This window comes from Setaria italica, chromosome IX (assembly GCF_000263155.2).
Source record: "Setaria italica strain Yugu1 chromosome IX, Setaria_italica_v2.0, whole genome shotgun sequence".
Taxonomy (NCBI): domain Eukaryota; kingdom Viridiplantae; phylum Streptophyta; class Magnoliopsida; order Poales; family Poaceae; genus Setaria; species Setaria italica.
The window spans coordinates 32,162,030-32,234,118 of NC_028458.1; the positions used below are offsets into that span (position 1 = coordinate 32,162,030).

The following is a 72,089-nucleotide window of genomic DNA, read 5'->3' on the forward strand; positions in this document are numbered from 1 at the left end:
GTCGCCAAGCGTGGAGCGGGCTTTATCAATTTAGAGTAGTCTCAGGTTGCTGTATTGACTTGTAATTTTGCTGATAGACTAGATGCGTCTTAACAAGTATCTGTTGTTTCTCTTGGGGTGTTGATCATTGTATATTCAATGAGTACTTGCTTGCATATCTCCAATAAGTAGTCTTGCGAGTAGTCTTCTATATAGACCCCGATTGAGTTGGTTATTAGTCTTCCATGTAGGCCCCAATTGTTGCATATGATTGTGAAGAGTGGGCATGTGATCCTTGCATTATTGCTGTAAAGTTGCAAGGACACACGAGTGTACTGTGAAGGACTTGGCGGTTTCTGTTCTGAATGGTTCATGTGCAAATTTTGATTCTGCTCAGGCAGGCTTTCACGTGGGTTTTGTCCTTGAGTAGGACAAGTTGAGTTATTGTGTAGTCACGGATGCGCTTATTCTGCCTGGCCTTCTGGCTATAAATAGTCCCCCCAGCTGCTGTTGCTGAGACATGGATCCAATTATAGCGATGGTTGGCCTTAGGTTGCCTCTCTTTGACAGTAGCAAATTTCCAGTGAGCATCCTGGTGCTAGAAGATTCCTCATAGTGAGGTTCCACATTACCTCCACAAATCTCCTCGCTAGGAGAGATGACTGCAATGCTAAAAGAATCCTTGTAGGAAGATTTGCCGTGTGCTCGGCCTTTTCCCCTACTCTCTGGTAGTAACCATGCTGGAGCTCGCGGGTGAAGGATGATGAGCTTCACGGTCTTTATCCAGTTGTCTGGTCGAGGATGGAGGTGTGGTCCCGACTGCTCACTCTCTCTGCAACATCTCAGGATGGGACTCAAGTACACGATGTGTGCTTGAAGTCCAGTTCCGAGTATAGTTCCGAGTATTTGTGAGAGGGAGAGGGTGTTGATGGAAGGCAGCGAAACTGGAGTATGTGGAGCCCTAGTCTCCGTCTATGCCACCGCCGAGGGGAGGAGAAGGGCACAACTGCCTAGAGCGCAGCTTCCTTGCGTGCACTCCCCACCTCTTGGCGGTTTTTCCTCATGGGCTGCAAGTAGTCACCAGGCTCAAGTGTATCCTTGTGATATAATAAAAGCCTAGGACTTCTGTAGTAACTGCGAGTAGGCAGTTGTTTGCAGTCGTTGTTGTGCACTTGAGTTGTACTCTGAACACTCTGACTTCTCAAAGTAGAGTTATCTGTTGTAATCTCTTTATCTGTCTGCTGTGAAAGACTGATGCTTATGGAATTGAGTAGTTCCTGAAAACTTCTTAGCTAAGAAATAGCTCAAATTGCGGCTATAGGCTACTGTATGAATTGTAGAGAACTCGTATAGTCTTGTGTTGACAAGTCAAAAACAGAGCGCTAGGCCTCGTGGAGCTGAATAACTTAAGATGTAGACTTGTTTGAAACAAGTTAAAGTCAGAGCGCAGAGGCTCGTAGAGCTGAGTAGCTCAAGTTGCAGCTAACCCGCCTTTGCGAGCCGCAAGACTTGTTGAAAACAAGTCGAAGTCAGAGTGCAAACGCTCGTAGCGCTAAGTAGCTCAAGTTGCAGCTCACCCGCCTTTGCGAGCCGCTAGAACTTATTGAAAACAAGTCGAAATCAGAGCGCAGAGGCTCATAAAGCTGAGTAGCTCAAGTTGCAGCTGACCCGCCTTTACGAGCTTCTAGATCTGTTGAAAACAAGTCGAAGTCTGAGCGCAGAGGCTCATAGAGCTGAGTAGCTCAAGTTGCAGCTGACCCACCTTTGCGAGCTGCTAGACTTGTTGAAAACAAGTGAAAGTCAGAGTTATTGTTTAATGATCTAAAATGTGTGTCCATTACAACAAAATGAAGTCACATCGCCAGATTAGATCTGAAGCTTTCTTTACTGAACATATTAAAGCAATCTTAAATTCTGGTTCATTTTAAAGCAATGTCATGCTCTTCACCCTTAACTGTTAAATTTGCAAGCCACTCTTCCATGAGCTGTACAACATTTCAGATATTCAGAAGGTGCTGGTAAAAATATGTGAAATATCAATAAGTTGCAGTTGCTTCAAATCTAACCAGCACTGCACCTCTGTCATTTTTCCATCAGATTAGATATAAAAGAGAACATGTAGTGTACCAAGTGCTAGGCAGCACAGTCCTGTAGGTGTCGTTCAAAGAAAAGGAGTCCTCCTGAACTGATCCAAAAACATGCCTAGGAACTAGCATGTCCTTGCTTCTCACCCATCACCATTACATCTTGGGTGGATTAGTGAGCTCCCTATCCAATGTGGATTCCTATTTGCCAATACCTTCCAAGCCTAATATATATGATAACTAGCAAACTGTAGCAGTACATCAGTGATCCCTCCTCCTAGAGTTTTGAACATTGCAATAAAAGCTGAAGCTTTCTTTACGGAACATAAGAGCTCAAGCTTTCTTTACTGAACATATTTGGTTTATATCCAGGATACATGCAACTCCAGATTTTCCATTATGTATCATTTTGTATATCCAACTTGCCATGACCTTAGCACTATTGCACTTATGTGATGTACATACCTAATATGATCATGTGAGAACTAATGCTTTATTCTAATGACTTAACATAACTTATGTGGCTGTGAATTAATAAGGAAATTTCCTAATGCATATGAATTCTTTTATGCAGCAGAACCTTCATCTTGAATGGATCACTTGGAAATCGTTGAGGCCAGGAAGTGCAATGCTTTTTGTGACAGATGTGCAGACTCCCACACCTAAAAGGCAAAGCAGCTAGAAACTGCAGGTTCGTTTGCAGGAATATGAAAACTGCAGATTAGTCTGCAAGAAGATTGCCTTATCTTGGCCATGATCTTTACGCCAATTTAGGGGAATACTCTGCTGGAGGAATAATTATGTTTGCCCTAAAAGCTCCTATAAAAAGGCAAAAAAAATTATTGTATACCATTGCAAAACAATTTATTGCCATGGATGTTGAATTATGCTAAAATACCTAATAACCTTGGCAAACATTTTGTTGCTATATCTTTTCTTCCTTCTAAATATTTTCTATTGCAAAAGCAACTTATTGCCTCCAAAGTTGAATGATTCCATAATACTAAATAACCTTGACCTATCTTTTGTTGCAACAACTTTTCTTACTTCTAAAAATTTTCCATTGCAAAATAAATTATTGCCACTGCAAAACAAATTATTGCCACCAAACATGTATCCATGGCAATATACACTATTGCCATGAAATAATTTGTGTGGCCATAAGATCTATCACAATGTAAAATATGTGTGGTAATATATCCTATTGCAGCCATGTTGGTCATGGCCAAATACCATATTGCTATAGTGTCAATCCATTGCAACTAAATACTATAGCAATACCTAGTTGCATGGCAATATATGCTAATGCCACAACATAAAAAGTTGCAATACTCTCTAATGCAATGCTCCAGTGTGTAGCAATTATCATAATATTACAACAAAATAAAAAAACCATTGCAATGCACCTATTACCAAAAAGTTTTTTGCAACAGCTGCCAACCAAACTGACATTGATGCAAATGCGGTATATTGCCATGATTTGGGCCCTATTGCCATGTTTTTTCACCTTTGAGATAGGCCAAAAATCTAGTAGTGTGCTGGATCCCTCTGTGGTGTTGGGGCTTGAAGCACCGCTCGAGCCAGGGTGGTGAAGAGGCTTGCCATACCCACACGTGGGCTTGCCGGCTGATCAGCAGGTGGAACTACCTCGCCTACTCGGGTGTTGCCATTGTTACTGTTCGGCAAAGTTGGAGTGACGAAGAGGCTTGATATCCCCGACATGATTGGGCTGCACCCAACAAGGTTGTTGTCAATGGTAGTAATTGCGGCTAGACTTGTCGCAATGTGGACAATCAGCTTTGGCATGTTCACGGGGACCTGCTTATCATGTTCAGTCTCTACCCTAGTGACCACCGCATCACTAGTTACCTCATCATGCAGAGTGTTGTTGCTAGCTAACTTTTTGTTGGAAGGGACCGTCTACCAGTGTCGCCCTCTTCATTGTTCGCAGCATGTGGATCCTTGATGGTACCTGGACCTTTGCTAGAAAGGCCCAACTTGTTATCCACATCCCCTTTGATGTAACCATTCGTAGCCATCTCGAGCCTTTGGAGCGCATCCTCCACGTTCTGGTGAGAGAAAAGGCTTGAAGAGAAGTTCATCTCGACTAATGGCATGTCGTGTAGAAGTCTGTTGTACACCTAATGCACTGGCACCTAATGAACTAGGAGCCTCCTGGCCGCTACTGGCCACATCGTGCCGTGGTAGGTGGAGCAACTTTATTCATTATTTTGAGCATTACTAGCTGCCTTTCCTGACAATTCATCGGCGTTGCGCACCATCTAGTTACTCAGGTGTGTTTCATGACAGCATGTGCATTCGAATGTCCCTCGTTCAAGCTCTGCCTCCTACCTCTCTAGTTGCTGGTGTTCGTTCCAATCCCCATCCATGGCTGCCACCTCGGTGGTCCACGCTCGGCAATATGATCTCATGACATTTGGTTTCATTAATTCGAGCATTTGACTTTGGTAGTTGCAACATTTGTTTTCGATCACTGGAAGAGGAACTCATCCGCCAACTCTTGGAAACACAAGATAGTGCCGGAAGATGCAACTACGTTTCACATAAGGGACAAAATTGTTGCCACATTTTCCATTTCTGCCCATGAATAAACATTAGTGTAACTGTTTCTACAGGATTAAAAAGAACAGAGAAAAATCAGGCATTTGGCACTCATGGACCGCTATACATTTTCATACCAGTAGTTAAGAGCAAATACATTGTTACACGTCAACGGTCTTATAGGTCATCTCATGCAGTGCCACGTAGGATTTTTGATGATTTGGAGGAGAGAGAGAAAGAGGTCATTATTTCGCAAAACAACCACCTCATGAGCTAAATTGTAGGACTACGAGATAACTTAACAACCATTGGATGAGTTATTATTGCCATGCAACTCATAATATTTTCTTTTTCATATGCACAAATTAAAGAATTATATAGCTCTACCAGACAACTTATAAGAAAACCCATTGTACGGGTTGCCTATTGAGTTGTCTCAAGATTACATGTCAATGCATGAGACCGGCTATTAGATGACACCAATGTACTTGCCCTAAAGGCTCCTATAAAAAGGCAAAAAAAACGATTGTATACCATTGCAAAACAATTTATTGCCATGGATGTTGAATGATGCTAAAATACCTAATAACCTTGGCAAACATTTTGTTGCAATATCTTTTCTTGCTTCTAAATATTTTCCATTGCAAAAGCAACTTATTGCCACCAAAGTTGAATGATGCCATAATACTAAATATCATTGACCTATCTTTTGTTGCGACATATTTTCTTACTTCTAAAAATTTTCCACTGCAAAACAAATTATTGCCACCAAACATTTTATCCATGGCAATATACACTATTGCCACCAAATTATTTGTGTGGCTATAAGATCTATCACAACGTAAAATATGTGTAGCAATATATCCTATTGTAGCCATGTTGGTCATGGCCAAATACCATATTGCCACAGTGTCAATCCATTGCAACTAAATACTATAGCAATGCCTAGTTGCGTGGCAATATATGCTAATGCCACAACATAAAAAGTTGCAATACTCTCTAATGCAATGCTCTAGTGTGTGGCAATTATCATAATATTGCAACAAAATAAAAAAACGTTGCAATACACCTATTACCAAAAAGTTTTTTGCAATAGTTGCCAACCAAACTGACATTGATGCAAATGCTACCTATTGCCATGTTTTTTCACCTTTGCAATAGGCATAAAATCTAGCAGTGTGTGCTATCACTTGGTGGTAGAAGTGAATCTTTGATCGGAGTACATGCCCTCCTCATCAACTCCTACTCTCTCATATGTGGCTCTCTTCTTTTTAGATGTGGATTTGGCTCTCACATTTGTGGCTGTCTCACTTGTGGCTCTCACATTCATGGCTATCTAACCTATGACCACTACAAGGTTTTGTCATTAGCGCAACGGCACAAAATCGTTGCAATAGGGATCATTTCATTGCAATAGGGGTCTATTGCAACGATTTCATGTCGTGGCGCTAAAAATCATGTCGTCGTGTAAAATGGCGTTGCAATATGCTATTACAACGACACAGGCAGTCATCGCAAAAGGTTGCGTTATTGCGACGACGTGTGTCGTCGCAATAAGTGGATATTACAACGCCCATTGTCGTTGCAATAGTGGCTATTGCAATGGTAGGGGTCGTTACTATAGAGGCTATTGCAACGACATTGCGCTATTGCAAACAAGCGATAATGCAACGCAAGGATGTTGTTGCAATACGAGACCTATGCTGCTGCAATATGCTAACAGGCTATCTCAACGAAATACTAGTCGTGGCTATATGCGTCAACCGTATCCCAACGAAATGTGGGTCGTCGCTATATGCTGAATGGATATCGTAACGGCGAGAAAGCATCGTAATAGGCGTACAAGGTATCGCAAGGATGTACGTGCCGTCATTATATGCTTCAACCATATCGCCACAAAATGTGTCGTGGTTATATGCTCAATGGATATAGCAATGATGTGAAATCGTTGCAATAGGGGGTACAAGGTATCGCAACAATGTTTAACAGTGGTTATATGCTTCAAGCATATCGCAACGACATATGCCGTGGTTATACGCTCAATGGATATAGCAACAACGTGAAATCGTTGAAATAGGGGTACAAGGTATCGCAACGATGTACGTGCTATCGTTATATGCTTCAACCATATCGCAACGGAGTATGTCGTGGTTATATGCGTACAGGGTATTGCCACACAATATGGGTCATGGTTATACGCTCAATAGATATCACAATGGAAAATATGTCGTCGTCATATGCTTGTTGGTCATCGGCTAAAACAGAAAATCCAAAACAATAATTGATGCCACATATATATCATTAATTAAATCAATCCATCATTCATGCACACCATTCATGATAAAACAAAATATTCGACACATGAAAATACTCTTGTCCATTCATCCACATGGCTCCCATCCCAGCATTCATGATAATCAACTTTGCTTTGAGGTCTCTACTTGTAACCTGTAGGCAACCTTGAGTCTTATTGCCCCTTCGTAGCTTCACTGGCCTGCTGAAGCGAAGAGAAACAAACAAGTGAATTAAAACTTGTGAAGCTACTTTGTCTTAGAATCAATATGCAGCAATTTTGAAAGCACAATTCCAGTTCGTACCAGTTGCACTTTCCTTTTGCCTGCTCGTGTTTTAGCACCGGATATAAGTTGTTGTGTACTAATGTATGATCTGGATCCTACAACAGCTTCTGCACCTTTACCGCGATTATCATTGAACAGACTCTTTGCAACGTTGGCAGTTTTAGCATTTCTGGTTGGAGTCGAAGTGCCATTTTCGGTTGTGACAATGGTGGTTGGAGCATTCTGGATCTTAATAAAGGTCTTGGAACAATGTTAGCTGAAATATAATGCAAAAAAACAATCAAGATTGGAATGCTTGTTCGATGTTGTTACCTGGTTTGCTGCTTCTTGACTATGCACTACTTGTGTTGCAGCAAGGTTTTCCTCATTCCTCCCAGCTTCATCGGGAGTTGTATTATTGTTGGTTTGAGGGTTATACCGCACAATTTAAAAGCGGGCAGGAATGAGATTAGCGACATATGTATATATATTTTCAATCACATTCAATTATTGTCGATACCTGGTTCCTAGTTTCTTGGCTATGCAGTACTGGCCTTGCTTCAATGTTATCCTTGCTGGTCCTAGCATCAACTTCAGTTGTATTATTGTTGTTTGCCGGTGTACGCTGCGGATTTTAAAAGAGGGGAGGCTAGATATAAGTGAGATTATGGAAATTTATAACACAATAGAAATAAACATGCACAAATCATGTTTTGATTACCTCTCCCAGTAAAGCCTGACGATAAGGCGCCATCATTGTTTCAACTTCCCCCATCAATTCTTGTCTAAGCGCAGCTTTAAGTTGTTCTCTACATTTTTTCCTGTAACTGATGTTCTTGTTCTTTGAGCCTCTCTATTCTCTCCTGAATCATTCTCTCCTCAAGGGCTGCCTACTTTCGTTTTATATTCGACAAGTAACCATGGCCACGTGAACTGCTGTATTTGGCTCCTGTTGTTTCCATGTACATTTCCTGGAGAACTTGGTCTTCCTTAGCAGGTCCAGAAGTGTGACTACTCTGGAAAACTTGTTCTTCTTCATCTGATTGTGCTAGAGATAATTTTCTGCTTGTACTAGTCTGATGGCAAGAAACAATTAATTGTAACATTAATTCGGTCATGGTTTCATACCAAAAAATAGCTGGTAATGTACAGGCAATGTTATGATCAAATTAGCACCCAGTACTCACATAAACACTCTCAGCCAACTGATTTTTCCATCTTCCTTCCCTAATGTGAGTAGTCTTCCAAAGTTTCAAAAGCGGTGGCTGAACACCAATTACTGGATCTCTATATGATTGCAACATTAAATGCCAATAATATATCATTGTGTAATGTACTGAAACTTGAGAATAAGTAAACAAGTCTTTACCTTTTCCCAACTTCACTGTGAGAAAGGTTTGGAACCCCCCGAGTGAGTTGTTCTAAGCATGCCGCGATTCGAAGAGTTCGTGCTGCTCTTATTCTGCACAATCATCCCGTAAAGTAATGGTTAGCGATGAGAAGTTGAACTCATGATTGTGTTCTTTTACTTACAAAAGAGGGTGTACCTTGAAGTCATTAGTTGCATAGTACATGTTCAAATAGTGCCACTCCACAATGTCTATGTCTTCAGGCTTATGTTTCATTCTCCCATCATAACTGTTGTATGCCTTATATGTAGAATGCAAAATGGATCGCCAACTTTTGTAGCATGCATTGGCAACCTTCCATATCTTTTTTTTCGGACTCCCAGTGGTCTCAAGGTCCCAATGATCCTAGTGGGAAAGAAAACTTGTTATGTATGCTACATTCATAATATATGTTTCCAAGAAAATAGAGGGAACAAGACTAATATATATAAAACATTATAATGCAGCATGAGGTGGCCATTCACATACCATTACAGATTCTGCGATATCCTCCTTGACAGATGCTTTCCAATTTCTAACTCCAATTAGTGGAGCCTTCTGCTTTGTATACAGAACAACCTCATCCACAAAGGTACGTCTATTATCTCCATAGGGACCACCCACTTTTTCAGAAAATTCGATTTTCAGTTTATTCTCCAAGCCACTCTTCGATCTCTTGGCCACCGCAGCTAGCCCTTTCAAGCATCCTTGGCCAACTTTCTTGCCACCTACTTACAATCCAAAAATAGAAACATATATACATTAAGTCGTGCACAATAAGAGCATAAAAAACTGCACAAGGTGTGAAGCATTTACAACCTTTTGTCTGATTTGGTTTCCTAGCATGAGTTGGCCATTGTTGTGGTGGCGTGTCGCTACTACCATTGCTTTCCTCACGTACTTCTGTAGGCTTTGCTTGACCTCTATTATAAGCCACTGAACAAATGAAAAACAGGTGCACTTAATGGATTGTACAATTTTCATCAAAAATAAGAATTAGTTCAGTGGCAAAAGGATTTACAAATATCTCTTAGAAGGCCTTTGTGCCTTAACCATTTAGAGTATGCTTTTATTGTATCATCTCTGTATTCATCGTATAGACCTGCAAGTTACCAAGACATATAATTATGTAAGTACATTGTACAGTTATAGACACATGTGCATAGTGTAGTACAAACAGCATACATACCACATTCTGGGTCTTGGGCATCAGGCCAATCTTTGTATTCATCAATGTCATGATCATTACTAGAATCATCATCAGCATCACTAACATCATCAGACTCATTCACCCTTGGTCGTTTCAAGGGTGTAATGTTGGCAGCTCCAACCACTTCTTGTTTTGATATTATCAACCTTAGTTTCCTTTCTTCAGATGATTTCATGTTCTCAAGCAAGCACTCTACATCTTTGGTGGAATCAATTGCCAGGACAGATGCATTAGCTTTTCCTATTCTCTTCTTGTAGTAGTAGTAGTCCTGCAGACCAAATCCAAGTTCTTCTTTCAAACTCAACAACCATACAAAGTCTACTTGTTTCCTATCAAATTTAGTCCTAACCCGGCGCACTAATTGTCCATCTGCCCCGAAGCAATGTACCGTCACCTCCCGCTCACCTGTCAACTCGCATGATCTGTATGTGCACTTAGATATCAAAACCCGGCATCAATGAATGAAGATGCAATACTACTAGTGCTATGCGAAAAAAATAATCAGTAGTAATCAGCTATGTGTTTTATAAAAGCATGTGCCAATGAGGCAGCATCAAATCAATTGTACGCATTAATTCTTTAGATATTTTGTGCCCTAACCCTACAAGGCATTAAAGGTGAATGCAAACCTGTAGTGTCGGTCTTCAATCTCGGCCTCCTCCTCGACTACGACTGTACTTGGTCGTGTGCTCCGTTCTGCATCGCCGGTCATGAAAGGAGAAGGAGTCGCCATGGATGGAGTCGCTTGGGCAGAGAGGAAACGTCGCCCCCCTGACACAGCCGCCGTACTTGGTCGTGTGCTCCGTTCTTCTTCACCGGCCATGGAAGGAGGAGGAGCTACCATGGATGGAGTCGCTTGGGCAGAGAGGAACCATCGTCCCCCCTGACGATATTCTCTATCACCGGCCATGGAAGAAGAAAGAGTCGCCATGGATGGAGCTGCCGTTTTGGGGGCAAGTGGGGAGGAGGTTGAGATATTTGAGGATTTTGGAAAACGTAGAAGGGAAACATTGCACTAGTACTAAAAATTTGAGGCACAACCTTGGCGGGATGTAGTGGGTCCCACCTATCCTTTTGATTTCATAGTTTTTTGCACTAGGAGTCGCCATGGATGGAGCCGCTATTTTGGAGGCAAGTGGGGAGGAGGTTGAGATATTTGAGGATTTGGAAAAACGTAGGAGGGAAACATTGCACTAGTACTAAAAATTTGAGGCACAACCTTGGCGGGATGTAGTGGGTCCCACCTGTCCTTTTGATTTCATAGTTTTTTGCACTCACGTTTGGTTTCAACAAACCTATATACAATTTGCACTCATGTTTGGTTTCAACAAACCTATCTACAATTTTATCTAAATTTGTGCAATTATTATTCATGAATGTAGGTTGGAGGATGCATGACTATCTCACCATGTGCCTATGATCCTGTTGACACCGGATTTTGACCAATCCTATAAATTCAGAGTACGAGATAATCGGAGTCACGTACAACAATAAGAAGCAAGCATGCATGCACATGGGCACGGAGTCCAAATCGGCTTCATTGGATTGATCGGCAAGGAGAGGCAAGGATGATATAAAGGAAAGGCCAGCACGTATGGATAAAAATGATTAGAATATACAACATGGATTCTGGTGCACTTTGCATGCCATGCGTGGGAGGCTTCCAGAATAATTATGCATGCCGATCTGTGCATGTACGGGAGGTTGTACGGGAGGTTGTTTCATAGAATAAAATATTTTAGAGATAGAGTTGGGTTAGTTAGAGATAGAGTTTTTTATTAGAAAAGATTGTATACGTGACTTGCCTTGTGCGTGGTTAGATGCCAATTATGTAACGTCCGCCCTATAAATATAAAGGGATGTGGCCATTGTAAAGAATCATCACACGATCAATAATACAACATATTTACCTTTACCTTTCGGCTTCACGCCATTGCCCTAGGAGTAGGAGTAATGTAGATTCTCGACGAGTTCCTTCTAGCAAGCTGGGCTGCATCGACCTCGATCTCCAGCGAGCTGCAAGTTCCGTCAACCACCGGGCGCATCGCTGTGGTTTCGTCTAGTTTCATCTACCAGTTATCAAGTATCTTGGATCTTTGACTTACGGCGCATCGCTTCTGTCTCGATCTACGGTATTCACCAGTTATCTCACCTTGATTAAGCTTGCATCGGCTGATATTTATCTGTTCTTTCGTCTTGCCGTTCAGTTTGCTTTAATTAGCTTTAGATCGATTCATCATAGACGATAGATCATTTAATAGTCTGTTGCATCTTAATCTTGGTTACCCCTTCGAGTGCTGTTGGGAGTAAGTTCCATTGTGATTGGATTCATCAGCTGGCGGGGTTCAGATTAACGTCCTGCTAAATATTTCTAGACTGCAACTACCGGGCGCATCGCTGTGGTTTCACCTAAAAATATTGGTGGTGATGTTAGTTTAGATCTCATCGGCTTGTGGCTCTAGCTATGGTGGAGCAACAACTCAACAGCATCGTGTTTCCTATCGGCCGTATGGCTGATGGTTATTGTAAATTATATTAAATCAGCTCGATCGGCCGACTCCATCGAACTTCGAGAGAATTATATCCACCTTGTCAGTTGAATGGTCAAACTGACTGGCACGCCCGCGCACACCATGCGCACCGATTTGGATTCTGCACTGGAGTTAAGCAGATCTCCCAGGTCCTCATGTGGTGATGCAGGGTCCACCACCTTCAGGATTTTGCGTCAACACACGTTTTGGTGTCAACAGATCCCTCAATTGAAAATGAAGGAGAAATGAGCCAAATTAATCACAAACATAGTTCTAGCACTACAAGTTGAGCCAACCAGTCATGAACATCATGAGGCAAAAGCAAAAGAAACGATAAAGCTACGCTACTTCACAGCTGCATACAAAGAGAGAATTACTGATCGATCCCCATTCTCTTTTTGAATTCCACAATTTCGTGGTGTATCCTGGAATCCTCGTTGCAAAACTGCGTAGCTTGTTCCCTCCCCTTCACCTTGCCACAGTCGCCTTGAGCGCACGGGAAGTCGCCGCGAACTGGTGCCGGTGGAAGCGGTTCACCATGCATGTGCCACGTAACACTGTTGACTAGGTAGGTGGCCTCCTCGCGGCACACCTGGCAGCCATTGTTGCGCAGCTTCTTTGGGCCTGCGCTCCCGATCGCCACCGAATCATCCTTGCATTCGAGGCGGTGGATGTACATCTTTGCGATGTCGTCGTCCGCAGCGCCGGCGTTGTTCATGTACAACATCAGGGCGTACAGATAGGCCCCCACATTGTGCCCACCCGCCGCGGCACAGGAGACCTCGTTGAGGGATGGGTTGGTGCCGGTGAAGAAATCTGCTATCCCTTTGAGGGTGCAGGCCTGCGGGTTCGCCACACCAACCATAAGAGCGAGGAGGTTGTAGTACCTGTCAGGATTGAGCCACTTGAAACCCTCCATGTAGATTCGTAGCATTGCCACGTGCTGTCCGACGGATGGGTCACCGCACGCAAATTCCATGACCCTGCAGAACGCCCGTAGGTTGCCGAGGTCTTCCATGGGCTTGTAGGAGGTCACAGCAACGTCGCTGGCGATGATAATGAGTACCTCCATAGGGAGGTCCGTGAGCAATAGGCATTGCCTCCTTGACGCCATGAACGTGGAGAGGTGGAGGGTCACCAAATCTAAGGGGGAATAGTGGAAGGGGGCGACGGCGGGGTACAAGCCGAGTTCTTGAAAAGCTCTTTTTTGCGATATGGCGAGGAGACTGCGGAGAGGGGCACAGGAAGAGTTATTGATATTCCCCACTGCCGGTGCCTTGGGAACTGCCAAACAAGAAGCGGAGGAGATGAGGAGATCAGGCAGCGTAGGCCTTTCTCAGGTATGGCAGGCAACCGCGCGCTGGAGTAGGCCCCGCAATAACTTCCCAACATTCCGTCCCGTCCTGTCCAGCTGATGTTCATTTCAATTTTCAATCACGTCCCGTTCGATAATAATGCGAGGCCTTGCAAAAAGTATGAAGCAAAAGTATTAACCGCACCCATCCCAATCTCATAGGCATACAAAGGGGTACAGTTAGCATGGTCTATGCATTTGTATGTGTACATGGATTCATAGGCATACATTGTGTATGTGTTTTGTAAAAAGAAAATGATGTAATCGCTTATGCCTATATCTCTTAAAGCAATTTATTTAACTATAATGCAATTGAGAAAACAAGAATCATCAAATGTTGAGCAATTTTGGTTTGCTGTCTCATGAGTGGCCGCGGAATGCTTCAAATAGTGCAAGGTTTCATTGTACTATTTCCAAGGATGCCACATCTCCCATGAGCACACAACCACTACTGTTCATTTCAATTTTCAATAACGTCCCATCGTACTGTAGGTGAGGGGATGGGGAGATAAGGAGGCACCGCCATTTCTCGGATACAGGCGACCGTGTGACCGTGTGGATAGCAACAAGCAAAAGATACGCTAAAGTCACAGTTTATACCAAGATTTAGAATGAGAACACGTACATGCACAAGATGGTAACAAGATCGATCTTCATTAATCACATATATAGTTCCACAAGTCGTCCATGGGCCGGTCTGAGGTCACAGCGATGTGGATGGCGATGTTAGTGAGCACTTCCACCGGGAGCGTTGCCAGCGACGGTTGTTGCCAGTTCGCCACCATGAACGCGCGCTTGAGCGACGGATGCTACGATGGAAGGAAAGGGGGTGTGGTGGAAGGAGGTGTCGGGGGGGGCTATAAAATTAAAAGCCCTTTTCAGTCGGGGAGATAAATCGAGCAACGGGTATGGCAAGTGTCGGCAATAGTGGCCGGGAATAGGAACCGTACGTGATTTTGACATACGTATAGCCCTGCTAATTGGGTTGTAACCCAAGTTGTAACCCTACCAATCCATTCTCACAAGAAAATAAATGTAACCAAATCTCCATCATCACACCCCACACCACCCCAAACTTTCCATTGCATAAGTTATACAAACTACTTGTCAAATATGGTTACAACCCAATAAAGACCCATTATGTACCCAATAAAAACCCATTAGGTAGTTTTTTGTTTGAGTTTGTATGCAATTCTTGACACGGAGCCCACATGTTCCGGTCGATTTCTCTAAAATTTGAAGGTGTGAACACGAGGTTTTAGTTTTAGGCTCCGACTCTTGACAGGCGAGGCTCTAGGCTTTTATGGATTCTTAACGGGTCTCAACCCTGGGTTGAGAGCCTCTTGGACCCCAAAATACACAATACCACACACCTCAAACACCATCTAAACTATTTGTTTGTAAAATCCAAACCAAACCATCTATTAGGCCAATCCATTACAAACCAACCCAAATGAGCTTATTATAGAAACTAAACCAATAAAACCAATAAATCCAACCCAATTATATTAACAGGGCTACATACGGAGTACTAGTATGAAGTATTTACTATACATCTGTTGACTACTACACACCAAGATGCCAACGTCACATCAAGAGTTCAATTATTCACATCCCGATCTTGATCTGAGTCTGTAGTTTTGGAAAATTGGTGTGTACGAAAGACGATGAGTTTACTTTGCATTCTTTGATTTCCAATGTGTATCGTATAGATGTATCATATGTATGGCATACTCTCTCAATCCCAAAAAGAATACAACTCGATCTCACTTCCTGAGGAGTCAAATAGTTTCAAGTTTGACCAAATTAATACAAAAATGTACTAACATTCATATCTAGCAATCAATTTAGTTCCAAACTATATTATTACATGATTAATCCATTGATATTTATTTTATATCATTAATGTTAATACTATTTTGTATAAATTTTGTCAAATTTAAAATTGATTGACTCCTCAAAAAGTGAGAGTTGCATTCTTTTTGGGACCAAGGGGGTATTTAAGTTTCAATATATATATATATATATACATAATATATATATGGCATATATATGATATAGGTGTATCATGTTCAATGTCAGACCTTCTTTGCCTCGAGGTGATTTCATGTGGGAGCTAAGACAATAATGTTTCGGTGCAAATTGGTAATCGTCCTCTTTAATGACAGGATTTATCGCACAAACCTTCTTGATGTTCGCGGGACATCGTCTTTACCAAGGTTTTGGGTTCGTGACACCAAGATACAGTTATCTTTGTATTTATATTTGTATTTGTGATAAACCAAGCTAGTGATATACACTTACCTTTGTATTTGTCACAGCATCTCCAGTCATGCATGCACATTGTGTTAGGACTTAAGAAAATATATATTGGAATTGTATAAAGCAACATGAAAATGAAATTGCATTTGAAACTACCTCTACAATGCAAAATTTCATGGTGTAGTTTCATATCCACTACATGCAAGACACAAACTGTGTTGGTAACTGTGCATACATGATTGCATCTAGATGAAACCCCTCTTGTGCTATGGCAACGTAATTAATGAAGAAAGAGAGCAAAAATCCTAGAAATGATTTCCTCATGAATAAATCAGGTCTTCTCTTCACCCAATGCACCAAGAAACTATGAAATCGCCATTGGGGAGAAACCACCAGTTTCTAGGGGGCTTGTGCCACACTCCCATTGGAGGAAGAAGATAGAGTTGGGAGAGAGAAAGAAAAAATAATTATTACTCAAAGGCACCAGCCTATTCGGCTGGCTGCTACCGCTCGGCAGCAGCTGCAGCCCGCACACAGCACTGCAGCAGCTGCTACAGCACGCACGCAGCAGGCTTAGCAGTGCAGCAGCTGCTATAGATGATTTTTCTTATGCTATGGAAAGCGCGTCAGTTTCTTCCATCGGGACTGCCCTTACCTCTCTCCTCATTAACTCACGGCCACATTTATCTGGAAGATGATGCTCTGCCTGGTGCACCATTTTGTCCTTGAGGGGATTCAGCACGCAAGCTGCAGCATGCATAACGCAGGCCTGCTGCACGACTAGGATTGACATTACACAAAGACGCAGGCCTAGTACTCAAAAACTTTGTTGACTAGCAACACTTTGGTGCGGCTCCTTGGAGTTCTGGCTCCTCCTGCTATTTCACTATTCACACATTGTACCAACATTGTTCATCAAAGCCTATTTTCTCTCTCCTCACCTTCTCCAACACAAACCATGCAGGCTAATGGAGCCAAAATTGTGCAGGAGCCAGAGCACCTAACTGGACCTGACATTACACGGTGACGCAGCAAAACATGACACGCCCCGATATGGTAGATGGTGGACATGACACATCAGTATAAATTATGAAGATATCTTTCGCATGCTTTCGTACCTAGCATATCATATACTATGGTCTTCGTGACAACGACCAAGGGACAATGTAAGCAAAACGAGGTCATACAATGCAACATGGAATATGTAAGCAAGTGTCCTCCTGCCGGTGGTCCTCTAAACAACATAGATCAAACACACGACGCTAGAACATAGATCAAACACGACCCTAGATCAAACACTAGTACTACCATTACATTAACCAGTCCTGGATGACATCATGCACAAGCACAAGAAACGCAAAAGATAACGATAATTCACAGTTGCAAATAGATATACAAAGACTGAATTAGTCAACTATTCTCCGTTCGAACGCCGCAAGCTCATGGCATAGCCTGCAGTCCTCGCTGCAAAACAGCGTATCTTCTCCCCAGCTATTAGGGAAGCCGCAGCCGCCTCCATCGCAGGGGAATTCGCCGCGACCCAGTGCCGGCGGCAGCGCAACGTTGTTCCACGGGATTCGCACCATGAGGTACATGGCATCCTCACAGCACTCCCGACAGACCAAGTTATGGAGCATCTTTGGGGTGATGCTCCCGCTCACCGCCATTCCTTCTTTGCCCTCCAAGCGACGGATGTACATCTTGGCCATGTCGTCGGCAGCGGCGCCGCCAGCGTTCCTGTACAGCATCAGAGCGTATAGATACGCCACCACATTAAGCCCGCCTGCGGCAACGTGGGAGAGCTGATCGAGGGACGGCTGGTATCCCCCGAAGAAGTCTGGTATCCCTGAGCAAGGAGGCCTCCGGGTTCCCCACATCAAGCAGTAGACGGAGTAGGGAGTAGTACCTACCCGGCTGGTTCCACTGCATCTCCTCCCAGCACCGGAGCAGTGCCACGCGCCATCCGACGGCGCGCTGGCCACACACGCGGTGCATGACCGTGCAAGTCGCCCGTAGCCTGCCGAGGTCCTCCATGGGCTAGTCCGGGGTCGCAACGAGGTGGATGGCGATCACAGTGAACACCTCCGTAGGGAGCGTTTCCAGCGATGGTTGTTGCCTGTTCGCCGCCATGAACACGCGCGCTGGAGCGATGGAGGAGGCTAAGATGGAAGGAAATCAAAGGGGGCGTGGTGGAAGGAGGTGACGGGACATGTGATGGTGCAATGGCGGCCGAAGGTGGGGGCCAGGCATGAGGGCGTAAGGGTGTGTGCATGGGTGGAACTGACGCTGCATTAAACAGGCACCCCTCAGAAGAGAAGGCGCCTGCGTTGGGAACCGGCGCAAGCAGCCGCTGTACTCCTAGGTAAAAGGGCGGCTCTTCGTGGCAACCACGCGATCAACCAATGTGGCTGGGGAGTTGCAGGGCCTAGGCGCAAAGCGGGGACACATAATCACTCAAAGGACAGCGTGCCACGCATCGGGCAGTTCTACGGTTGCATCATGACTTGTTTGGCTGCTACACTTGCTACTGCTAGGCCAATTAACCTGCTGTCGCAGCATCAGAAGCTGCAGCATAGCTTGCCTACCAAGCTGGAATGTCTCGGTGGGTACCTCGAAACTAGCGATGTTCATCGTGCTAACCGTGATAGCAATACAGTAAACATTAAAGGCTAACCACAATGGAGAGTTTCATTTTGATGTTTCCAAGATAGCTACATAAGCAACATGAAAATGAAAATGTGTTTGAAACTACCTCTACAATGCAAAATTTCATGGTCTAGTTTCATATGCACTACATGCAAGACACAAACTGTGTTGGTAAATGTGCATACATGGTCTCATCTAGATGAAACCCCTCTTACCTCTCTCCTCATTAACTCACTCTGACATCATCAAAAATGCTGACATGGCACCCTAATTAATGTGCATGAAACCTCTATGAAAAATTATGTACAAGGCCATTTAAAATAAAAAGTTTATCCAAAAAAGAACCATAGAAATAAACCAATTTGGCAATAGAAAGGAATTATAGATCAAACAAGGATTCCACGATTTTTTCATTACTAGATCATTACACAGGATCGGACATATAGATAAATAAGAACTAATTATTATACTAATAACGGCGCCCGCTGCTGCTACTCCCGCCTCCCTTCTGGTGATCCTTCAGCTGAGCCGCCGCCGCCTTCTCTTCCCGTTTCCTCCAGGCATTCTGGCGCCAGCGGCGTACCATCTCCAGCGCCCTCCTCCGTGTGGTGTCCTCCTCCTTGGCCTCATCTTGGAGGGAGAACTCGCGGCCGCGTTTGAGGAGCAAGTCGTTCATGTCCACCGCTTTGGTGCGGTTGCGCCGGTCCTCCGCTTCCTGCTAGGCCATCTCCAACGAGTTCAAGACGGCCGAATGCACTGGATCAAAATGATGAACCTCCTCTTCCGATTCCTCCGTCGTCTCCCTATCGGAATCGTCCTCAAGGTACTCCGAGTCGAACGATGACTGTGGCGGAGGCGACGATGGGGGTGAAGGCATCGGGGGGCGGGGCGACGACGGCGGCGGAGGTGTCAGGGAGCGAGGCAAGGACGGCGGTGGAGGCGTTGGGGGGCCGAGGTGCAGAGGAGGAGGGGTTCAGCATCGCCCACGTAGTTGGCAACCGGCTAGGCATTGCGACGAGGGTTGGTCGTTTTTTGACGAAGCAGTAGTAGGGGGCCGAGGGATACGCTGCCCTTAGGCAATGGTGGGGGCGTTATATACTCCCTCCGTCGCGTTTTAATTGTCGCTCAGGACCCATCATCTTCGACTCCTAACCGATGAGCCGCTGACACGGGCGGCCCACACTCAATGACCAATGTTCGTCATGTAGTGTTGCCACCCGGGACTCGTAGGCTTCGGTTCGTTTCAGGGTTGCAACACATTTTTTCTGCATTTTATTTCAATTTATATTCCTTCATTTTTAAATTTACAAGTTTTTTAGTACAAATTTTTTGCCAATTTAGGTTTATACAATTCCAATATATATTTCCTTATGTCCTACCACAATGTGCATGAGTGGATATGCTATCACAAAAACAAAGGTAAGTGTATATCACTAGCTTGGTTTATCACAATGCAAATACAAATACAAAGATAAGTGTATCTTGGTGTCACGAACTCAAACCTAGGTAAAGATGTCAACCTGCAAAAAGATGGTTTGTGCGATAAATATGTCCTTGAGGAGATCGATTACCAATTTGCACCGAAACATTGTCTTAGCCCCCACATGAAATCACCTCAAGGAAAAGAAGGTGTGACATTGAACATGATACACCTATATGATATGCCATATATATGATACACATTTAACCATAATAGATTCCAACTTGCCTATTCATATGCCCCTAGTACCTTGGACACATTCGAAAAAGGTCCGTTCGTTCTAGAGAAAGTAAATATTGAAGAAATGACAAAATGTTAATACAATGGGTCGGGTAACACAATGTAAATGAAACCACGTGAAAAGAAAAAGGTTTTCGAGAAATTGGAAAAAAGAATCACCTAATTTGGACAACAAATGCGAAAATTTCATGGTGTAGTAGTTTCATATGCACTACATGCAAGACAAAACTGTGTTGGTAACTGTGCATACAGGGTTTCATCTAAATGAAATCCCTCTTACCTCTCACCTCATTAACTCACTGCCACATCATCAGAAATGCTGACATGGCACTCTAATTAACGTGCATGAAACCTCTATGAAACTCCCACTAGGATTAGCCAAGTGACAAAGGGAGTACGCTTTTAGAAACAAAATGTACTCATTGTCCCCTTCCCTTCCTTGATGTGTCTCATCTGCAAGTTGACTCGTGTCACTGCCGAGTGGGCCCATTCCCTACTAGGCCCACACGTCAGTGATATCTGGCCTACATAACTGCCGAATGCGTCTACCTTGGGAACCGCCATGGGAGGGGTGGAGTTTCTCGAATGCGCACAGTGCACTCGGTTCAGAGCGAACAGGAAGAGAAGCCGCCCATTTTTGGTTTCCACTTTGACCCCTGCGGTTGACATGGGGTTCCCACCTATTCATCTCAATCACGTCCCGTCGAGACCCTTCCATTCCAGTTCCCTTCCGCTCTGAACTCCACTCGCACAACTCTCCACTCGCACTTTTAATGGCCGTGTTCGGACTTTTAATAATTAGACCCTTTCGCACAAGCTGGTAACACATTATATTGGATATCGATCATCATTAACGATATTTATGTAGTTCCAACGATCACTACAAGTTTAGCAAACCATTCCTCGACATCACCAAGTGAAAGCAAAGGAAACACAACGGCTAAGCTAAATCACAACTGCATACAAAGAGATACAGATTCAGATTTTGCTCACGAAGATAGCAATTTCGTAGCGTATCCTGCAACCCTCGCTGCAAAACAGCCTGATTTGGGGCCAGCTCTTAGCCTTGCCGCACGTGCCTCCAATGCACGGGAAATCACCACGAACCGGTGTTGGCGGCAGCGGATCGCTACGCTTGCGCCAGGTATAGCACCACACGTAGTTGTAGACCTCCTCGCGGTGTTCCTGACAGCCTAAATTGCCCAGCTTCATTGAGCCGGTACTCACCTGCGCCGCTGCTCCATCTTCGCCCTCACCCTCCATGCGCCGGATGTACATCCTGGCGATGTCGTCGTCCGTGGCGCTGCCGTTGTTCCTGTACAGGAATAGGGCGTAGAGATAAGCAACCACATTAAGCCCGCTCACGGTAGCGCGGGAGTGCTAGTGGAGGAATGGCTGGAGGGGGCCGCGTTTCCCAAAAAAAGTCCTTCATCGCAGTGATGAGGCAAGCCTCTGGGTTCTCCAAAGCAACCAAATGATGGAGCAGGGTGTGCATTCTGCTAGATTGACTCCACGACATTTTCTCCCAGGACTAGAGAAATGACACCCTCATGGCGCGATCACCGCACGCGCGGAGCATGAGCCTGCAGGTAGCCCGTAGTCTGCGGAGGTCCTCCAAGGGGTTGTCCGAAGTCACAGCGAGGTGGCCAACGATGTCAATGAACACCTCGATAGGTAGATCTGACAACGACCAGCAAGGCCTCCTCGCCACCATGGACACTGCAGAGGTATCTCGCCGATGGAAGGAGATGGAGGGGAGCGCTGGAAGGGGGCGACTGGGGGCAAGAAAACCCTTGTTGGCGAAATGGAGAGGTGATTGAGCGGAGTGAGCGCGAGGAGTTATTGACAAATGCCGCGGTTGCCTTGGAAATTGCCGAAAAGAAAGCGAAGAGATGCCTCTTTCACACGCTATGGAAAACATCGCCGACCATAGGGCATATAACACGCCGCCGATTCTAAGGTATGGCAAGCGACCGTGCACGGGAACAGTAACCAAGGCTGAGATTTTTCAGTTACCGCTTTCACCAGAGCGGCTGTCATGCAGGTCCCACCTGCGATAAAAAATACCAGGCACAAAAAAGCAATAACTTCCCAACATGAACAAGCAAATGCGCCGCATCAATTCAATGACGACCAGTCGGACATCGAATGTTTAGATACCAATAATTAGGATTATTAAACATAGACTGGATGGGTGTTTGGATCCTCGGGATAAACTTTAGCCCCTATCATATAGAATGTTTAGATACTAATCATGAGTATTAAACATAGACTATTTACTAATTAGTCCTCTCTTATTAACCGATCGGTAACAACGATACATGGAATCTTATTTTGTGGGGAAGGTGCGAATGAGATTATGGAAACGTGTGGCTCCTTGGCCAAGACATTTGAGTGTATATAACTAAGGAAAATAGAAGCTAGAATTTCACATGGAGATTGGAGAAAAAGAAGCAATGGAGGCATCGAGAAACATGGAGAAGAAGATGGAGCAGCTGGCGGCCAAGGCAGAGGCTAGGCCGATCAGGCTGCATTTGCTAGGCCGATTGGCCCAGCCTCCTCTGGTGGCTGCTGCCGCCCCCATTCGAATGAAGGTGAAGAGGTGCAATCCTCTTCCCAAATCTCCGGCAATGGTCCATCGCAATTCTCGCAAGTTCATTGTCTATTCAAGTGATGAGGAGGAGACGCCCGAGTACCAGCTGTCGGCGGACTATGGAGTTGATAGCGACTGGGAGGACTATGACGAAGAAGAAGATTCCAACAGGTACTGGGATTGGGCCTCTTTTCAGAAGAAAAGAAAGGAGGAAAATGAACGCCGTCAAGGAAAGGGCAAAGAGAAAGTTCTAGAAGATGATGGGCCAGAACCGGAGGAGCATGATCGTACGTGTTGTACCGCTTGCAGGAACAACATCCACTACCTCTTCGACGCCATTGATGGCATCAAGCGTCAATTGCAAGCTCTGGATTGGAAGGTTGAAGTCGATTATCGCCATCAAGTGGATGACTTCGAGTTCTTGCAGAGGAACGTGGGGAAGCTCTTCGGGATGTGCGGCAATATGAGGAACAACAAAGCTAATGTCGAAGGAATCAGCGAGGGTTCCTTGTGCGAGGACTACGGGAGGTGTCACTAGGAGCGTTCAGTTGTTTTTTTCCAAAGTTTCAGTTTTGCATATCTTCCTTTTACTCTTGAATTAATAGAATGCTATTATTTATTGACACTTGTATGTAATCTTTTTTTATCACGTGCGTGCGCACGTGCACTTCCACTAGTTGGAAAAAAAGAATCAACGGATTTGGACAACAAATGCGAAATCTAAACACGTTTAACGTTTTCAGAATTCGAAATCATCCACCCCTTTTTCCATTTTGTTTTTATTTTTGCCGAAAATTGGGTTGACGCCGGCATGCAGCCATTTACCACCAATTCTTTCCTTTCCCTCCTCCAACTTGGTTCCCGAATGTGCACTCGGTTCCTGAATGTGCACGCGAAGAGCTGGACCCACCATGAAAGTACTCTACGCTTTTAGAAACAAAATCTACTCATTGTCCCCTGCCACTCCTGTCACTGCTGAGTGGGCCCATTCGCCACCAGGCCCACACGTCAGTGATATCTGGCCTACAAAACTGCTGGCGATGTGGACTCCCGCTTCCAGAGTTCACTTATGGCCCCTTCTTCTCCGCCCCCTTTCAATGCGAAATCTATCTCCCCCAACACATCCCATCGCAATCCCGCGCGTGCGCCTCGCTCCCTCTGCTCCGTGTCCCTTCCCACCACGGCTCACTGCAAGAAGATGCACAACTCTAGTAGGCAGCTACGTGACAAAGCCACCAGGTGATTCAAGAAGAAGGGACTTGGCACCTCCACCAAGGCTCGGCCGAGGCGCTCGATCCCTAAGGAGGTGATGCAGGAAAATTAGATTTAGTATACCATATATTTCATTTCATGATTCGGTGACATGTTAAACTTTGCGATCTCCTGGTAGGCGCGAGTAAGCAGGACACACGACCCAGTCCGAGCCCGCCACATCTTCACCGAGTCTACTCCCTCCGAGGACGAGCGTGACATCCAATATGACTGGCCAGACATGCCAGCAAGTCTCAAAGTAGTATGTGTTCTTTATTTTGAATAAGTTCTAACACTATGTGTTGCTATGTTATGATCCTATTAAAACTGAGCAACACTTTAATTAGTTTTGTGACCCTATTTTCCCTGTAACGAAGGTCGTTTTCCCAAAGATGTTGTACAATGATATTCACTCATGGGAGCGATGATGAGCTGAACGATGGACCTGAGCTATCTTATAGGCAGGTGATGTTCCGACCCTTTAAGTTAATCATCAATTGGTTTCTATTATGTGTTGTTTTGGTTTATCTATTAGTCAGTTTATCATTTTCACATGCTAAGTAACCCCCTTCTTAAATGTCAGGTGCGAGAGATGGCAGAAGAGCTTCGCGTTGCTATCAAGCGCAAGCTGCAAAAGGGCCATTTCTACATTCTGGAAGGCAAGGACGACTAATGTGGAGGAGGGAGTAGCTTAGTCCTTGTTGATGTAGAAGTATCAGTACTCTTAGTTATAAGAGTTATGTTAGTTGATCATGTCATGGATGCCTCTTCTTTATTTTTGCATCATGATAGAGGCATTCACCAAGTTTATTTTGGTAACATGAGAGTCATGCACCTACTATATCAAACTCGACCCAGTTTGTATGAATTAAGTAATTTTTATGTATGGGAGCTCTATCTCGTCTAGTTTAGCATTTGATAAAGTTCATCACCAATGTAGGCGTCATCAGAATCATCTTCGTCTTAATGTTTTCTAGAATCAAATGGATATTAGTTCACGAAGTAAACTTTGCAACTCCAAATTACACAAAGAAAATATCTTCATCTTCTCCAGGTATATTGACTGGAGCAACAACTCCATCACCAATGTAGGCGTCATCTGAATCATCTTCATCTTCTGGTATTTCTGCATGATCCGGTTCAGGCATGGGCACCACCTTTTGAAGTACAGATGCATCACCAGATAACCCTTGCACATCTTGCCTAATCCAGTTTGTCAAAGCCTCCTGATGGTCCTCAACATTCATTTGTTCCACTCCTGTGATAACTAAGTCCACATTTGTATCACCAACACTGTCCTCTACTTCCGACATTGCAAACAAGGTCCTAGGTTTCATTTTGAGGACACTGCACCATTTAGTACCTTTCTTCCCGCCTTTCACATAACACACTTGCTCCGCTTGTGTTGCTAGGATGTATGGATCATCTGAGTAGTGAAACTGAGTGGTATTAATATCGATAATCCCAAATTTGTCTTTACTGTACCCTCTGGATTTGCTCTTATTTGGTGCAGGAACATCATACGAATCACACTCGAACAATGTGACTTCATGTTGTTTAGCAAAATAAAGGGTGATGATTTTTTTAATCACTCCATACCATTCCATGCCACCACTGCCCTTGACGATAACACCACTGTTCTATGTTGATAGATTTTTCTCTACATCTGATGTCCGGAAGAAATACCCATTGATGGAACACCTGCTCCTCAAAGTAACTATTTGTTCTGGACCACGAGACAGAGAGTAAATCATTCCATCTGCTTTTCCCTCTGCATGTAGGTTCCTGATCTACACTCAGAAAATTTTGGAAGATATGTTACAAACATATATATTCAAGTGTGATGAATAAAATTAAACAGAAATATATATGACTCACTTTACGCTCGAACCAATGTAAAAATTGAGCCTTGTGCCAACTATCAACATTATGTGTGTCGGTTTTCCTCAATTTGTCCATGTGCAAACTGATGAAACAATGAAGATATTGAACACAATATAAAAAAAAGGATTACATGAAGCTTACTTTATCCATGGAGTGGCCTCATCACAGTTGGATATTATGTAGTACCTCATCCTGCACAAGTCATCAGGAGAAGGTATCTCCATATTGTGCCTATGATGACTACCTTTCTTTCTAGTGAAGTCCATGCTCACAAATACACTTAGACCAGCAGGTGGTTCACTAACAGTGCTCCTTTCTTGTCGCTCTGGTCGATTCAGCTTTGTACTAACACCTTCAAAGAACCGAGAACAGAATGTAAGGCACTCCTCTGAGATGTACCCCTTTGCTATTGAACCCTCTGGGTACGCTTTGTTCCTCACATAGCCTTTGAGGGTACGTAGGTACCTCTCAACTGGGTACATCCATATATAGGAAATAGAGCCCCCGAGTTCTGCCTCCCAAACAATATGAACAGGTAAGTACATCATAATATCAAAAAATGATGGAGGGAATATCATCCCAAGCCTATAAAGGGTCTCTGCAATCGATTTGGTAAGTTCTTTCATCTCGGTTTCCTCAAGCTCCTTTGAACATACCGAACTAAAAAAATCTGCTAAGCTTGATCAATGGGATCACTACTTGCTCATGCAATATTTGGCGCACCACCAAGGGTAAAAGTTTTTGTAATATAACATGGTAGTCATGAATTTTAAGTCGAGCAACCTTAAAACCATTGACATCAACACATCTCTTGATATTTGAGGCACAAACATCGGGCATCTTAACACCATGAAGAAAATTACACAGAATTTTCTTCTGGTCATCACCTAACTTGTACAATTCTGGTGGCAAAGTGTATTTTCCTTTATCGTCGAACAATAGATGTTGATCCAGCCTTATACCCAATTTTGCATATCGAGTCTAGCCTTCTCACCATCCTTACTTTTACTAGCCAAATCAAGCAGAGTCCCTAGCAAGCTCTCACATATATTCTTCTCAATATGCATCACATCGAGATTATGGCATATAAGCAAAGAATCCCAGTAAGGAAGGTCAAAGAAAATACTCTTCTTCCTCCAGTTGTGCCATCTATTATCTTCATCGTGTTGCTTCCACTTCCTCGAAATAGTCGCTCCAAAAGTGACTTGCTCGAAAGTCTTGTATTGGTCCACTACTTCTGCACCACTCAGGGGCACTGGAGCCGCCCTCATTTCTACCTTGTTATTGAAGCTCAACTTGTTCCTCCGCCACCTGTGGTCCGTAGGCAAGAAACGACGATGGCCCATGTAGCAATGCTTTGAACCATATTTTAGCCACAAGTAATCGATATCCTTGTGACAATAAGGACAAGCAAACCTACCTTTTGTGCTCCAACCAGACAACATCGCATATGCAAGAAAATCATTAATTGTCCAAAGTAGCATTGCACGCAGAGTAAAATTTTCCTTTTTTTTCCGCATCCCAAGTATCAACTCCATTGTCCCATAGCTCTTTAAGCTCATCGATCAGAGGATGCAAATATATATCAATGTTAATTCCTGGAGATTTAGGCCCAGGAATTAGCATCGACATCATCCAATAGGATTGTTTGAAGCACAACCAAGGAGGCAGGTTATAAGGAATCAGAATCACTGGCCATGTAGTGTAAGTCACATTCAATATCCCAAATGGATTGAAGCCATCCGATGCAAGTCCCAGCCTAACATTATGTGGATCACTTGCAAATGCAGTATACTTGGCATCTACGTGCCTCCATGGCTTTGAGTTAGCTGGGTGCCGCACTTTACCATCTTCAACCAATTCTTCCTTGTGCCAAAGCATATGCGCCGATGTGGTCTCGTTCATATATAATCTCTGCAGTCGAGGAATAAGTGGAAAATACCTAAGTATCTTACGAGGTAAGAGCTTCTTATTTACTCCACCAGTGCCATCACCACCACACTCTAAATATGTATCTTTCCACCTACTCTCCCCACATTTTGGATATGCGTTCAGCTTCTCGTACTCTTCTCCATGGAATAACACACAGTCATTAGCACAAGCATGAATCTTTTGGTAGTCCAGTCCAAGGTCTCAAACTACCTTTCAAACTTTGTCCAGGCTATATAGGACACAATGGTCCTTGGGGAGCACATGGCAGAATAATAACAGTACTTGCTCTAGAGCATTGTTGCTAATACCGAACATGCACTTAATCTGATATAGCCTAACAATAAAAGATATTTGGGTAGCCTCCTCGCAACCTGGGTACAGTTCTTTCCTAGCTTCTTCCATTAACTCAAAAAATTTTCTTGCTAACTCATTTGGCTCCTGATCACCTCTAATTTCATCATGTATGGCACCACTAATTAGCGACGAAAGCAGTTTAGTGGATGACACATCATCATCATGATCACCTTCTTCACCTTCACAAATGTCCCGATCATCATCGTTCATAACAACATGTTTAGCAGATCTGCCAGTATGATGCTGTTTTATGTAATGCGGATCGAACCCTCTGGTATTCAATTGCAACTCAACAACTTCTTTATTTTGATATGGCATGTGACGACATCATCTACATGGACAGGGCATAGTCTGTCCTGGTAAGGGGCCAGCATCAAAGGTATCTTCAATGAATTTAGCAACTCCGTTTTGTCACGCAGCATCTGTATGTGACAATTCCATCCAACTACGATCCTCATGTTCATGTGCCATATTGCAAAAAATCTAACTAATAATATTTTAAGCACAGGCTTCTAGTATACTACTATACAAATCCTGAATAACCTGCAAAAAATATAGGTTCCTCCATCGGTATTATTACTATCAACTAGTATTATAAAAACTGAATGAATATATGTACTAACAATTGAATAACTCAAGTTTTTCAGCATGCACATTAATTAATTAATTAATTGCGAGATTTTATACCTTGCATTGAGAGGATGGAATCGGACAACGCCCGTGTCATCCCGCGCGTCGAGAGATCATAGAGGACTAACAAGGGGACCCTTCAATTCCTTAGCACTCGGCAACTCGCGAGCTAGGGATCGGAAGACGACGTACGGCAGGTGGCGACCGTGCGACAAAGGGGAGGAGTCGTGCAAAGAAGGAGGTGAGGCAACGAGAATATGGAAGACTAACAAGGGGACTCTTCCTTGGCACTCGGCAACTCACGTGCTAGGGAAGACGACGGCAGGTGGCGATTGTGCGGCAGCATCATGCGAGGAGAAGTGGAGGGGAGGAGTCGTGCGAAGAAGGAGGGGAGGCGACACTAGGACGACATAGACCAGAATTAGGCCTCTCATCTCGTGAAAGAAAGGCCTGCCATATGTGTGGGCCAAAATAAAGGCCCAGCAACATTACCAAGCTGGCGGCACCCACAAACTCATCTATTGCAACCATGCGTTCCCCTATATTGCAACGACTATATACTATTGCTATAGCACCTCCTGTATAGTAACGGTTTCAGTATTTGTTGCTATAACCAAGATTCCTTTTGCAACAATACCATTTTCGTTGTTATATCTAATACTAGTTGCAACGATTCATATTAGCGTTGCAATATCTAAGACTCATTTGCAACATTGTATATTTTCATTGCAATAACCAAGATTTCTTTTGCAACCACACTATTTTCGTTGTAATAACCAAGATATCTTTTGCAACAACACTGAGTTCGTTGCTATATCTAAGACTCTTTTGCAATGCACGATAGTACTTATTGCAATGTGTTATAATCGTTGCAATATGGACAACTAATTGCCACCACTATAAAATAGCGTGGCAATACGTCACCGCAATTACAACCAACAAATATTCGTTGCGATATAGCATGCTTATTGCAACGACTAAGTTGTTGTCGCAACGCTACATGGCAATATGACACCACTATTGCAACCAAAATGGACTATTATCATAATAACCCCTATGTATTGCAACGAAAGTCGCCTGTTGCAAAAAAAAATTTGTCGCATTAGTGACAAAACCTTGTAGTGGACTGTCTCATATGTGGGTACTCTATTCCTTAGAGAAGGGTGGCACCTACATTTTGTTGGAGAAAACTACAATGGGCCCTCAAAATCATTTATCTGGGCAACAATATGGACTACTCCATTCTCTAGATTGAGTTCAAACCATTCATATAGATGTTCATCAGATTTTATCTCAATAGAGTCATTGTCCAAATCACACCACAAAGATATATATTGCTTTGAACCCCACTTGTAGTGTTCAGCTATGAAGTTAACTAACTGCATGAGCCCATAGTTATGTATATCAACAACTTGTGGTGGTAATGTTTTACCCTGCAGCCATAACTTTGGCCCCCATCAGGCAAGCTGAAAAACAAACAAACTCTAACAAGTTGCAAATCCCTGTGATTTAGCCTACAAATCACAGCACCGAATATGAAGTTAGCTAAATCGCTCTAAAGACCATAGGTATGGCACATTCCTACAGACCCATTTCAATTGAAATCTATGGCACACAGGGACATTCAAGATCAGGGATTACCTAGCCTCTTCCATGATGTTGCGCTCTCCCTCGCTCTCCTTCTTGTGCTCGCGCTGGAGCAAAAGAGGCGTTGAGGCTGGAACCCGCACCCCCTGCGCTAGGCCCATGCCCAGCGTCGGGGCTTCAACCCGCACGCTCGGGGCCGCGCCGCCTCGTGCTCGGGCCAGGCTGCTTCCTCCCACTGCCGTCTGGGCTAGACGGGTGCGCACAGGTGCACCTCCTACCGGTGCGTGGGACCACCTCCTGTCGGTCCGCCACCTAGATGGCCTCCGCCTGACCTCCCCCAGTCCGGTGTCTGCCGACACCGCCAGTCGCCGGCTACCGGCCATCCCTAGGGTTTCGTGGGAATGGAGCTGGCTGGCACTATGGTGTCTGGCTTGGAGCAGAAACGAGCGAGGGAGGAGAATAGGAGATGGATAAGGTTAGGGGTAGTTATGTCTTTTCTCATTGTGTTTAGTATTCTTTCTATTTTTTTATTTTTTTTAAAGGAGTCATCACTTAACATAGTTAGAAACAGGGGTAGACGGAGGCTTCGCCTACGAAAAAGAGGGGCAAAATCACAAGTTCAAAAATTGAGGGCGAAATCACCATTTAGACTTCACAGTAGGGGCAAGATTACCAATCTCTCTTTAAACATTGTTTCATTTAGATGATGTCAATAGTTTTATTCTCCTCACAAATGTAAAGGTGCTTCGTGCAATACCTCCATGATACCTTGACTTAGAACCCGAATGGCCAGCGGGGCATCTTCTGAATCGAAGGGCCCTGGATTTGAATCTCGCTAGCCTGGGTGTAAAAACCCTGGTGACTACCGTCCAAGTGACACTTGCGCTAGCATATGCTACGTATAACACGCTCCGTCATGAGCTCCCACTTTTCATCCTCCGATTCACCAAGGTTAAGTTATTGGCGTCCTCCTCGGGTCATGCAACCATACGCTAAGAGTTGCAGTAGCACCGTCGTCTAGAACTTTCTCAATGTATTGGCTGAGGTCGTGTTTGCGATAGTCTCGCACATTTTGCGGCCAGAAGCTTGTAGGTCTTATTCTTGAATTCTTTTCAATTAAGGAACTTTCGGTCAGCTACTATCGTGCTTATGTGTAGCAGTTAGTGGTTTTTTTTTTCTGAATTTGTTTCAGATATTGATGCGTATGCTCGTCAATTTCTGGTGAAAATGCCAGGATAAACTCGCAAGTGCTGGGACAACATATCTCTATGGATCCTTAATAAGGAAACAAAGTTTTTTTTAAAATTAATAGAGAAAAATGAGATGCCTATTGATTCATGCTTTGATACAGAACCATACTATGAAACTCATTAGAGTTCTATATAAGTGAACATCATACAATTCTAACATCATGCAACTAGAAGTACCAACTTTATTCGTTTATTTGAGAATTGCAAGCTGTCCTGAGTGTAGCAGCCCCTCTGCCATCAGCGGATTCTGTCAGACCTGATTTTTGTCTGTGACAAAAAGGAACATATCATCAGTTCAACTTCAATATGTTAAGCATTCCAAAAGTCAATTGAAGATGCGAAAATTTTTCTCGACCATGATCAACTTTATTCTACTTAGTATATTCTCGATCTAATTGTCTAACTGATCCGAAATTATCTGACCATCATCATTGTTTACGTACACGTTTAACTGATCCCACACCGACATGCAGGTGTAGCTGCTAACTCACCTCACCCACATTCGAGTTCCTACACGGCAGCTCACAAATCCAATACAGGCTACTCACCTCCGCAGCTCCAGGGGATGGCGACGTGGCACTGCCCAGCAACGTAGAACACCCTGTCCAGGTTTATGCGGTCGAGGGAGCTGAAGTAGTCGCAGACACAGGTAGCGTTGGCGATGCCCCTCACAGTGGCACAGCAATGCGGCGATGGCTGCACCATGGGACCGTCATCCTGGACGTACTGGTAGCAGGTGCTCCGCAGCGCGACAATGTCGTTATGGCAGGCTGTTCCCGCCGCCGGAGCTGCTTGGGCTGTGGCGGCGGCGGCAAGGAGCAGGAGGAGCGTTGCAGCCAGACTGCGGCTACCGGAGCTCATCATCTGCTGGTACATCTTGATTGGTGTATTGTTGCTGCACGATATTGTGGAGTTACACTCGGTATTTGTAGTATCTTGTCTTGAAGACTTGTTCTTGTCACCCGCAAAAAAAAAAAGGACTTGTTCTTGTTGGAGAGGTTTATTTATTCAATTGGGGTTTTTAAGTTTATAAGAACTGGTTCAATGCGAAATTTGTGAGCATCTTTTCAGGCTGAGAGCTTGGGAAAGCTAGTGTTCATGCAAATGACATAGGCTTGACCCACCTAATTAGGGCATTCCTACCCTGCTGCTGAACAATGCCAAGCATGCTGCCGCCCAGCCTGGGGTCACTCAGGCGGGCACCTTCAACTTAACGAGATCCAAGGATAAAAAGGGTACACCAACCTCGAATGTGGATTGGATGCTTCCAACAGGACCCGACCTGAACATGTTTGGGAAAAATTTCAAATAAATAAGAGAACTATTCACGTGTTGTGGTTGCTTTATTAGATATATTCTGTCTCACAGGGCGCATGGTTAAAATGCAACTCCTAACTTTTTCATGTAAAATTTCAATGGAAAATGGAATTTCTTGACTCCTCTTACTTCCCAAGTTTCACCAAATTTCACATATTAAAAAACTTTAATAGGAAGTACATCCTCTGTAAATGCTTCTTTGAGGTCTTTTTCTCATGTATGCTACTTTATAATTGTTGTTCGTATGCATAATATTTCAAGATGGACTCTAATCAAGCATTGCCATAGTTCCATTCAAATTGAAATGGCATTTGTAAGACAAGATTAGGATGGAAAAAACCATTGAGAAGATAGAGGCAACACTCATCTTCCACATCACCATCTCTTGAAAGACGTGAAGTCCATATCTTTTATAAAGATGGCCTAATTTTCAATTCAAAGTAATTTTCTTTATATTCAAATGTAGAGCTAGGACCTTGGTCATATTTCAGTACTATTTTATTGCAATCCAAACCTGCATCTAAAGAAAGAGAAGCAAACGTAGTTGTAAATATAGTTTTCTTAGAGATTTATCAATTCAGATAACATAGTTTTGTAAGAAGAATAAACAAGGCAATAGAACGAAATGAATATCCATATACTATACAATAATTCTATGAGATGTGTTAGTATAAACTGCCATTCTATATCTGGGTTGAATTCTTGTATATAAAGTTATAAACATAAGGTCTTTCCCTGCTTGTCCTTAGCCTAATGGACCAGTTTCCAATTGATTGTGTTGGACAAACATTTCCTGAAGGGCACTAACATACCTCGTAATTGCATATCCTGGTGGGGCAAGTAGAAACATATTAAATCAAAAGGTTTTGAATTAGCTTTCATAAATTAAATTTAGGTAAGAGTAAGGTGTGTGAGACTAAACTTTTCTGAATATTTGCATATTTGAATGAACTTTACTTATTTACAATTAGTGTCCGGATTCAAGATTTCATATGGCTTTTTATATGAAAGCCGGAAGTAGGTGGTGTTACTGGCTAAGTTCTGTTTTCTTTTATAACCAGTGAGTGGAATAGGTTTTTGTGCTTAAACATTTATATGCACTCAAAATGTCGGGTCTGCATATCTACATTGGTGTACCTGTGAAACTAGAAACTTTTTGGTCCATTTACATCTTGTTTGACAGAGTTCGCAGTACTTTTTTTCCTATGAATTTACATCATTGAGAATGTTTTTGGATTTTCCATTGTGTATTCGTAGTGCTTTCTGTAAGCATTTGTGCTGGTTCAATGGAAAACAGGAAATCAGACTGTAGGAAGAAAATAAGACATCTCATGAGCCATAGATTGAATCTGGCATTGATACAGAACCACATTATGTGAATAAAGCTAACTACAGCTTTAAATAGGTGAACACCAATACATTTCTTATATCTGAACATCATCGAACTAAAAGTTTTCCAACTTTATTCATTAATCCGAGCATTGCGTGCTGCCTTGGCGTATGTTAGCCAACTTCTCCATTCAGCTGGTTCTCTGTCTCAGACCTGCTTTACATCTGTAACAAGAAGGAAAATACCATCATTTTCAATATTCTAGTTTCGCCAACAGTAGCAATCATAAAATGAAATTTACAATAATTCGCACATGTATATCCTGTAATTCTCTATGGCTTCAATTCACGTATATATACCAACAAACAATTCCCCTTTTTTGAATTGGGCAGTTCCTGTTGTAGCATAGTCTTTCAGTTGAGCATTTCATCTGATATCCTATTGCATGGCTAGTTGCAGTGCTGTTCTATTCTGGTGTATTCCCTCTACTTGTCTAACTGATCTGAGATTATCCAACCATGATGAATGCCACATGTAAGAACGAACAGCACAGTGAAACCGACGTGATGCAGGCCCTGTTCGAGTTGCAGACTGCAATAGTGTGCGGACCAGCATGTCAGCATCAGCTCTATCCTACAGGCCATGTCACCGAGGCAAGGTATTCACTTCACCTGACCTCCGCAGGCCCTGGGGATGGCGACTCCGCAGTGCCTGCCGATGTAGAACACTTTGTCCAGGTCAATGTCGAGGTCGGAACCGAGATAGTCGCAGACGCAGGGGACGTTGGTGAGGCCCATCAAGGTGGCGCAGCAGTTGGACGACGGCGGCACCGCCCGGCCACCCTCCTGGACGTACTCGTAGCAGGTGGTCCGCAGGGCGACAATGTCGTTGTGGCAGGCCGCGCCAGCCTGAGCTTCTGCCGCGGCAGCTGCAGAAAGGAGCAGGAGGAGTGTCGCAGCCACGCTGCGGCTAACAGAGATCAGCTGCGACATCTTGGTGGATGGTGGATTGATAAACTCTCCTGATTAATTTGGGTCTTTTTGCTCCTGTTGACTGTTGTGATGATGTGAAGCTGCACTTGTTATTTGTAGTGCCCGGTCCATGCAGAGGTTAATTGTTTATACTATAATCTAACTGTGGTCAAGCTAGTGTTGACGCAAATTCCAAGGGTGTGAACCCCAAAAATTAGGGTATTGGCCTGAAACCCTGAAGTCGTTGCCATTTGCCAACCTTGCTGCTGCAAAAATGCCAAGTCGTGCTGCCGCCCCGCCTTCGGTCACTCAGGCAGCAAAAACATCTACATCCAAACCCAAGGAACCAGAAGGGATAAGATTTTCATTTGGGAATTTGAGAATTTCAGCTGGGGATGCTTTGACATATTTGGGGAAAAAGTGCAGGCTAATAAGTTTAACAGGAACTTCCCGTAAAAAAATTTGAGAGAGGAAACTTCAACCGGTTCATGTATCAGGATTCAGGAGTGAATAGATGATTGTTCAACTAATGTACAGGTCTTATTTGTACACTGTCAAATGCTTGCAAAATGGCAGCGCAACATGGTGTTCCTTGGTTTTCCCCAACTTTTCACAAATTTCATATCTTTAATTTGCAAGACTCCTAACACACACACCAAGTGTCTCATAAATATGTAAGACTTTTATAGCAATTTCAAAAATCCTTTCTCGAATATTCCGTATGAACATGTGTAACTGTTGTACCTATTCATAATAGCCTCTAGTTGCTTTCTACCGTAGTTCACTTTAAATTTTTTTTCCAAACACGCAAAGACTTTTGAACTAAAGAAAACTATTGATTTCTACCGTTAGTTCACTTCAGTTTTTTTCCCGAACAAACAAAATCTTCTAAATGGAATCTAATCCTTTAAAAGCTTTCTTCAGTTCCAAACGGGTCTGCATTTGTAACAAGAAATGGATGGGAACATCTTTGAAGAGAAAACAGAGGGTAGTACTATGTTCTTCCACACTACTACTGTTGATGTTTTTTTTGGGCCAACACACGAATGCACTCAAACGTGCAGCGCGCGGAGGAGCTCGATGCAGCGCCTCTGCACAGGCCGGTCAGACTGGTTTGATGGACCGGTCAGACTGGTTTGCCGAAAAGCTAGCAGTAGACCTTCGAACGCTCGCCCGGGAAGGATCCCGTCGGGGTAGGCGCACGCAGGGTTGCCCTAAGATCGGCAGGCCTAGAGCACCCTCAATCGACGTAGAGACGAAGGAGGAACAGCAAGTAGTAGATTGGAAAAGCTTGGGCAAAGAATAAAGGAAAAGATATAAAATAGTAGATTAGTTTTTGTCGATTGGGTTCTGTTATCCTCAATCGACCGAATCCCCTTATATTTATAGGGAGGGAAGGTCTTATCCATGTAGGAGTCGAAACCCTAATACAAATCGTGTCAAATTACAACTCCTACTTGGATTACAGATCCAGACCGGTCAGACCGGCGTGGGCAACTGGTCTGCTCGGGTGCAGATCTTGCAAAGGTCGTATCTTCCTCATCCGAACTCCAAATTGGACGTTTTATATATGAATCTTGATCTACTCGACGAGATCTACACAATGGTGGAGTCAAATCTTCATTTGGAGTACTTTGATCTAACCAGTTTGACCGGTTTGGTCAATCGGTCTGACCTGTCTGCACATGGTGCTGATCTTCCCGAGGGCATAACTCTCTCATCCAAAGTCATAATCGGACGTTCCATTTATGAATTTTGATCTTCTCGACGATAGCTACACCATGGTGAAGTCCAATTTGCATTTTGGGAACTCCCCAAACCGGTCTGACCGGTTGGGAGACTGGTCTGAACAAATCTAATCCGATTCTCCCAAACCTACCACTTTTGGGCGTCAACAACCACCTTACGCCTTATCGAGAAAGAATCACATTGCATAAACAAAAAAGACAGTAGAGCTTATCCAAGTCCTAAAGATTCCTCCCAAGTTTTCAATTACATATAAGTTCTTTTCGGGTCAAGAGACCTGGTTTATCTTGTAGCTAGGGACGAAAGAAAATATATTAATATATCATTCTTAGAGATTCAACAATTGAGCAACATAGTTTTGTAAGAAACCACCTTCTGAAACCGGTACTGGATAGTGTTCAATGAAATGAGGTATTTGATAAGTGTGGAATATAGATATTTAGATATAATGGCCTCTTCGGAACATAGGATTTACGAAACCATGAATGAAAAAAAAAACACATGATTGGACTGGCCGACTGGCCTGGTACTTCCATACTTGGAACCTTGTGGGAATTGGAACTGCTGCGTAGTCTGAAGTAACGTTTGAATGCTGCATAGGAAAATTTCAGAAAACGCAGGCACAAAGCAAGAAATGCATGCTGTTGTATCTCGTATTTAGTTTGCTCCAAATACCTTTGAAATAGCCTATCACATAGAAGTTTCAAAGGAATATTGGGTGATATTCTGTTGTTTCATAGGGCATGTACATACATACATACATATATATATATATATATATATACATATATATATTCTGTTCTTTCAGGAATTGAATCCTCTGAAAATCCTACAATATTTCTCCATTCCAAAGGAGGCCTAGAAAACGCCATAAGAACTATGGGCTGAATTGGAGCCCGGTCTAGTCTGACCCATGAGGTCTTTCCTCCACCTACGGCAAATGGACCTGGGCCCAGTGTAGTGTTGGGTAAGGCCTTGTACTACAGAAAAGACAAGCTGATAACAAAAAAGGATAACAGCGTATCTTGGTGGAAACAAGAAAGTTACTTAATTTTCAGAATTTAGATTTCGGTAAGATGATAATAATTAATATTAATGTTTTTCTTATTACGATTACGGTGTGTCATGTGTGGCAGAACCGGAGCCAGTGCTTGAATATGATAGTACTCAAAATGCTGAGTGTACATATCAGCTTAAAAGATTTTACATTGTGGGCTTGTACATATCTTTTCCCAATGTCTATTTTCTCGAATAAAGTGTAATAATCTTAATCTAAAGCCCGAGACTCGTGCTATTCTTTGTTTCCTCTCCCCTGAATTGCTACACATGTGCCCTGTACTAGCCTACTAGGCACTCCAACCAAGAACAGTGCAGACATGCATTCCATGGGAGCCAGTAAAGCATTCCATGGATAGGAATTCATGCTACTGTTCCCCACACACTAGTGGACAGAGTTCTCACTGTGTTTCATGCACACACCACTTCTGAGTGGCCCAAAGCATGCCGTAGTGCCGTACCATTCCCCGTGTGACCATTCACTATTGTTACCACAGCGATGCAGTGACAAGAGAGAGAAGAGAAGTGAGAACGGCAGGCCGGCATACGACTGCGTGAACAACAGAGAGCTCTGCCTCAGAAACATTCCATGCATTTCTCTTTTCTCTTTTTTCTTCTTTCTCGAAAGCAGCTCCACACAAGGACACGGTACAGGACAAGCGACTCTTCAAACCTATCACATCTCTGCGTGACGTGCATGCTACCGGTACATAGCCTCTCTTGTCATCGGCCAGACTCTGTCTTTTTATCTGAACATGAAGGGATTGGCATGCAGTAGAACAAAGGACTTTTACTAAGGCTACCTTGAACCTTGCTGCTGATCTCAACACAACTAGCTAAAACTACAGCAAACCTGATCCATCACTAATCCGCCCGGGGCGGCCCGGCTGGATTGAGTGAGGTGACCATATTATCAGAGGCCGTGGCGGCCGTGGTGCCTGTGGTGGTGGTGGCGGAGGAAGAAGTTCATCATCGGCGACGGCGCCGGAGCCGGCGATGGAACCGGAGGGAAGAACCCGGTGGCGTTGAATACTGTCGCCGGTAGCATGGCCGGGGCCGGGGCCATGGGTGGCGGCGCGAAGGGAGCCGCCGGCGGGGCGGTGAGGTGAGGCGGGCACTGGTAGCACTTGGCGAAGAGGCCGAACGTGTTGACCTGCTGAACGAAGTTGGTGATGCTGGCCCAGCCGCCGAAGCCGAAGCCGACCACCAGCACCCACGCCACCACGAAGGAGTTGATCACGTATGCGCCCGTCCACCCTCCGGCGAACCTCGGCGGCCGCTCCACGGCGTTCTGCATCAGTTACCATTGTCAATCAGCCACTGTCAGTCAACTGCTACTAGTGAAGAAAAAGATCATGAAATGAACTTGTTTGCTTTCATGAAAAAGAAGATATCGACATCATAATATGTAAGTGGGAAATTCGAGTTGGGTATGCATATTTGTAATGATCGATGTCAAAGTGAGCCAGGGACTTGGATGTGACTGCTGCTGAGAGCTGAAGCTCTCTCAAGTATCGATGTCAAAGTGAGCCAGGGACTTGGATGTGACTGCTGCTGAGAGCTGAAGCTCTCTCAAGTAGTCTACCACTGCCATGGTGGGCCGCATCATTGGTGTCCTCCCTCCTCTTCCATGGGATAGGCCCAAGCAGAATTATGTCTGCATGGGGCGCCTGCTCCGTCCATGCCAAGGGCTCCCGGACACCACAAGGTACAAAGGCTCCTGCTCACCTCTCTGCACCCCTTGTGTGGCTTTCCAGTACATAAACTTGTTTTATTACCAGTACACCACAATGCAGCACTTGTTTTTTTGATTGCCATGTGGCTCGGTTCTTTTGGAATACCATTTACATTGACTTCAATATTCGACCACCTTGTATCTGACTTATTTCGATCATGGCTAAAAGGATTTTCATCAAAGTTTAGGATCGGTGCAGCCGCTCTATGTTGGGCTATCTGGTTAAGTAGGAATGATATGTTTTTTAATAGAACTTTTACTTAAATCTTCCTTGCAAGTTGTTTTCAGAGGGACTTATTGCATCAGGGAGTGGTCATTATTGCTGTTTAAAGAGAAAGAGAGAGATGAGTTAAGAAAAGGATGCAGTATTATGGAGGCTACTGTTATGGAGCTTTTCAACGACTTCGGATGGAAATTCAGTTATAGTATTGAGGCTTAGCATTCAGTCCTTTTTGCTTTGTTTAAGACCTTTTCCTTTTTATGATTATGATGTTTGTAGTCTATGTACTACCTTGTATTGTGTGAGGCTGTATACATCCATGATCCATGGGTGTAGAAGCTGGAACTTTTTTTCCCTTATCTAAAAAACACTAGTTTTATTATTATCACCACCACTTGTGCTGTTGGAAAAGGAATTGCTGTCGCTGCAGTTTTGTCTTGCCTTCAGTGACACGACACCACTGCACCGGCCAGTACTAGAAATGCACATATACTAAACAATACACTATGCTACACAAAAGGTATACTGTATGTATCGAGCTGTGGATGCTACGAGATCTCGCTACAGGTTTGCATGGACTTCAATCAATGTGTTGTGCAACTATTAAGACAGGCCATGGCCACCGACGCGCCTCACCAACCTGCTTCCATGCAGGCTGATTGGGCTGTGGATGCAGCAGCAGGTCATGGACAGGTGGGCCCTGTTTTGTAGCAGCTAGGAGAACCGTCCGAGCAAATAAACTGCAGTTCGACATGTCTATCGTCGCCTGCAACCTTGTTTGCGACTGCGACAATGGCGACTAGCTATCTGTTTTGCACGGGCCCCAGTGTAGCCATGCACGTCCAAGAAAGTGTCTCGTCAAGTTGATGGTCGATCAAGACAGCGTGCATTTGCATGCAGATCGACATGGACAAGAATTAAAGCTGCACAGTGTACTACTATATACTATAGGATTTTTTATATACATATGTATATATGTGATATATATATATATATATATAAAATGCAGTGCAGTATGTATGTCGGTATATGGACGAGACGACGAAGGAGAAGTAATCTATACACCACGTACCTCCCGCGACTGTGGGGACCTGAAGGTGACCATGTGCGCGAGCGCCGGGATGATGTAGACGGTGAAGCTGACGAGGAGGGAGCCGACGGCGGAGTTGATGGGCCCGAAGAAGGGGAAGATGATGGCGAGGAACCAGATGGGCACGACGACGGGGAGCCTGGCGGCGGCGCGCTTGCAGAGGCTGCGGCAGTCGTGGAGGCCGATGAGCTTCTCCCAGACGAAGTAGAGCGGGGTGCAGGCGAAGCCGAAGGTGATGAACTGGTGGATGAGCATGAGCACCACGGCGGCGTCGCGGAACGCAGTGCGCGGCAGCAGCGCCAGCGCGTTGGAGTGGGTGAGCAGCGCGTCGCCGAACGCCCAGTACGCGGCGGCGGCGGAGGGCAGGGTCAGCGTCAGCACGTACACCGTCGCCAGCAGGTAGATGGACTTGAACTTCTGCGGCCGCCACATCGCGTGCATGATCTCCCTGTAGAAAATTATTTGCACATCATCATTACATATATAGCGTCACTGCGTCAGTTAATTGTATTTGAACGGCCAGGATCAGCCCTTGCTGCAAGCCTGCAACGACGACCATGGATCATCATGCACATTGTTAGTGACAAGTACTACATGGCATATATATATATGCACATGCATGGGTCGTCGAGAGCAGGACAAAGGAGAAGCAAACAAGGTGGGTGTTTCGGGCTTGCCAAAGCACGGTGTCATGGTGCCTCGTGCCGGGGTGGGGCCCAAGTGTCGGTGGGACAATCATGCCTCTCGGTGCATGGGTCTCGGTACGGCCCCCTAGAGCTAGCTTGCCGGCTCAACAGGGGATGGATGGATTGATGTATCAGCTCAACTGTGGTCTGTGCAAGGAAGGAACTGCTGGTTGGCCGCGGGCACGCGGGCGGTGCATGCAACGGTCTTGTCCTTGTTGGGGGCCTGTCGAAGCAGGCGGTGAAAAGAAGCAGCAAGGGCCAGGGGGCCCACTTGTTCAGTGAGTCACTGGCTCACTGCTGTGTGCTAGCTAGCTCTGTGCGTCTATTGCTCTAGGGAATACTACCACGAGGCAGCTACAATTCTCTCTCTGGAAACCTTCGCAGTTGATGTCACAAAGGGGAACTACGTGTACACATGCATGTATGATAGTGAACTTGAGCGCCTGAAGACCATGCACGGATATGCTAGCTGTTCAAACAACTACACCATCAGTTCATATTTGGACTCTTGTACTTTGGCCGGCCTCAGACTCAGAGATCAGCTAATAGTAACTTATCTTCTGCGACTAATTAATCACCGTGGCCCATGGCGCCCCCGTGCGGCTGCGTGTTCTCTGGGGCTACGGCATGGTCGCCATGCATGTCTACCAGCGAGTGGTCCCCAAGAAACACATGGGTCCCGCATCATTCGCATGCATGCTGGTCGATGCAGTGCCACAGCTAGCTAGCGTGCGCGCACGCACGTCGCACGCTACCAGTGACCGTTGTAGGAGTAGGAGTACTTTACTAGGGCACTCTAGCTAGCTACTTTCGGTTAACCACGACTAATTAACTGTATTAGTAATTAATTATACCTAATTAAACATGTGGGGACCAGTATGAAACTAGGAGCATGAAGATGAAGCAATAGCAGCTTACACTGTGACGGCGTGTCCCCCGAAGGTGTAGAGGATGTTGGTAGCGCCGGTGAAGTAGAGGACGATCCTGGTCGGGCCCGAGTGCGTGACCCCCTCGACCTGGCCGTTGACGAGCGAGGCGACGGCGATGTACCAGGCGGTGTAGGTGGTCATGACGAGGCCGAGGAATGACCAGACCCGGTAGTTGTGGAAGGAGGGGATGAAGACGGTGGTGGCGCAGCAGGCGCCGAAGATGTAGGTCCAGGTCCGCTTGTCGAGCCGGTCGTTGACGTAGTAGATGTTGCTGGCGCAGCCGATGAGCTGGATCACCGACCCGAAGAGCAGGAAGGTGCAGTTGAAGGCGAGCCCGGCGTTGCGCCAGTGCCGGCCAAGGAGGCCGTCCAGCACCTCGAACCACTGGATCACGTGGTTCCGGAAGTCCACCTTGTCGCGCTCCCGACGGGTGCGGTACTCCAGGTACAGGATGCTGATCAGGTACGCCGTCCAGCTGCCCAGCAGGCCGTAGAAGAGCTGGAACAGGATGCCGCTCAGCATACCCAGCTGCGCGAACGAGTAGGGCAGCGTCAGCAGCACCTGGGCGACCTGTGTGCAATCCAATCCAGCCATGTCGCGCTTCGGTGAGTATTATTGTTCAGTTCGTGCAAAAACACAAGAGCTAAGCTACTAGTATATGCATACCTGGTTGGAGGCGCAGCTGAACCAGGCGTCGTACGCCGACCCGCCGTGCCACAGGAAGCCGGAGAGCTTGGACTTGACGCTGGACTCGCCGCTGCCGCCGTGCTGCTCCTCCATCTCCGCTTCCGCCACGTGCCGGCTCAGCCCGAACGCCTCGGGGGCCTTCTCGTCGGCGACGCCGCCAACGCCACCACCAGCCGCCATTCTTTTCTTGCTGGCTAGCTAAGCTAGTGCGCGCGCCTTTGAGCTCGCTCGCTCGCTAGCTCTACTCTCACTGATGGGCTTGTGTGTGCGGTGGTGCTTGCTGGTTGGAGCAGTGTGAATAGCAGGGGAGGGGGTGGCGCCGTATATATGGAGGGACGCCCGGGGTGGCGCGGGGAGACAGCACTCCAGCAGCTGGGGCATAAAGAAACCCAGCGCGCCCTTCCTTTTCATGCCCGGCCTCTCTCTACCTTTATTTTATTTGGGTTCATCAGAAAAGAAAACGAAAGGAGGGTGAAAAGATGGGGTGAAAAATCTTGGGGAAAGGAGGGGCTGCTCGTGGGACATACATGTCAGCTGGGAGCATACGAAGAAAGTGTGCTCTGCCTGGACATTATAAGTGGGGCAATGTAGGAGTACTTCGCTTTTTTGGGGTAAAGTATGTGGATCACTTGAGTGATGTCCCTAAAAGTCCTAGCTTAACGTGCTGTCCATTGGATGGATGTTCAACGGCTGAGATCTTCTCACCACACTGTCTTCACATGTAGCACCCATTTCAGATGCAATAATTATTTCATAATAATTTTAGGAAAATAATTTTATTCTTATAGGGTTTGGTAAAAAAATTCTTGCATTCCAAGCCACAACGAGAGTTTTTCTTTTGCCCATAAGCCTATGTGATGTTACCCTAATCTGCTCACCACCTCCAACTCAGACCCATCTTCTCATCGATCCGCCACTCCCATCCTCTCTTGTCTTTGGCAACTCACTATTCTGCTGGGTCTACCAATCCAATCACCTTGCACCTAATTTGCAAGGAATCGAGTGTAACCTAAAATGCAAGTTGTTCCAATGGCATTGGAGAAGATTTTCATGCCCAAACATGAATGTCTCATAAAAATCCAGGCTGATAAACTCAATCAAGTTTATAAAAATCTTTAGGTGTACAAAATAATAAATATGTGATCAGTTATTGGATAGACTCTGACAACATTTTATAATACTGAATATACATATCCGATCCATATAATGAGATGGAACATCACAATCATCTTATGGAAGGCAAAATCAGAGTGTGAGAATTCATCAAACTTTTGACAAAAAGAATGAGCCCTGCCATACATGCAATTCTCTTCTTAATGTAACAAGCTAATTCAGGTGCATCCCGGCAGAATTCCTCCCAATTCTTGCATGAATTTTCTATTGTTTAATGCTCCTGAATACGCGAAACATCGTGTCATTGTCACAGGATCTAGTTGGGAGAGATACCATTTTTATTAATTTTTCCCAAAAGGAAATACTGTTGAGAGAAATGTGGTAGTAAAAAGGAACATTCTGATTCAGCGCAATGGAAGAGTGTTTTTTGTTAGAACACCGGAGTTTTGCTGCTGTGTCCTCTTCCTATTGTACCGTAGGCCTATACATGGCCAGATGGGCTGTCCGGCCCTAGCCCAATTTGACCCCGCCCTACTAGATCCTGCACTATTAGGCTCAAAGGTTTTTTTCTGCCGGACCGGGCTGGCACTGTGTGCCGAACTGCTGGCCTAGGCATGGTACTATGGCCTCTTAATTTTATCATGCTGGACCGGCTCGCTAGCACGGCTAGCACGGTAGTGTGCCGGGCTAGACACTACAAACAAATGAGAAGAAATCGAATCAAGGTGCCAAAAATCAAGAAATTCATCATAGCAATCACCAAGATCCATGAATTCATCACATAAATACACACAATTCAAGTTCATCACACAAAATCCATCGGAAGTGAATCTCCGGCAGCAGGCGCGGGTCCTGGCGACGCGAGTCTCGGCCGCGGCTAGCGACACCCAGCGGCGGCCTGCTGCATGACTCCCAGCCACGGCCGGCACCACCCAGCGGCGGCCTACAGCACGAGTCCTAGTCGAGACTCCGCGGCCGTCGGTGCGAGTCCCAGTCCCGCCCCGCCAGCCTCCCAGCGGCGTCCCCTGGCGGAGGCTCCCGATCAAGCCCCCAAGTCGGTAGTGGCGGCCCCGGCGGTGGGTCCCGACTGCGCCCTCGCCCTTGTAGCGACTGCTCCAGCGGGGCCCCCGCGGGCGACAGCTACAGCCGGCGTGCCTTCCAGCGGCGGGTGCGGTGACCGGCCGCCAGCGCGGCTCGAAGTAGGGAAGGGAGGAGCGGTGGTGGATGTGTGAGCAAGAGTGGGAGAGGCGGCTTCTGGATTGTGGGGAAGTGGAGGAATGAAGGGATAGGGTTAGGATTTTCTCTCTCTATATATATATAAGGGGTAGTGGGGTTGCTAATAGGCTGTCCAGTCGCATCGGGGCGGCAAAAACCATGCCGGGCTTGGGCTAGCCTGGATGCCGAGGTTGCAGCCCAGGCACTGGCGTGAGCATAGGATCGGCCCAACCCACGCACTATTGCCCTCGTGCCGGGCCTCGTGCCACCCAGCGGGCCCGGCCATCTGGCACCGGTAGAAAACTCACCTTTAGTCTCAGTTGGTAGGGAGCAAATCTTTCGAAAATCCATCCGGGATAAACCAATCGAGACAAGGGGGTCTTTTGTCCCGGTTGACCCGGGTCACTCAACCAGGACTAAAGACCCTCATTTATTCCGGTTGGTAAGTCACGCGATTTTTCACGCAAAATATGCACGTGCGCAGTGCGTGGGATTCGAACCCACGACCTCCATCCTCGTGCGTAGCTTCCTTATCGTCTCACCTACACAACACATCTGACTATATAGGGGATGCAATCCTTTTGTAGTAACTCGTGGGGGACCCTTTTATCCCGATTGGTATTACAAATCGGGATAAAAGGGTTCGAGGGATTTAGTCCTCTTTCAGCCACCCCGTGGGGGATCCTTTTATCCCGGTTTGAAACACCAACCGGGATAAAAACCCCTCCTTTTATCCCGCTTGGTATTATAAACTGGGATAAAAGGCCCTCGACACTTTTATCCCGATTGGTAACATCAACCGGGATAAAAGGGGGTCTTTTATCCCGATTGGTGTTTTAAATCGGGATAAAAGGCCTCTCAGACTTTTTTTTCATTAATTTTTGCAAGCTCTTAAGCTTTTAGTCTCGGTTGGTGGCCCTTTGTTTCGGATCTCCAGTACTTCTCCGCCGCTGGCGTGCGTGTGCGGCCCGGCGCGGAGCATCGCCCTGGGAGATCGTACTAGAGAAAAATATTAGCGCCGGTGCGTGCGTCCCATACGGGTCGGGCGGGGCGTGGTCTACGACGCTGCACGAGCGGGTGCTCGGCCCGGTCTCGTTCGGCTCGGGTTCTCGCCCGCGCGCGCATGCACTCGGGGCCCCGCGGCGAGGCGCGCCGGCTCCGCGCCCGCGCCGGCAAGCCGGCCTCGTGGGCCGCGATTAGCGTGTTGATTAGAGCGGATGTTGCTGGCGACCTGTTGGGGGGATATGGAGCTATAAACAATTCCTCCATCCGGTTCAATTCGTCGCTAAACAATTGCTAATCGCATCTGCCGCTTGTCTTTTTGCCGCTTCGTGGCTCTGCTGGCGGCTTTAGTTGGGGAATTATGGCAGGGATCAGATAGGAAAGGTAGCTGATTATGTCGTGTCATGTGCCTTTGCTTGCACGTGATGAGGCCAACGGTCGGTTGGGATTGTGTGTTTTTCAGAATTCCTTATTTGACATCGGTATTATTTGACATCGGTATAATGACCGATTACTTTTTTTTCTCAAAAATTTATCTTTCCCTATTTAACATCGGATCTAAATTTTATCCCTCGTATGACATTCAAGTTTTCCATCCTTTTAGTTAAATATCTTATGAAAAGATGATTTTGTGTCAGGACCTTTCTCTCTCGTCCTCCCCTATCTGCTACCGTGGCACACTGGCTGCTCGGGCGCACAGCCCGCTTGCCTCTGCACGCAGCACGCTGCGCTTCCTCGCCGTCCCGTCGCCGAGCTTCGCCGCCGCCACCTCTCGCGCCCACAGCTCCAGGCCGCCACCACCCCTTCATGAGCGACGAGCGCAACTCCAGAATCCAGATGTCCGGAGGGTGCAAGGATACTCCGTGCCTCCGTCTCTCCATCCATGCGCAGGTGCCACCGAAGGGAAGCTATCAACGTAGCTAATTTCTCCACCCATGACGTGTTGCCCCAACTCCTCTGTCCACCATCCGCATCAAGCCTATAGTGCCGCTACTCCTGAGTCCCTGTGCAAGTCGACGACCATTCACATCCGGCAGCTAATGTTTTCTGCAATTGGCTAGCAGTAAATAGCTACTTTGTTTGCTTGCTGGAACTGAACATTGAACTGGAGCGTTGGTTGTTGGGAATGCTTGGAACTTATCTGCTCCTTCAAAACTTGTTGATTTTTGCTCGTCTGAACTTCTAATTTGGTCGCACAATACTTCAGTTTGCTGGAATGGAATGCTGGTGCATCAATCCACGGGGATCCGCAGGACCGGGGTGATTTTTTCATGATTGGAGTTTCAGGGCCAGGGCTGGGGATCTAGAATCGGGGATTGGAGCGGGTTAATATCATGGAATATTAATATGTTGTTTCTGCAGGAGACAACATGAGCAAATATCATGTAATATTAATATGTGATGATTGCTGCATGAGATAACGTGGGCGAATTGGTCTATTCACATGTCATTTAACAGCCGTTGGATAGCAAAACTAATGAAATGTCATATAGGGCATGAAATTTAGAGTCAGTGTCAAATAAGGGAAGCTGAAATTTTGAGGACCAAGGAAGGAATCAATCATTACACAAGTGTCAAATAGGGAATTGTCTCTTCCTTTTCCCTCACCTGCTTTGGTTAATTAAGGTGCGACTTAATCCATTTGTTTTTCCAGTTTGGGACCCGAAACATACTTCATGCGTTTGCAGGACCTTGTTTCTTCTAAGTAGTATATATATTCTGTTGAAACATAGTTTTTACATTTTATTAATTCATTGGAAAGTACTTTACATATACTTGAGAACTTACCAGATATAATGCACCTAAACGCCCCTCTATATATCGTACCACAAGTATACTTCCAATTATGATAGCAATCTCACTCTGATACGCCAGTTGCAACACCCTCTCCCTGTAATCCTTGCTCCTAATTACACCAACTTCTATTATATGTGATCTCTCTAGACTATTCACCAAGACCACAACTAGATACAAGAGTATCCTTGCCAGTATTTGTTACTTGTTAGCAACCGACTATTGTTGCCAGTTTAATTTGTATTACAAGCCAGCTAGGATAGCTAGATAAAACCCATTCACTAGCTCCTAATCTCTACCCCATCCACCACCCAACCTTTCTAGAAATCAGATTACCGCACCGCCTCCCCTCCCTAATGTGAACCATAGTGTCTATGCCAACCTTCTTGCCACTAGTGGCGCCACATTGCCTATATGGCTATGTGCCATGGCATGTCTGTCATGCGAATACTTATGTTCAGACCACGAATGTGCATATGGTGTGTCAAAGGAAGGCCACGTTTTGGCAGCCCAATAGATGTGCCTGGAGCGCTTGGCCACGATGTGGCACCGCAATGCGGATAAGTGTGGTGAGCTCTTGTTCACATGTCGTACCATCGATGATGTAGTTTTTTTTTCAACCTAGCCACTGCTACTCAGACTGCTTAGCAACGGCGGCAGCATCAATGGCACATACAAAGTTGTGGTTGTGCTAGACATAATCAAATGATGTGTTGCAATGTTACTTGTGGAGGATATAAACCTGAGTACCACAAGACAGGCCTAGGTGACCATCCAAATGGGGCGGACTGGCTACAAAAGACAAGACGAGTGGCACACAGTACAAGTCGGCGTGTGCCACAAGACATCTTGATATATATATAGGGACACATTGTAGGAAGTCTTTTGTTGTAATCAGATCAAATCATGCACTATCTTGTGAATGAGTAGGATGTACTATCTTGTGAATGAGTAGGCCAACTTGTAACTCTACCGCCCCCCCCGCCAACTATATAAAATGAGGTACCCCTCCAAAACCTATGTGTTACATATGCGAAGCAATAAAATCCATCCAAACGTAGGACAAAGATATTATAATCCATTTACGGCCCGGACCCATCTAAAGACTTTCGCCTCTATGTTATCCATAGGCAGTTCTATGTGTGGGCCACGGCCCCCTTGCTTGTGCAAGTTTTTCACTAGTAGGTGGTTGCAATCCATTAGCACAAGCAAGGACTACTACCAGATCAAACATTTTAGCACTAGCAGGAACTAGAATTACATCATGTTACGTACCATCATGTTACCTGGTACGATTATGATTGATTCCGAATGACCTTCTTCCTCAACATCAAGAAAAGAGACACAATGGCTACTTAGACATGCAAAGAGGTTTAGTGCCAATCGAAATGCTGTAACATAGTCCATGCAACAGATGATCATCTACTAACTTAACTAAAATTGAGGTAACCCCCCTCCCTCTCAGTTCATGGTTAGGTCCGCCGCTGATGTTATCATCAAGTTACTGGTCCAACAATCCATTCCGGACAATCTACATCCTTGGATATCCCCTTGGTAGCTAGACTGCATATGCTGAACATCAACAACACTGCAATTGCTTTTCTTGGCTTGCGATTATCCATGTTGGGTAGCCCGGCACTTCCATTGTCATGGGTTGGGTAGTGAGGTATAAAGTGCAGCAAATTACTAGTATTATAAGTCTAGATCGACAATATTTTGTTCTACATAAATGGCAATGGGTTTAGTTATGCTAAATCTAGACGAAGGGCAATAAGGGTTACTGCACTATACAACACAACCATGTGACCCAGTTCCATAAAATAAAGCCCCCAAATACCCTAGTGAACGGAGGAAAGGAGATATGAGATAAGTGTTTAGATCTAGGAGGGAGTAGGGAAAACATTTTGGGCGAACTTCGATGACATCTCCAAAATTTTGTCTCGGGATTTGAAAAAAATTATTAACTGAAATTTTGTACAAAAAAATTATCTAATATGATAAGCTTGTGATATATTTTCATATTTATTTGTTGTTACATGCAAAATTATGATGTATGATGCTTTAGGGACCGTTTCACTACAACATAAACCTCAAGTAGAGACACTTTTTATAGACATTTTGTGACTTGCCCTTATAAATATGTCTTAACGTATTATAAAGACACTTTTTGTGACACTTTAGAAAGTGTCGTATGTGTTGAGACACTACTAGAGGCATTTTCAACCATAGGGACATTTTCTTAAGTCACTTTGTAAAATGCGAATACAGATATTAGGGACATATTTGAGACACTTAAAACTTGACCTTACCCCCATAGAGACATAGTTTAAGACATTCACTGTAATATCTTGAGACACTATTTAGACTATTGAGGCATACTCATGAGAATTATACTAAGTAAATATGTAAGAATTGGTGTGAGGTTGAGCTGGCTAGTAGGTGGAGTATAATGCAATACAATATGAGGTCTTGAGTACGAAGACCCATCACTCCAAAAATACAATATTTTTTCAATATATTTCTAGTCATTTAAATGATAAAGACATAATATTGTGCCATTATAAGTTGTCTTATAAAATATAGGGACACTTATAAAAATGTCTCTTCATTCAAAGAGACACTATTTGTAGTGGCACCTCTATGACATCTTGGAAAACGACTCTATGACTCTATAGACAACAAAAAATGTCTCTATAGGATAAAGATAGTGTCTCTACATCTGAAGCTGTTTTGTAGTGTTTCTAGCAAATCATGAAAAAAAATGTTTCAATATATCTGATATTTTGGACATAGTGTTGGGATCGGGTAAATCTATTTTACCAAAATATTGAAACCATGGAGGGAGAATCAGAATAGAGCCACACCAAGAACTTCACCAATGGGGATGGGTACGAGGACCAGTCAATGGTTAGAACGAAGTATGAGGATGCTAACATCGGAGAAGGTGAGCAACAAAATCTGACATGCCCATTACTGTAAGTTTTTTCTTCCCACCGTTTTGCAAGGATGATCACATAATTAGAACCAAAAGATCAGATAAATAGATGTGATATTTATGAACTCACAAAATGGTCGATATTACACATAGTTTTCAAAATTTTTGTTGATTGCAGATAATTTTTGAACCAATTAATCTCTAAACTATATTCCATGGTGACAAATCCATTAGTGGTAATCTGATATTGCAGATGTTGTCTTTTAGATATTGTTTGTTATATATCACATACGGGTTTTTATACAAAAACCATTTAATATGTGTCTAGCAACTACATATTGTTTTTGAAAAAATTATTTGCAATATAGTCATTAGGCGGTTTTCAAACATCTGTTGTTAATTTGCAAAATAAATTAAAGAACCTATTCTTTCCTTTAAATTACGTTGTGTTTGATAATGAGATTTGATATATATGATGAAGATGTGTGTCATGTCCACCCTCATCTCTGATAAAATTTTAAAAAGGTTTGCAAATATTTTGTTACTAGTGAAAGTATGATATGTTCCATTATGACATTTTCATTGGAGAAGTAAATATTGTTGAAAATAACACAGTTATGTAGATTGGATTTTCAGTATTCCAAAAAGTCTGCTGATATTTTATAAATTTTACTAGAGATGGGGATGGATATGGTATATCCATCCACAAAATTTCATTGTCAAATTTGACTTAGTTAGAAAATTACAGAAGTCATTTTTGTCAGCAATACATGTAACAAATGGATTTTTCCAAAAAACGGTTTGCAAAGCATAATCACAAATGGAATTTTTAAAAATAGTTTGCAACAATTATATCCGTGTTGACATATATTTTTAAATAAAGCCATATCCTATCTGATAATTTTTAGGTGGCTTTTTATAGAACATTGGTGAAATTTTGACCCATCATTTGTTCTCGAACCCAGAAACCAAAACCTTATGCATAAAAATGAGTTCTCATATGCATTGCCTTATCACGTAGTGACCGCTCACTTTCATTCTCCTCACATTCTCTCCACTCTTCTCCACCAAACTGTAGATGGCGTGAAGAAGAACCAAGATGTGGAACTTGCGGATATGGAGAGTACCTAAGTTGGATGACAAATCAGTGAGATCTGATATCTAGGTGTAGATGACGGCATCAAGTCCATTCTCGCTTCCATTCCGAAGCAAAAGCAGTCTTCTCTTTCTTAATGCATTGTATCGCGTTGGGAATCCAATAATTTTTTTCTTATTGATTTATATGCGGATGCAAAATCATGTCATATTGTACAGATACTTGTGCTTTGTGTTTTGCAGCCTGTCATCATGGTGATATTGCCATCGATCTCATACACACTTAAGGGGGTTGTCACTAAGGGCGTAGTTGCCAGAAATGTGAAGCAATTGCTGGAGACTGTATGTATCTGCTTATGTAGTCCTTCAGTGGTTACTTTATGTAGTGTTGCTGCCCACCGAACGACGATGAGGAGGGCCACCCAATGCCTCCATCAGCATGAACAATGCCTAGATGGTTTTTGAATGAAAATTTTGAGATCATGTTTTTTCCTGCTCATTGGGATCATTTTTTTTAACTTTATCAGTTTGTTTTTGGATACGTGTAGTCTATAGCTGATGTGTACTAAATAAATTTACACAAGCCGTTTTCCCATCAGTGCATCCTATCTCGGATCAGGAAGTAAACTATTTCACTTAAGAAAGCCGACTAAATGTACACACAGAGGCAGCCTGATCATCGATCTGCATGTCCTGCGTGTGCAGATCGAATGCAGTCCGTCTGGGCTGCATGGAGTCTGTCTCATTACGCATGAAGTGGGGCAGCGGTCAACCCGGCATGCCGTGAGACAAGCCCCTTTTTGCCGACTTGGAACTCATTTCACGGTGGTGCGTCTTGCCTGCATGCTTAACCTAGAGGAGGCAAGGTACCCATACGTCCCAATGATGGGAGAGCGGGACAGATAAAGAATCTAGGCCCCCTCCTCCGTGTTATCAAATGAAAGCCCTAACACACATGCTTGACTCTAGAGTCTGAATGGAACGAGTTTGGAACGTGTTCGTACGTGGTCACTTCCTGTACGACCAAAGCAAGGGAGGTTCTTGATCATATCAGACGCTGGTGTGTGTACAAACCTGTTTGTGGTTCTTCCATTGGTATCACAATGGCAAATGATTTTTTCACACCTTATCTAGTAGGATCACTTACGAGTACCGGACACACTAATAATAAGACCGGCTGTCTATTTCCATCGCCCCCAAAATGATTTTGTAGCTCTCTTTGGATGACAAACAAATCCCTTTGGACACGGGTGGTCTGTGGTCAAACACGCACACGTTCTTCCATCCGTTGTGAAACAATGCATTAGGGGCGCTCCCCACATTTCTTGAGCACAGCGATCGGGGATACAATACTGTTTGTGCGATGCATACAAGAGCTGCTAGTGCTATCCAGGATGCATACCCAGTTTGCGTATATGGAATTGCGTTTTATATAGTTCACTAGTTTGGTTACTGGTGATGGATACATGGTTTGCACCTCGACCCAACACAAGCTAGCTAGAGCATGCATGGCGTCTCATTGGAGAATGGAGACTTGGAGCTGCATCAACGCATCGAAACAAGAAGAGGGAAAAGGAATGGTAAAAAGAAACAATCCTTGGTGGGCATCGGGGAGAGGACCGGAGGGCATGGAGAGCGGAGAACCGCATCATTGCGTTTTGTGGCGAGCGTGTCACCAGCTTTTGAGAACTGCAAATGCGTTCCCTCCTCTTGTTTAATTATTTACTATATATAATATCTTTCTTACCCTTCTCTCCAGCCGGAGTGCACCCGCCCTATCTCAGTTGCTGCGTCCATCCATTCCATGCACGAGAGAGTTTGCTATATGAGCGCTCCCAAACTCCAAAGGCACTTTGCACACATGGAGGCCAGTGACGCAGCGGCAAGGAACACACTCATCATGGCACTCATTAGCATCAGCCTGCCGCTGCCGGTGGGGCCAGAAGCAAGAACGTGGGCCCTCTCAACGTGTACGCAGAGATGGGACCCAGATGTAAGTGGGAGATGCTGGAGGAGGCGAGACTGAGACGAGTTGGAGCGTGTGCCACGGGGGGGGCGGGGGGCACGGCGGCAACCTGGGCCTGGGGGACATTCCTTCGCCCCTCTCGCCACAGTGTCTCCGCTTTCCCCGCTCTCTTTTGGCCATTTCGATGCAAATGCTTGGAGCAAGTTATGCGTCGAGCCTACTACTACGTTTAGATTCCGCATAATAGAATATCTAGGGCAGTCCTAACCCTCCAACTAGGGTAGTTTCTATAGCATTAATTATATTGCCACATAGAATTTTTAGTTCATGTAGCACTATTTTAAATGAGAGAGATCGAAAAGAGCAAGAAACTAGATCTCATACAAGATCCATATCAACACGAGAACGTATGCATAAGATATTGCCAAATTTTGGATTGGGAGAAGATGATGTCTTCGTAATTGATGAGGAACAAATATGATTAGTTGAGATGAGAGATGATAAATTTATTAAGGATCCACACTAAGAAATCATGGGTTGTAAAGTATAATGTCTAAAATGATATCTTGCTTATGTGGCAGGATACTACCTATCGACACCATGGGTTGGGACTCACCTTAGCGGCCACGACACACAACTGCAACTTGGTCAGTCTCTAATTCTCTCTATATAGTGGGACCAAGAGCCTAATTACTTGTTTCATAGTACATGCAAGGGATTTTAATTTGCTAATCCGAAAGGAAATGTTTTATTTCTTCCTCACCAACGCTAGCTTGAACATGGCTGTTGAGGATTGGTGTGGGGCTGTGGCATTCTACGTTGTCCCATCCACCCACCCGAGGCACCATGGAAGACGACAGCAGGTTATTCATGTAAAAGGGGGATGAACCATTGTTTGTCTTCAATATAGTTCTCTTCTTCCCTTCACAAAAAGGCAAAAGAGTTTTAACTAGGAGTTCAAATGCTCCATTTTAAAGATGAAACCCCCCATATCCTTGAAAGTTGCACTGTTTGCTTCAAATTTGAAATAGTTTAATTTAGTTGATGTTTTCAATTGGGAGATTTTTTTTATATGACCTCATCAGATCAAAGGTGTCAATCTGGTTCTAATATAACGATCGTAATAGTTGTTATATGGAGCGAACAGTGAAGGTCTCAAAACTAGAAGTTCAGTTTTTGAGTCCCAGATGAATTGTCAAATAAACTAAATTTAGAATTTTGTTTGGACCTCAAGTGAAATTTTTTAGAAAAATGAAGAACCCGTCTTAACATAAGTTTGAAAACCCGTCTCAGCATATGCAATTGTGATTTAATAGATGTTCATGGCAATTAATTAAAGCAAAAGGTAGCTAGTAGAATTCATGATAGTGGTCAAACAAAATCTTCAGATAATTTATCATAGGCAAGGCATCATTTTGGAGCTATATAGCCCAGCTATTAGGTACCCGTACCCCTAATTCTAGGATCCTAGAAACAAGGGAGATAACGCATCCACAAACACGGTCCAAACCTGCATCTTGTTGAAGCGGCACGCATGCCCTATTGGGTACCTTGCTTAACGACAAGGCATGTTAAGGTTATGACCGGTCAAGCTGAAGTGATGGTCCGGCCGGCCGAGCTCCTCCTCTAGCAGCCTCACCAATGATGGCCGCATGTTCTCGCCGACACGCCGGCCGTCTCCTGCCGCCATGTTTGCAGTGAGCTCATGTGTATTAGTATTAGCAGTCCCGGCTAGGCTTTATTCGGATTCTAATTTATCTCCAACTGGAATGGCCACTCACAATCAGGCTATTAGCTCAGCATCTTCCCAAACATTATATATATATATATATATATATATATATATATATATATTAGCTTCTAGCTCAATGATACAGGAGTCATATCGTGTGACTGAAGTACTATATTTCTGATTGTTTCCATCAGCAACCACAAGCTATGGCTGGATTCCTTGTTGACTATTTGATCCTATGAATCTTTTGCAATGCAATGATAATAAACAAATGTGCTAACACCTTCAGAAAAAAAGAAGACACAAGACAGTATGCTGCATTTCGTTTCTATAAATTTTTCATGTTCATATGACGAGTCACTAGTTCAACGAACGGTCCATTTTAACCTTTTTACCAGTTATATAAACTCAGCTAACCATTTGAATTTGTGTTTGAATCTAAACTAATTCCGGTCCCCACACTGTCAGGCCAGAAGCATATGTGCCGTACATGCTGGCATTTGAAGGCGCATGTAAATCCAGCAGGCACGCAGACAGCGGAGCTGGCCGGCCTGCACCCTCCTCCATCATGGAAGCGAGCGCGGCAGCAGCGACGACGGATGAGACGAGGGCACCCGCCGGAAGGGGACATGATGCCCGCCGCGTCTCGTGGGCTGCCGTGCCGCTCCTACTCAAGACAAAGCCGGTATCCCTGCGCGCCTGGCTACGCGCCACTACCGTATGTTTCTACTCATAACGAATCATACATACTTCCACTTGGAGCAGCTGGAATCTCCATGCTCGATCCATCGATCTCATGGCAGATGCTGCGCAGCTGTAGAGACAGAAAGAGAGAGAGAGAGAGAGGGAGGGAGAACGTGACGGCGAATGAGTGTATCGACCACACACGCTGCTCGTGACGGTAGCTTTTGGAACGTGTAGTGGTGTAGATGAGACAACGCCTTTGGCAAAAGCGACTCTCGACTAAGTGTCAAAGGCCACTTTATGTGATGGTACGGCGCTAAAGTGTATCGATCGATTCGTCTTGAGGGCGCGACATTGACAATTTGACATGTATATATCGTACATGATCTGAGGCTGAGGGAATCGAGTATTATACAGGCCGGAGCATTCAGTCCTGTCGACCCTTGTTGAATTATATTGCTTACTTTATTCCTCTGGGAGATCCCTGCAGCCTCATCTTATTCGCATGACTTCCACAAAGATACGCAGGGTTATGAGGCATCATGCCGTCTCTCATTGCTCGCTCGCTCCAAGCTAGCTAGCTACATGTCTTTTGGTGTGCAAAATCCTCAAGCAGGTCGCCCTGATGATGGTTCATGCTGCAGGTAAACCCGCCCGTATGTTTTACAGCGTACAGTCGGCAGCTATATTAATTCCACGTCATAGAGATTCGCGTAATCTTTGAGCTCGGAATGATTATTCATTGGCATATTTTGTTGGCGAGTGCAGGCTAGCTATTGCTTGCTTTTGTTGGTCCTGGGCACACCAGGGGCAGGCGAGCGCGCGGGCAGCGATCACAACGTCACATGCGCTACCCATCTGCTGGGGGATGCGACGCAATGACCACCCCAGGGAGCACCTGCACTTGTGTCTCTCCGGTGACCCCGATCCCGCAGCAGCATGCCTGCGTCCATGCATCATGGCTGGCCGATCAGCTGGTCCAGCACCCTGTCTCTCGCAGCAAGCTAGCCCAAGCGAAGCGCCCGCACACACAGGAACGTGGGCGCAGAGGCTGCTTGCCCGGACGGGTGGAGGGCCGCCGGCAGGAGCAGCAGGCCGGCCGCATGCAGCGGCTACCGAACAAAGCGAGGGAGCTTTGCCACCGATGCAGCGCCGTGCGCATCATCATATTAGGAGGTTAAATGTAGGGGCGTTAGTCATCGCCTCTGCAAAACGCATCATTTTGTTTGTCCAGCTGATTGACGCCTTTTCGCATGCTTTGCTTCACCCTTCGAATCGACTACTAGAGGAGATAGCACGTTTTAAAGGGACACATGTATACCTGACATCTCTTGTTTTTTTTTAAAAAAAAGAACTTCCATTTAGCCAACGACGACTCAACGTACTAGTAGATAGCACTAGAAAGAAGAGAAATCAGGAGGGGAAGCCAAACCATTCCAAATGTAAGAACAATACCCCCTGTGTAACATAATGCAATTAATGAGGGACAGATTTTATTATTATGCCAAATATTTACTTTTCTCCATCCAACAAGTTTTTCTTTTAGCCGATTTCCTCTGTTTCGTACTTTTGCTAATTGTGGCTTGCAGTTTACGTCGTGCGCACGTGCACGTTTCAAATAAAGATATTGAATCCTTGTCCGGATAGAAAATAATTTTTAGAATTCTTGAATAATACTCCCTCCGTTCCAAATTGTAGATCGTTTTAGTTTTTTTAGGTTCATAGATATTAAAAAGAGTTCAATTTACTACCTCCAAGTATAACATAAGTCCATATAACCCCTTAAAGAACATAAAGTTTACTTAACCCCCTTAATTTTGCTAAACCAGATCAAAATGCACCTTTAGCACATAATGGGAACTAGATTTGCTTACGTGGTGGGTTTACAAAATTGGTTTTGCTTATTAGGACGGACACATCAGCACCCGCCCGACCCCCTCGCAGCGTCTCCTTCGTCGGCCCCTCGTTAGGTTTGCCTCTCGCTTGCTCTTGCTCGGCGTCATTAGGTTCCTGCGCCGGTGGTCAGATCAATCAAGCGGATGATTAAGGAGCGGACAAGTTAATTGGCGACAAGATTTCCAGGTCTGTTTCCTTAGCTATTATATGTGGAGCAAATTGAGTCCAATAGTAAATGCAGAATCCAACCAAGCATTGGGTCGAACTTCATCCAGGTAGGGGCCCGTTCAACACCAGCGAGCCTGCATTTTATTGGGAAAGGAACCATCGTAAGTTTTCAGATTTGCAAATCGAAGTAGCTTCTCAGAGTTCACAAATATATAGAGAAATTTATACGTTATATCAGTGAGCCAAAGGCCCATAACTCCATTCAAGCAATCATCCTCTGTCCAACTCTGAACCGGCTCCTCGTACACGTTACGCCGCCAGGTAGGGTTTGGTGCCGCGCGGGGCGGATGCTATATATCGCATATACTTCAATTTCACCACCTGTCATCTTCTATGGCGCGCGTGGGAAAAGCTGGTGGATGTATGCAATAGAGACAAAACTGATGATGTCATCCCACATGCAAAACCATTTTTTTGAGGAGAAAAGAGCTTTTGCTCCACACAAAACACCACACTGCTGAGCCAATTGTGCGAGCTCATGTGCTACACTATTTCTCTCTCTTCTCTTGGAAGACTTTCCACTGGGGGAGCCTATCACCCCTGCAATCGCTTCATCCACGATGAAACGTAGACGCGATCTTAAGCCATCCCTGTTCACCGGCATTGGTGGCTATGGAGCAGCAATCTGTCTCCAGAATTGCACATTGTTGACACCAGTCTGCAGCCAGACTCAATCCTTCCTTGCAGGCCAGCGACTCCAGTTCCTCCGCATCCCTTCCATCGGCTACATTTTTCCATGCGGTTAGCTGTACTGCTCCAGTCGAGTCCCGGATAACCACCCCGATGCCACCCTCCCCTGAGCTATCGTCAAAAGCTCCATCAACATAAATTTTCACCCACCCTTCTTGCGGCGCGCTCCATCTATCCGGCTTATTCTCCCGCACCCTTCTCTTCCCTACACACAAGGAATCAGAAGTTGGCCTCTTACCTTTGGGGTCACTGCAATCCCCCAGCTGCCGGACGCTACACAGTTCCGTCCAATATTTCTGCAAAAATCTAACAGAGCCTTCAACCGATAGTTTGGCAGTTTCATGTGTTAAATTATTCCTTACCTGCCATGTTCGCCATAGTAGCACCAGCATCCGGGCTCCCCTATCAATTTGCAGCTCTGTTATTAGGGGCACCAGATTTTCTGGAGTAAGATGCAAGAACTGTTCCTCATCCAGCAAGTCCCAATACTGTCTCATTGCCTGTCTGAGTGATACTGCATGGCCACATCTGACCAAGGCATGCATGGCCGATTCCTCTTCCATTCCACATATTTCACAGATGCTAGATGTTATTATGGTTCGCCTTCTTTTACTTTCCTAAGTTGCTAATCCCTCATTCACCACCTTTTCCATCCAAATACAAGAATCTTGTGAGGCAATGGAATTTTCCAATATTTATTCCAAATTGGTCTGCCATCTTGATTCCTTGAACTTGAGCTCCTGCCTCCTCTTTCTTCTTCTAGTATTGCCTTTGCAAGCTTAAGCACTGCGCACTGAGAAAACACCGCACTTCTCATACTGCCATGCTATGAAATCAACTATAGGCCTGGATGGTAATCTAATGTTTAGTATCTGCTGGGCTTCATTTGGTCTAAAATAATCCCGGACCACCTCCTCACGCCATTCCATCCTTGTCTGATCTATTAGCTGCGATACCCATTTGAGGCGACAAGGACGTCTCTTCCCCGTCGGTCTCCTTGTCCATCCCCGAGGAATCCAGGGGTCACGCCATATTCGCACCAATTCGCCCGTACCCACTCTCCAGCGCACACCCTGTTTCAGAAGCTCTAAACCGTGGACAACTGCTTTCCATGCAGGAGACTTGCATACAAAACCATTTAAAACTTAAAAAAATTATAAATCTTACACCGAGCATCAAAATTAGATTCCGATTGAATTTCTGACAATAAAAATTTCACATCAAGATCCCACGTGACTATATTTGGACAAATTATTCAAATTTTTAAATCAAGGTTGCATATTTTCTGTGAGACATATACACGTGGAACAAATTATACAAACCTGTGGAACAAAACAATCATTCGTAGCGAACATATTATACAAACTCATAGAATAAAAATGTATACCCTATGGTGAATACTATTTATTTTCTTATCTTTCTTTCCCCTTTTCTTTTCTTCTTAACTTTTATTGTATTTTTGGTAATACTATTTATTTTCTTATATTTCTCTTCTTCCTTTTCTTCTCATCTTTTGTTTCTTTTGCCTTTTCTTTTATTTTCGATTGCAACTGCAGGCAACTTTCACACCATATTCGGTTTCTTTTTCTCATTCCTTTTTCTTTCTCTGGGAAATTCAATATTTTCATTTGTGGTATACCACTATTTGTTCGTGATGCACAATCTTTTTGTTCGTGATGCACAATCTTTTTATTTGCAAAAAATAGTCATTTGTTCGGAGGTGTCAGAACTAATTATTCTGCCGCTAATAATAATTATTTTATTCTGTGAGTTCGTAAAATATGTTCTAGATACATATATTTGAGAAAAATTTCCAACTTGTAAAAAGTTAATAAAAATATTTACCCAAATATACTAAGTGGGTCTTGTTTTAAAGATCTTGTTGTAAGAAATTTATTGGTGGAATCGGAATTTAATTTAGATGTAGGGTTCTATAGTTTTTTTAGATGCAAACTTTCTCTGCACGTTGGGTGATGTCATCAATTTCATCCTCTATTCAGTTTCAAGCATGCACCCGTTATATTTGTTTTGTGAGTTTGTATAATTTATTTTAAGGGTATACGTTTTTGTTCTTTGAGTTCATATATTTTGTTTGACGCGTATGATTGTTTTGCTCCATGAGTTTGTAGAATTTGTTCTATGTGTATATGTCACATAAATATGCAACCTTGATTAAAAATATGAATAAAAAAAGTTCATCCAAATATAATCAAGTGGAATCTTGTTGTGAAATTTTTATTATTAGAAATCCAATGGTGCAATTGGAATTTAATTTTGATGCTTGGTGTAAAATTTATAGTTTTTTTAAAGTTCCAAACGGTTTTGCATGTAAGATGACATCAGCAGTTTTATCTCTTCTTACATGCAGGCACTAGCTCAACGACAATCATCGAAGAAACATTCTTATTGGGTTGAATTGTGGCCTGCTAATTATACCGCCATATAGAAAGCGATGAACGTGGATTTGTCGCCTCTGATGACATATAACCGCACCCGTTGCGTGGAGGCATACGAGCCCGTGCGTCCTGCAATAGTCGTGCGGGAGCACAGGCTGCCAGGAGTACGGGCACTCTACGGCAGGTAGCGCAAAGGTCGAGGATGCTCGGGCTTAGTGCGGTAGGCGGCGGCGGGGCTGGCTGTCTGAGAAACCAAAGCAACATGGGAGGAGCATAGGCACGAAGTTGGATTTGCAGGGAGTGGCTGGTGACGTATCGTTGTTAGTCAGCAAAACCGAACAGCCAACTTTCACGTCAGCAAATCTAGTTTCCAGAATGTGTTAAAGGTGCATTTTGATCTGGTTAAGTAAAATGAGGGGGTTAAATAAACCTTTTATTTCATTAGAGGGTTATTTGGACTTTGATTATACTTGGAGGTAGTAAATTGGACTTTATCCATTTATTATGCATCTAGATATAGTGTATATCTAGATGCTAATAATATCTACGACCTACAATTTGGAACGGAGGGAGTATTACTTTACTCCTATTCCATATGATTATCCATGGACTACGGAGAAAACCAAACCCTCGTAATGTTTGTTCACTAATGATATCTTTTTTGGAGTTCCAGATATGAACATGGGAACTATGTTCAATTAGTCAGATGAAATGGCCAATCCCCCATCCCTTTGTGGTGGGGGAGCTCGCCTAGAACTTTAGGTAGGGTGAACTCGTGCGACAAATTTGAACGGTAGTTCAAAGTATTTTTTTTCGAAACGAATCAGGCAGGAGAGCTGTCAATTATATTAAAAAGAAGATGGTTTAGAAATACAAAGCACCAAGCGGTGAAAGTTCAAGAAAAGAAAATTTATACAAATGTATAAGGCTCTAGGCGGAAAGAATTAACAGTCGGTGATTAAAATGGAAAGGTGTTTTGCTCCGGCCGTAGTCCACATCGCAGCCTCATCTTTAACTTTGTGGAACATCATATTGACTGTAGATTCCTTGCGCTCAAAAATTCTCGAATTTCTCTCTCTCCAAATAGTCCATGAAACAAGCATGATCATGGAGCGCATGCATTTCCTAGAGCAACACGGCGTCGTTGCCCTCGTCGACCACCAATGATGTAAACTATCCTCATGTTCCTAAAGCATCGGTTTAATTGCCACACAGGGTATCCAATTCGCCACCATATCCCACCGTCTACGCGTCACTCGGCATTGAGTAAAAAGGTGAACTGCCGACTCTTGAGTGTTGCGGCATAACGGGCAATTAAGTTGATTGGGCCACCCCCATTTTTGTAGTCTATCCGCTGTCCATAGCCTATTTTGGATCGCGAGCCACGAAAAGATCTTACAGCTTCTAGGAGCCCATACTTCCCAGATCAGAGTGCCGAAGTTTGTGTATGTAGAGCCAATGAACCGTGCGCATTGTACGTGGATTTAGCTGAGTAAGTCCCGTTCACGCTTAACTTCCATTTGATGTCATCCGCCTTCCCTAGTTGAAGTTCCACAAGCTGTATAATTCTCCATAGGAGGACATATTCCTGGAAGTGCTGCACAGAGAAATATCAGTGCCGAAGGTTGATGTCGTGGATCCAATTATTGTTATGTAGTGCATCTCGTGGACATCTGTTCTTTTTTCTAGAAATGGAGTAAATATGAGGAGCTACATCTCTCGGCCACTGCCCCTGCGCCCATCCAGTGTTCCAAAAGGAGGTCCTCGCTCCATCACCTATTTGGACAGTGGTACAAGCGGCAAAGAGCTTCCTATATGTACTGTTACAGGGAACTTCTGATCCCACCCAATGTTTATGTTGCTCTTTCCACTCTTGCCACAACCATCTCAGTCTCAGTCCTCTTGCGAACTTTACGAGGTTTAGTATCCCCACTCCCCCAACTTAGTTGGTCTTGCAGATCTTACCCAATTAACTTTGCATTTTCCACCTGTTATTTCCGCAGCCCCGGATCAGAAAAATTTCTTTCGCTTGTGGTCGATATCCTTCAACACTTACACTTCTTTTGGGGCGTCAAGCGCCGAGAGGAGGTACACCGCATGTGAGGTTAGCACTGATTTTGTGAGAGCTAGGCGGCATGGTCATGTTCCTGGCATTCCACGCGGTAAGCTTGGTAATAGCGTTGTCGACAACATACTGGAAGTGCACTTTTTTCAACAGCATTATTGTTAGTGGCAGCCCCAAATACTTGATCGGGAAGGTTGCTCTTGTGACCGGCAGATCACCAATCACAGTCGTCTAATTGATAGATCATAGCGATCAAAGTGACTAATTGATAGATATACGAGTAACACGTAGAAGGCTTAAGTATTTTACTGACGGAGAACATTTAACGCATCATAATTTGAGTACCTGGTATGATATGCTAAATAATGAGTCTTGCCAATCGCAGGACAGGCACGATTGAGAAGATTGTCGCCGTCACCTAACGCCGACGCCAACCAAATAGCCGCTGCTTGGCGCCCCTCCACGTCCGCGGCCGCGCCCAGCAGCAGCAGCAGCTACGCCCGGCATTGCCGCTGCTCCTCCCCCTCAATAAAATGGCACTCTCCTTCGGCTGTGGTCCTGCGTGATATCTCTGACGCCACGAACCATGGTGCAGGGTAGATGGCTGGGTGGCTGCCGGCGTCACGGCAAGCGGTCGACATGGGCTTGAGCGTAGCTGCTAAGGTTTCTTGGTCGCCCCCTCGCCGAGTCTGTCTCGGATCGGACAGGCTAGACTGGAATACGCGTGGCATTTTGGGGTTTCATTTGCTGTGCTGGGCCAAAAAGGTATTGGGCCATCGACCAGCCCACATTCCTCTATTGGGTTGGGTCAACAGCCGTGTCAAAAAGTTTTTTTAAAAAAAAATACAGTAGCTTTATGCGAATCAACCCACATTCTCTTCTTCTGGAAATTTCGTATTAGCCACTCAAACTTAGTTTTTATTACATTTAAGCCGTTATGACCTCTAAAAGTTCATATCTTCCCCCTCTTGTCTTCGTTTTTTAAGTAATTCTTGCGCTCATGCTTATTGTAGGGGCGAGTTATCTTTTAATATGTTTTTTTTAACTTTGACCGGTGTACTCTTTATATTTGTATTTTTTTTAGTTTTAGGTTAGCTGTGAATGGTTATCACGAGTGGAAGAAACACATATCCGGTCTATTAATCACCTATTCCATTTGCTCATACAATACATAAAATTAAATTACAATTATTAGTGTTTCCATGCATATTCAGAAAATAGTTTGGGATCATAAGAGAACGCATTGAACAATTATTCACAATGGTGTGTTGCTATGGCTGAAATAAATTTAGAATCCAACTCATAACATTATTTGAATGAAAAATAAACATAGAAAAATGGTATACATATAATGTAATCACATGATTGGTGGATGAATGCGTATATTTTTTTTCAAGAATACGCAGGAGAGCTGCGTATCTTTGTATTAAGAAGAAGAGAATAGTTCAAATTACAACGCGGGCCTCCCGGGCACACGCACATGGTTTAGTTTTTATAGGTATTACATTTTGGAAACAAACAACCGGAGAGCTATGGCCTTAACACGTTACTGACGTTGAGCTTCCACTGGTGCCGGCCAGCCTATGATGGATAGCTGCTTAGCGCTTGCGCAAGACCATAGCAGCGCCTCCTCCAAAATACTTTGCACCAGCTGTGCCGGTTGCTTGAATGAGCCTCTGGTGAACACCCGATCATTTCTTTCCTTCCATAATTTCCAAGAGGTTAGCATAAAGGTAGAGTCCAAGCCTTGCCTCAACCGAGCATTCGTTGCCTCTCGTTTGTGGATCCACCAGTCCATGATTCCCATTCCATCGTTAGGTGCATGATGTTGCAAATGCAGGAGTGCATCGACGTTCTGCCAGACTTGTTGGGAGTAAGGACAGTGAGTGAAAAGATGATCAACTGTCTCAGATTCCTGATTGCAAAGAGCACATGCTGTGTTGTCTTGTAACCCACGACGGTGCCTTCTATCTGCCGTCCAAAGGCGATCCTTGGAGGCCAACCACATGAACAGCTTCACCTTTAGTGGAGCCCAAGCTTTCCAAATCAATTCTCCCCCGGCAAATGTAGCTGCGCCATAGAAGAGAGCCCTGTATGCTAATCTTGTTGAAAATGTGCCAGACAGTTCCCATTTCCAAGTGACCAGATCCTCAACGCCGGGGCTCAATTGAATCTGATCCATCGCGTGCCATAATTGAACATATTGGTGCAGTGCGGTTACTGTAGCCGGTCCAACAATATCAGAAATCCATTGCTTCTGGTTCAGGGCTTGTGCCACAGTTCGCTTCTTTTTTACGTACGGTCTTATTAGATTGCACAAATCCGGCGCAATGGTACAGGGTGAGCAATCCCCGTTCCATTTATCACACCAGAAAAGGGCTAAATTGCCATCTCCGATTTGGACCTTAATGGAAGCCTGAAAGAGATGCTGTAGCACCCTGTCGTTTGCAAACTGAAGCTGCAGGTGTTTCCAGGGTCTGCTATCCTCTGTTTTCTGTAACCAGAGCCAGCGTATGCGCAAAGCCTGAGACATGAGCCTGAGATCGGGAATGCCAAGTCCTCCCAGATGAGTTGGCCTACAGGCTACTGTCCAAGCCACCAAGCATTGTCCCCTGTGTGCAGATGGTTTAGCTGCACAGAGAAAGCCACGCCGGCGTTTGTCAATCTCATGGAACACCCAATCTGGAACTTTCAGAGAGATCAGTGTATGTGTGCATGAGGAGCTCATTACTGCCTTCACCATAGTCAAACGGCCAGCTTTGTTCATGAGACTTGCCTTCCATGTTGGCATGCAGTTTGCAACTTTGTCCACTAGTGGCTGCAAATGTGATTTCTTGAGCCGTCCCACTGTCAGCAGTAATCCCAAGTACTGAATTGGAAACTCAATAACTCTAGCCGGCATAGTGGTGCTGATTTGCTGCAGTTGTGCGTCAGAGCAAGCAATGGGGGCTATCTGACTTTTGTTCAAATTAGTATTGAGGCCTGAAGCGTTTCCGAAGAACTTGAGGATTTCTCTAATAGTGATCATGTCTTGGACAACAGGCGCAGCAAAGAGCACCACGTCGTCAGCGTAAAGCGAACACTGATGATGTATGGCTGTGTCTGCCGGTGCAGTTAGGACCCCTGCAAGAGCTGCCTGCTTGATCAGTCGTTGAAGCACTTCCATCACGATGATGAAGAGCATTGGAGACAAAGGGTCTCCCTGCCTTAATCCTCTTGCATTCTTTATGAGACGTCCTGGGCTTCCATTCAAAAGAACTCTGGTCGAGGCAGTGGAGACCAGTGAAGCTATCCAGTCACACCATTTGGTCCTGAAGCCCATAGCTTGCAGAACTTGGAGGAGGAATGCCCAGCTGACCGTGTCGAACACCTTTTATATGTCAAGCTTGATTAGCAGTGTTGGTTTTTTCTTGCGGTGCAGGGTTTTAGCTGCTTGCTCGACAAATTTAAAATTGTCGTGAATGGACCGCTTTTGTATGAAAGCACTTTGGTTAATGTCGATGAGGCGCTCTAGCTCAGGTGCAAGGCGATTGGCCAATAACTTTGCAATGAGTTTTGCAAAGCTATGGATCAGGCTTATAGGCCTATAGTCGCCTGGATGCTTTGGTTCGGCTCCTTTAGGAAGCAAAGTGATCAATGCACCGTTTAGCCTTCGCAATTGCGCACAGTTGTTCCTGTACAATGCATTGAAAGCTACCGTCACATCCTCTTTGATCACCGGCCATGCAGCTCGATAAAATTCAGCTGTGAAGCCGTCGGGTCCCGGGGCTTTATCGTTTGGTAGAGATCTAATTGTGTTCCAAACTTCATTTTCAGAGAAGGGCACCTCAAGGTGCTGAAGGTTGGCCTGTTGCATGCCCAAGGCCACAAGGTCGATGAACTCACTTCTTTCCACAGCTGTACCCATGATGCTCTGAAAGTGAGTAAAAAGCATTGCCTCCTTTTCTTCCTGTGTAAAAGCTGTGTATTCTCCTTGTTGCAAGCTTGCAATGAACTTCTTTTTGATACGGTTGCTAGATTGGATGTGGAAGAGCTTCGTGTTTGCGTCGCCATCACGCAGAAAGTTGATGCGGGATCGCAGCCTTGCCATGGTCCTTTCTAAAGATGAAAGTCCTAAGATTTTCATCTTTAGTTCTTTCCTGAAATCAGTTTCTTGCTGCGTGAGCTGTCTGTGCTCCTGGGCTCTGTCTAACCATTGCACTACTGTCCTAGCGATGAGCAGCTGAACCTTGATTTGGCCAACATTACGCTGGCTCCAGCTTTGGAGCTCCCTTGACGTGTTCTTGAGCAAGATATCCATTCTGGTGAAAGGATCCGTCACATGTTCAGGGCACTTCCACCCCCTCTGGATCGCGCTATCAAACCCCGGGATCTTAATCCACCAATTTTCGAAGTGAAAACGACGCTTGGCATGGAATGCGGCATTCGTGGCCAACAGGAGTGGACAGTGATCAGACATGTCTGAGGATAGAGCTTGCAAGAAGCATAATGGGAAGGTTAGCTCCCAGTCAATTGTGATATCAAAGGCATATGTTTGCCAAGGAATATACGCTACCGATATACCCATTGACAATTGAATCATTAATCACTTTGAAAATAATAGAGATAAGAGATACGGGCATATGAGTAGCAACACACGAGTTTATTTTCTTACAACAGAATAAATGTGAGAAGAATTCTTCATCTAATCCGACAGGAAAAAGCCACATAATTCCAATAGGCCTTACTAATTTATTTTATAACACGGGCTTACGGGCACAAAAACAGTCACCTTGAGTTTCAACGAAACGCACATACGCTATGTATCCTAAATTGGCTGTCACAGGCTTAATATAAAATTTAAAATTTTAATAGCAGCAGTTGGGCTGGGCTCGAATCTCGTCATTCTCTTACGTGACCGGTCTGTTTCAACGTCAGCCCAGTAAATCCAAAGTAACCTAAAAAAATTTCCCTGATTACTCTCGCTTTCAGGAGTTGAGATCTGAGACGTCTATTGGATCCATCTACTGTAGCAGGCTAGGTTAAAATAAAATTCTCCAGGGTTCAAACTAGCCGCGGCCGCGACGTCCTCCTGCGACAGACGGCGCAATCGCGTTAGGTCATCGCCGCCGACGAGGTGCGCTCCTCCTCTCCTCTAACCCCCTCGCATCGTGCAGACGTCGGCAATCTCACCGGCGCACATGCATTAATGAATTTGTATCGAAGACTTTTGTTTCTCTTGCACACAGTTTTCCTATTACTCTGCAACAGCAAGTTTGGGACACACCTGATCGATGCCCATGTTTAACTTCAAGATATTCTTTTGTCCGCTCCAACTAGATCTATGCATGTATTTTGAGTTAACATTATCTATCTGTTAATTGTGTTGTGTTACGTTAATATGCATGGTGGATCAACCAAGGTAGGCATTCCTTTTAAGTACAATTCAGGCTATTCGTTTGCTCGTGTGTGTGCAGTAGGAGATCACACTAATTGTTCCTCGTGTACGTCTTCTCTTGCCGTTTGGTTTGATATTTGATAATGCTTTTCCAGGGTGATTGCTATCACAATACAACCTGAATCTACAATCATTAATTATTCTGAATTTAATGATGACTATAACTTTGGGCCATTATTCTAACATATTTGCTGCTGCGTTCAGATGCAAATATCTGTGAAGGGCCTCCGTGGCGAGACCGTCACCTACAATGTGGAGTCCTCTGACACGATTAAAAGCATCAAAGGAAAGATTCAGGACAGGGATGGCATCCCCTGGAGAGAACAGCGCCTTATCTGGGGTGGCAAGCAGCTTGAGGATGAGCACACATTTGGTTCTTACAAGATTGAGAAGGAGTCCATGCTACGCCTTACACTGCGCCTTCGTTGTGGACCTTGTCCAAGAAATATTCAAGTGAAGATGATCACTGGCAAAACCATCACTCTCCAGGCGGAGCCATCGGACACCATTAACAACCTCTTGGCAAAGATTCGTAGCCACCAGAGGCTCCTTTTTGATGGCAAGCAGCTTGAGGAAAAACTTACAATTGCACATTACGGCGTCCCAGTAGAGTCTACCATTTATGATGATTTCGATATGCAGATCTTCGTGAAGATGCCCAGTGGTAAGACCATCATCCTCGAGGTGGAGCCATCAGACACCATCAGCAGTGTCAAGGCAAAGATACGGGACCAGCAGAAGATCATCTTTAACGGCAGGAAGCTCAACGATAACAGCAAACTTGTGGATTACGACATTCAGAAAGAGTCCACCCTGCACCTTGACCTTTGTCAGAATGGTGCCATGCAGATTTTCGTGAAGGCGCTCCCTAGCAAGGACATCAGCCTTAAGAAGGTTCGCACAATGGAAACAATGGGCAATGTGATGGCGAAGATTCAGGCCCAGCAGAGGCTTATCTATGAAGGCAAGCTGCTTGAGCATAGGAGGACGCTTGCCGACTACAACATCCAGACAGAATCAACCCTGTTCCTTGACTGTGGCATGCAGATTTTTGTGAAGACGGACAATGGTGAGACCATCCCTCCCGAGGAGTCGAGGTGGAGCCATTTGATGACACGATCAACGATGTGAAGGAAAAGGTTCAAGTTCAGCAGAAACTCAACTTTGATGGCAAGAAGCTTGAGGATGAGCGGACACTTACCGATTACAATATCCAGGGCAAGTTCACCCTACAGCTTGATGGTTAAACTTGGTGTCATTTTATGTTGCGTTATGTTGCCTAGTTGCCTGGACCACAGCCTGCAGACCAACTGATTTTGGGGGTCTGGGAATTACTGATCTTCGTCTTGCCTCCTTTGCCCTAAGACTCAGGTGGCTTTGGTTGCAAGGACCGACTCTAGCAGACCCTGGAGCCATATGCAATTGGACTTTGGACAAGATCCTGTACTGCAACAGATGTTCCATGCATCCATTGAAGTTCAATTGGGAGATGGGAATTTGGCCTTATTTTGGACAGATAGATGATTTGGGGATTCTTCTCCTTGTACCATGGCACCACATCTCTGCAAACTTATAAGGCCAAAAATCAGAAGAAAGCGAACTGTCGCTGAAGCTCTGCATCAAAAGCAATGGATCAGGGATATTGTCGGATTTGCTACAGTACAGGCACTATCACAGTATGTTCAGCTTTGGCATGCGCTCAGCGGGATTCAGTTAGCCACAGGGGTTGAGGATATTGTGTCTTGGAGATGGAATCCCTCTGGCAACTACACCGCTAGATTGGCTTACAGGGCCTTCTTTCAAGGAGCGACCAAATTTGCTGCATACAAGATCATTTGGCGAGCTTGAGCGCCTCTGAAAATTAAATTCTTCATGTGGCTAGCTGTTAAGGATCGGCTCTGGACATCTGAACGGAGGCACCATCGGGGACTGCAAGATCATACTGCCTGCGCTCTATGTGAACAAGAACCGGAAACATCACATCATATCTTCACGAAATGCCGGTTTACACTGCAGGTTTGGCAGGCCATTAGATCAACCCTGAACATTCTGAATCAGCCTCCTGCGCAGGAGCTCAGCATCATCGACTGGTGGCTTCACAAGAGGAATGGCCTGGATGCTCTGAAGAAGAGAGGATTGGATTCGGCATTTATGCTAATCTCATGGAGCATTTGGAAGGAGCGTAACAGCAGGGTGTTCAACAGGTCGCCGGCCAAGCTTCATGGACAGTTGGTCCGCGAGATTACTGAGCAAGCTCATTTGTGGTGTAGTGCTGGCGCTAAGCATCTGTCACTCCTTC

The 72,089-nt window shown here is 44.7% G+C and overlaps 3 protein-coding genes and 1 pseudogene across 4 annotated transcripts; 1 reads left to right on the plus strand and 3 right to left on the minus strand.

Moving 5' to 3' along the window:
- Positions 1 to 31,835: 31,835 nt before the first annotated feature.
- LOC101769066 lies at positions 31,836 to 32,746 on the minus strand. Its single transcript, XM_004983332.1, has 2 exons — positions 32,324 to 32,746; positions 31,836 to 32,042 (listed from the first exon to the last, which is right to left on the minus strand). The coding sequence occupies exons 1-2, from the start codon at positions 32,649 to 32,651 to the stop codon at positions 32,026 to 32,028; spliced, it is 345 nt and encodes a 114-aa protein (XP_004983389.1). The 5' UTR covers positions 32,652 to 32,746; the 3' UTR covers positions 31,836 to 32,025.
- Positions 32,747 to 34,291: 1,545 nt separating this feature from the next.
- Positions 34,292 to 35,530, minus strand: LOC101769472. 2 transcript variants are annotated; one of them, XM_022829626.1, is made up of 2 exons: positions 35,099 to 35,530; positions 34,292 to 34,646 (listed from the first exon to the last, which is right to left on the minus strand). In XM_022829626.1, the coding sequence occupies exons 1-2, from the start codon at positions 35,412 to 35,414 to the stop codon at positions 34,630 to 34,632; spliced, it is 333 nt and encodes a 110-aa protein (XP_022685361.1). In that variant the 5' UTR covers positions 35,415 to 35,530; the 3' UTR covers positions 34,292 to 34,629. The 2 variants fall into 2 exon arrangements, with proteins under 2 accessions (XP_022685361.1, XP_004983390.1); XM_004983333.2 differs by having other exon boundaries at positions 35,094 to 35,490.
- Positions 35,531 to 38,765: 3,235 nt separating this feature from the next.
- LOC101770275 (auxin transporter-like protein 3) lies at positions 38,766 to 43,845 on the minus strand. Its single transcript, XM_004983335.3, has 4 exons — positions 43,522 to 43,845; positions 42,845 to 43,425; positions 41,223 to 41,688; positions 38,766 to 39,486 (listed from the first exon to the last, which is right to left on the minus strand). Exons 1-4 carry the CDS (start codon positions 43,720 to 43,722, stop codon positions 39,109 to 39,111), a joined length of 1,626 nt encoding a protein of 541 aa, XP_004983392.1. The 5' UTR covers positions 43,723 to 43,845; the 3' UTR covers positions 38,766 to 39,108.
- A 26,149-nt stretch (positions 43,846 to 69,994) lies between these two features.
- The window catches only part of LOC101782438, a 4,014-nt pseudogene continuing 1,919 nt past the window's right edge, over positions 69,995 to 72,089 (plus strand).

Coding starts and splice junctions, on each gene's coding strand:
- LOC101769066 (XM_004983332.1), bottom strand. CDS start 32,651: ATGTACCAGCAGATGATGAGCTCCGGTAGCCGCAGTCTGGCTGCAACG.
- LOC101769472 (XM_022829626.1), bottom strand. CDS start 35,414: ATGTCGCAGCTGATCTCTGTTAGCCGCAGCGTGGCTGCGACACTCCTC.
- LOC101770275 (XM_004983335.3), bottom strand. CDS start 43,722: ATGGCGGCTGGTGGTGGCGTTGGCGGCGTCGCCGACGAGAAGGCCCCC. Junction 41,689..42,844: donor GGGGGACACGCCGTCACAGT/GTAAGCTGCTAT, acceptor AATTTTCTACAG/GGAGATCATGCACGCGATGT. Junction 39,487..41,222: donor GGTCCCCACAGTCGCGGGAG/GTACGTGGTGTA, acceptor TAACTGATGCAG/AACGCCGTGGAGCGGCCGCC.